The following is a 68249-nucleotide window of genomic DNA, read 5'->3' on the forward strand; positions in this document are numbered from 1 at the left end:
ACATACGAAAAGTCAATGCTTCCTGCTCCTTTGCTCCTTCTCTCTGTCTCTCTCTCTCTCTCTCTCTCTCTGTCTCTCTCTCCCCCCCCCTCTCGTGTGCGCATAAAAAAAGAAAAAGAAAGAAAAGAAGAAAGAAATATTTTTCAGAAATTCGGACAGAGAAATAAGAATGGACATGAATGATGCTAAAGATGAATAAAAAAATTTGAAAAGAGCCTGACCAGGTGGTGGTGCAGGAGATAGAGCCTGGACGTGGGACGCTGAGGACCCAGGTTGGAACCCTGGGAAGTCACCAGTTTGAGTGTGGGATCACAGACATGATCCCATGCTCTCTGGCTTGAGCCCGAAGGTCTCTGGCTTTAAACCCAAGGTCGCTGGCTTGAGCAAGGGGTCACTGGCTCGGCTGGAGTCCCCTCTCAATCAGGCTCATCTGAGAAAGCAATCAGTGAACAACTAAGGAGCCTGAACTAGGAGTTGATGCTTCTGATTTCTCTCCCTTCCTGTCTGTCTGTCACCCTCTCTCAAAAAAAAAAAAAAGAAAAGAAAATTCTGTCCTACAAGTGACATCAGCAGGCGTCTCTTTAGACTGCTCCTACATTCTTGCTGGGACTGAATGAACGTGACGTTGAGGGGAAAGGTGAGGCCATAGAGGACTAGAGGGCTCTGTCCGAGGCGACTCCTGTCCTTACCCAATGGGGAGATTCGGGCACAGACAGGGAGGCGAGGGAGACACAGTGACGCTTGTACAAGGACCGCCATGGTTGTCAGCAGCCCCAGGCGCGGGGAGAGGCTGAAGCAGAGTCCCTCTCGCTCAGAGAAACATCTGCGACACCTTGATGCAGGACTTCCAGCCTCCGGGACGGTGAGGCCCTCCCTGCACGTCTGTGGTTTAAGCCGCGGGGTGTGGGGCTTTGTCAGGGCCGCCCCGGCAAACTGACCCAGGGTCCCTCCGGGTGGCCTGCCTGCCCCTCTCTCCCCCCCCAGACTAGGAAAGTCCCTTTGTCGGGAATCGAACGGATCAGAGGCTCCGCCCACCTTTGGACCGGGACAGCCTACAAATCAGTTCCCCGCGGCTCCGCCCGCGGACATCAGTCAGCTGACCTACCCAGGCCGTCACCCCATTCATTCCGCAGTCGGCGCCATGTCTTGGTGGCGATTACTTCTGCTGCTACCCGTCCAGGTGAGTGAGTAGGTTCTGGATTGGATGAGGCCTCCCCATCCCGACTCCTGCGGGACTGACGGGGTCCCCCCTCCTCTGGGAATGAACGGGGTCCCCCGCCCCCACTCCTCCGGGACTGAACAGGGTCCCCCCTCCTCTGGGAATGAACGGAGTCCCCCGCTCCCCACTCCTCCGGGACTGGACAGGGTCCCCCCTCCTCTGGGAATGAACGGGGTCCCCTGCCCCCACTTCGCGAAACTTGACGGGGTCCCCCCTCCTCTGGGAATGAACGGGGTCCCCCGCCCCCACTCCTCCGGGACTAGATGGAGTCCCTCCACCCCCACTCCTGCGGGTCTCAAGGCCGCCGAGGGAGTCGGGCGCGGGTGGGAAGGCTAAGGGACCTAAGGGGTCCCCCGAACCCAGGCGCACCCCGGCCGGCTCCGCCCCGATCCTGCGGAGCCGGAACACGAAGGCGGGCGCCCTGGTGGGAGACACGCTGGCGCAGCGTGCGCGTGGGCCCGAGATGTCGCCCCCTTTATTTTGAGGGAAGTTGAGTGGAGATTTTGTCCCAGGACTGGACGGTCTCTCGGTTGCCAGAAGTTCCGCGGGTGATGAAATCGGATGTTGACGCATGCGCCGTTGGTATGCGGCGGGAGCGCTGGGGGAGGGCTCAAACCTACAACCTGGAAACCCACCGCCCTAGGACGCGAGGTGATGTCTTTCTCATTTATTGATTTGAAAAAGAGGGGAAGGCGGTTGAGGTAGAGAGAAAGAACAGGAGGATCTGTTGTTCCACTTATCTGCGCATTCAGGGGTGGATCTATGTGCCCTGACCAGGGATGGAACCCTGCCCGGGCTGTGTCGGGTACAAGGTCTCAGCTGAGCTACTAGGTCTGCAAGATACTGTTTTTAATAAAAAGTGGGGTTTTCCTCGTTAGCCAGTGTTCACTCGGAATGCAGCCCTGCACTTGGCCTGAACGGCTCCCAGCCTCACGCCCGAGCCTCCCAGCGCTGGTTCCAGTAAAACTTTACTCACAAAAGCAACCGGGGCCCTGGCCGGTTGGCTCAGTGGTAGAGCGTCGGCCTGCCGTGCAGGGGTCCTGGGTTTGATTCCTGGCCAGGACAGACAGGAGAAGCGCCCATCTGCTTCTCCACCCCTCCCCCTCTCCTTCCTCTCTGTCTCTCTCTTCCCCTTCCGCAGCCAAGGCTCCATTGGAGCAAAGTTGGCCCAGGCACTGAGGATGGCTCTGTGGCCTCTGCCTCAGGTGCTAGAATGCCTCTGACTGCAATGGAGCAACACCCCAGATGGGCAGAGCATCGCCCCCTGGTGGGCATGCGGGTGGATCCCCGATGGGCGCGTGCAGGAGTCTGTCTGACTGCCTCCCCATTTCCAACTTCAGAAAAATACAAAAACAAAACAAAACAAAAAAAACCCACCAAAAACAAAAAAGCAACCGGAGTTTGACGATTTGTTACTTTTAAAACTATTTGCATTACATGGCATCTATCTTTTCTTTTTCATCTATTAATTGATTTTAGAGAGAGAGGGAAGGAGAGAGAAAGGGAGAGGGAAACATCAACTTGTTATCAACCCGTTTCTGCGTTCGGTGGTTTATTTCCTGTACGTGCCCTGGCCGGGGATCAAACCCGCAACCTTGGGGTATAGGGACGGCGCTCCAGCCGACTGAACTACCCGACCAGCACATAGCATTTATCTTCATTGCTGAATTTTGAGGGGAGAGGGCTTACATTTTGCCATGTCGTGCCCTGGGAGGTCAGGGGGTGTTGGAATGCAGGACGCATCCTTTTGGGCGCCAGGGTGCCGACCACAGCGCAGCTGAAGGGAGCAGCGGCCCTCAAAGGCCACCCTCAGAGGGGGAGGGCTGGAGTGGGAGCTGCTGAGGAAGGACAGGAGCTGGGAGAATGGGCGGTGTGGGGAGGGGCAGGGACCAGAAATGCGACTTCAGGGGCAGCCAGGTGGGGCTGGGGCGGGGCCCTGGGTGCTGGAGGCCAGGACACAGCTGCCCTCAGTGTTCTTCCAGACTCGGAGGGACCGGCAGGACCAGCGTGGGCTGAGATGGCGGGATTGATAGCCTCCCTGTTCTTGGCCTGGCCGGGTGCCCGAAAGCAAAGACACGCCCTCTTGTCTGAGCCTCTTTTCCTCTTTGAGAACGCTTTTAATTTTAATGTTTCATTCTGCAATAACTCTAGAAATTACCAAAATAATCCAAATGATTGCACGATGATGCAAATGTACTAAATGCCACTGTATTCGCTGGTCACGTTTATTTTTTTAATTGAATTTAGCGAGAGAGGAAGGGAGGGAGGGAGGGACGGAGAGAGGAACATCTTTCTGTTCCTATATGTGCCCTGACCAGGGATCGAACCTGCAACCCTGTCATGTCAGGACGATGCTCTAACCAACTGAACTATCCAGTCAGGCCTAGAAATAGTCACTTTCAAGTGCCTTGAATTTGAACCCACTTTTAAAAATTACCTTCCATAAAAAAAACAATAAAATAAACCAGCACACAGACTTGTGTCGCTCCCGCTCAGATGCCACAAAGGTAACAGCATCGCAGGCCCTGGCTGTGCAGTGATCGGATCAGGTGACGTGAGGGTCCTGCTGGGATTGGGTCTGCAGGCCACCTTCGTATTTGGGCAGCTGTTGCCATGGTGTCCTGAGTAGACTGGAGCCCTTCCTCAGTCTGCCTTTCCTTCTGGGACCATAATAACACTGTTGAAATGTACAGCCAGCCATGGCTGGTTGGTTCAGTGGATAGGGCATTGGCCTGGCGTGCAGAAGACCCAGGTTCAATCCCTGGTCAGGGCACACAGGAGAAACACCCATCTGCTTCTCTCCCGCTTCTCTCTCTCTCCCTCTAGCAGCCGGAGGCATGATTGTGTCAAGCATCAGCCCCAGGCGCTGAGGATGGCTCAGTTGATTCGAGCATCGGCCCCAGACGGGGTTGCCAGGTGGATCCTGGTCCAGGCACATGTAGGAGTCTGTCTCACTATCCCTCTCCTCTCACTTAAAAAAGAGAAAAAAGGAAAAGAAAAGCACGGCCAATGATTTAATTGAATACTTGCCAATTTGGGTTTGCCTGATGGTTTCTTGTGAATAAATAAATCCCAGTTAGGCATGTGCTTTTTTGTGTTTGTGTGTTTTTGTTTTTCAAGAGAGAGAGGAAGAGAGAGAGATGAGAAGCATCAACTCGTAGTTGTGGCACCTTAGTTTGTCACTGATTGCTTCTCATACGTGCCTTAACGAAGGGGGGTGCTCAACACAAGCCAGTGACCTTGAGCTTCAAGCCAGTGACCATGGGATGTTGTCTGTGATCCCACATTCAAGCCAACAACCTTGGGGTTTCAAACCTGGGACTTCAGCATCCCGGGTCAACGCTCTATCCACTGCACCAGCAATGGTCAGGTCTCAGCTAGGCACCATCTCAAGAGACACAGTGCTCATGACATCGATGTGTCCCTTTACTGGCTTGTTGACTGTGATGACTTAGTTCACGTGCTCTTTGCCGGAATCCCTCACCATTAATTCCTGTGATTCTGTTACTCCCGTGGTGTTTGCAAACTGGATTTCTTCTTGAACCTCCCTACCCACCTCATTCTGCTCCATTGTTTCCTTCATTTTCCCCAAACAAAAATGCAGCGTAAACTGACAGCAGACTCTATTTTCATTTGCAGTGAAGAGGAGAAAAGCATCTGGGGACAGCAAAGAAGGACAGTAAAAGCCAGAATCAGGAAGGAAGAAAAGAAAAAGAAAGTAGGGTGTTAAAAACATCAATTAAGAGGGTAGACAGAAATCTAAATACAGGAGCCACCCAGGACGTACACCTGTACATAGACATAGGTTAGACACATCTGTGGGTTATCAGGCTGAATGAGGAAGAAAAACTTAGTGTTGGGTGTTTTTAGAGCCAAGCCTCAAAGGAAGGACACAGGACACCCTGAGTGACGCAAGTGGGAGACGAAGGGGGAGACAGGTGACGGGCACTGTCCCGTAAGGACGGCGGGAGTGGCATTCTCAGAATGGGACACGAGGGGACTCAGGCAGGAAGGGAGGTCCCATGCAGCTGCTGAGACAGCCAACTGCGTCCTGGAGCAAAGACTCAGGTCCGAGGCTGCCTAGCAGGCGGGCCCTGGTTCTAAAGGTGCAGGGGATGCGATATCCACGACCATGTGCCTCAGGAAACTACAGATGGCCCCGCGTTACACCTGCCCCACAGAGCAAGTGCAAGGACACAGGCATGTAAGACTGTGTTCCCGTGATGGGCACAGTGCTTGGTGGGTGGCTGTCCACCTTGGCTGACATGTGTCTATGCAGGGGACATGTACGTCCATCCGGCTCAGAGGCCTCTCTTGATTAACCCAGTCTCCCTTTGTGATTGAAGGTGATCATAGGAACCAACGTGAACCAATGTAAACCTAACCAGTATGAGCTGGGGAACCGCTGCTGTGACCTCTGCCCCCCTGGTGAGTGTCAGGACGTCTTCCTGGGCCCTGGGCAGACCTGACCTGGGAGTGGGGGCTCAGCCCCTTGTGCAGAGCTGCAGGCCGCCCTGGGTGGGGAGGACCAGGTGGGCGGGCCTCACCTGAGCAGTTACCCACCCACCCACTGCAGGGCTCTGTTGTGAACAGAGGGGTCTCTGTGCTTACTCTGACATTGGTGAGGTGCATTCACAGGGCTTGGAGGACAGAAGTGGGGTGCGTGCCCAGGGTGGACACTCCCCCTGAGCATCCTGTCAGGAGCGCCCCCCTCTCAGGGGAAGTGTGAAGGACACCTGTGGTCGGTAGCTCTAGTGAGTGGCTGCCGCTGCCTGCACGCCCAGCTAATCCACGAAGTTTCACTCACAATCATGAAGATGCTCTGAATTATCCCGTAACGCAGCGGGGGCCCCAGGCTCCAAGGGCCTGCTCTGCCCTCCCTCCCACCACATCCCCTCATTGTCGGTCAGGACCAGGCTCCTGGGCCTTCTGTGGAACGTGGTACAGGCCACGGCCCCCACCCTGCACCCCCTCTACACACACAGGCTGCTGTGCACACACTATCAGTGCCCCTACCTTCTAGGGTCTCCTCTTAGAAAGACACAGCCACACACCTGCACCCCCGCTGTCTGAGCCCCACCCACACCGCCACACGCCTCCTTTTAGCCATGAATCTGAGCCGTACGGGGCTCCCAGCTCAGGGACTGAACCCCACACCCAGACTGCTCACGGCTGCTCACACACCACCAGTCCATACAGTACACACTTCTACAGGTATGCGTATCTATGCAGGCACACACCCGTGTGCACACATACCTGTAATACACTGCACACACGTATGTACACCTATGAATAAAAGGCACAGTTTGTCTAACATGAAACCTTTGAGCTCTCAACATGCATGCAAACGGCACGTTGTTATAGCCTCAGGGACAGTCTTTGCACAAGGCGGGAGCTAGTCCTCCGGGTTCCTGCGGGCCCAGCACCTGTTTCTAGGTCTCCAGGCTCCACAGGAAACTGTCCCGGAAGTTGCTGAGTGGCCCCAGGTGGGTAGAGGCACAGGAGGTCGGCTGGGATCCAGTGTGCTCCCTGCGAACCCCTCCTGCCCGAGCTGGGCCCCAGTGCACCCTGAGAACCCCTCCTGCCCGAGCTGGGCCCCAGTGCACCCTGAGAACCCCTCCTGCCCGAGCTGGGCCCCAGTGCACCCTGAGAACCCCCCCTGCCCGAGCTGGGCTCCAGTGCACCCTGAGAACCCCTCCTGCCCGAGCTGGGCCCCAGTGCACCCTGAGAACCCCTCCTGCCCGAGCTGGGCTTCAGTGCACCCTGAGAACCCCTCCTGCCCGAGCTGGGCCCCAGTGCACCCTGAGAACCCCTCCTGCCCGAGCTGGGCCCCAGTGCACCCTGAGAACCCCTCCTGCCCGAGCTGGGCTCCAGTGCACCCTGAGAACCCCTCCTGCCCGAGCTGGGCTCCAGTGCACCCTGAGAACCCCTCCTGCCCGAGCTGGGCCCCAGTGCAACCTGAGAACCCCTCCTGCCCGAGCTGGGCTTCAGTGCACCCTGAGAACCCCTCCTGCCCGAGCTGGGCCCCAGTGCACCCTGAGAACCCCTCCTGCCCGAGCTGGGCCCCAGTGCACCCTGAGAACCCCTCCTGCCCGAGCTGGGCCCCAGTGCACCCTGAGAACCCCTCCTGCCCGAGCTGGGCCCCAGTGCACCCTGAGAACCCCTCCTTCCTGAACTGGGCTCCAGTGCACCCTGAGAACCCCTCCTATCCGAGCTGGGCCCCAGTGCACCCTGAGAACCCCTCCTGCCCGAGCTGGGCTCCAGTGCACCCTGAGAACCCCTCCTGCCTGAGCTGGGCCCCAGTGCACCCTGAGAACCCCTCCTGCCCGAGCTGCAGGGTATCGGGAACACCTGGGCTGACTCAGGTTCCCAGGTCCTGGGATGCTTGGGGCCAGGTTTCCGTCCAGAACATTCCGAGGAGCTAGGAGGTGAGGGTTGGCGCTGTGCTGGGGACTGGCCGTCAGGTGCTGAGGGACCTCCTGGGGCAGAGGCCTCAGCGACCAGGTGAGTCTGTTTCTCAAGCCGCAATCTTACGTATGTCCCCACCCCTCCCACAGGCTACTTTGTCAGCCAACCCTGTGACATGGAGCACCTCACACAGTGCAGTCCGTGCCCACCCGACACCTTCATGCCCTACCACAATAGGGAGAGCGAATGCCGAAGGTGTTCCCGGTGCCGGCATGGTAAGTACGCTGTTCTCAGGCATGCGGGGTCCTTTGGAGTTTATTTATTTATTTATTTTTTACAGAGACAAAGCGTGAGTCAGAGAGAGGGATAGACAGGGACAGACAGACAGGAACAGAGAGATGAGAAGCATCAATCATTAGTTTTTCATTGTGCATTGCAACACCTTAGTTGTTCATTGATTGCCTTCTCAAATGTGCCTTGACCGCGGGCCTTCACCAGACCGAGTAACCCCTTGCTAGAGCCAGCGATCTTGGGTTCAAGCTGGTGAGCTTTTGCTCAAACCAGATGAGCCCACGCTCAAGCTGGTGACCTCGGGTCTCGAACCTGGGTCCTCTGCATCCCAGTCTGATGCTCTATCCACTGCACCACAACCCGGTCAGGCATTCTTTGGATTTTAAAGCACACACCCCTTCTACCAGGCTGTAGAGCTCACCCCAAGAGCAGTCATTACAGATGAGCAGGGTGATGGGGTTGTCAGGTCCCCATCACAGGGGCATGTTTACCAGGACAATACGTGTCTGCAGTTAAAGAACCCACGTAGCTAGAAGGATTTCAGAGCTGCCGTCTACAAGAATAGCACACAGACGTTTGCCTCAGGTTCCATATATCAGCAACAAAGTGGTTTTAAAAATATAACTGTAGCCTGACCAGGTGGTGGTGCAGTGGATAGAGCGTCGGACTGGGATGCAGAGGACCCGGGTTCGAGACCCCGAGGTTGCCAGCTTGAGCGCAGGCTCATCTGGTTTGAGGAAAAGCCCACCAGCTTGAACCCACGGTCGCTGGCTCCAGCAAGGAGTTACTCGGTCTGCTGAAGGCCCGCGGTCAAGGCACGTATGAGAGAGCAATCAATGAACAACTAAGGTGTTGCAATGCGCAATGAAAAACTAATGATTGATGCTTCTCATCTCTCTTCGTTCCTGTCTATCCCTCTCTCTGACTCTCTGTGTGTAAAAAATAAAATAAATAAATAAAAATTTAAAATATATAACTGTAGAGAAAAGATATGATTATTTTTTACAAAAGCAAAAAATAAGATAACTTTAGAATTAATCTAACAGAGGATGTGTTGGGTGTTTATGTGAGCAAACAACATTTAAGAAAATCTCAAAACTCTGAGGATAAGAGGATGAGAAAGAAGATACAACGTTTCAAAGATGTCAGTTACAGGGAGAGAATGTCAGGATCAGTGCATTCTGAAGGAAAATCTCAGCACAGGGTGTGCACCTCATTCCGACAATTTTATGTTTTATTTCTTTATTCAGTGAGAGGAGGGAAGGCAGAGAGACAGACTCCAGCATGCACCACCACCAGGATCCATCCGGCAAGCCCTCTACGGGGCTATGTTCTGCCCATCTGGGGCGTTGCTCCGTTGCTCAGTAACCGAGCACTTCTTAGTGCCTGAGGCAGAGGCCTTGGAGCCATCCTCAGTGCCCGGGGCCAACTCGCTCCAATCCAGCCATGGGTGTAGGAGGTGGAGAGAGAGAAGTGAGGGAGGGAGTAGAGAGAGAAGCAGATGGGCACTTCTCTTGTGTGCCTTGACCAAGAATTGAACCCAGCACACCCATAGACTGGGCTGATGCTCTGCCACTGAGCCAACCAGCCAGGGCTTATTTTTATTTTTAAAAAATATTTATTGATTAGCCTGACACTGTAGTGGTGCAGTGGATCAAGCATCAACCTGGAATGCTGAGGTTGCTGGTTCAAAACCCTGGGCTTGCCCGGTCAAGGCACATATAGGAGTTGATGCTTCCTGTTCCTCCCCCCCCTTCTGTCTCTCTCTTTATCTCTCTTTCTCTCTTCTCTAACGTGATAAATAAAAAAAATTTTAAAATAGTTTTGATTGGTTTCAGTAAAAGTGTAAGGGAGGGAAAGAGAGAGAGAGAGAGAGAGAGACAGGAACATCAAGCTGTTCCTGTCTGTGCTGTGACCAGGGATTGAACCTGCAACCTCTGCTATCTGGCCAGGGCCGTATACATTTTATTTCTGAAAAAATGGGAAGCCTGACCAGGCAGTGGTACAGTGGAGGACCCAGATTCGAAACTCTGAGGTCACCAGCTTGAGCCCAAGGTTGCTGGCTTGAGCAAGGGCTCATTCAATGTGCTGTGCCCCCCTATCTGGTCAAGGCATATATGAGAAAGCAATCAATAACTAAGGTGCCACAACAAAGAATTGATGCTTCTCATCTCTCTCTCTTCCTGTCTGTCTGTCCCTATATGTCCCTCTCTCTGACTCTGTCACAAAAAGGAAGGAAGGAAGGAAAGAAGGAAGGAAGGAAGGAAGGAAGGAAGGAAGGAAGGAAGGAAGGAAGGAAGGAGGGAGGGAGGGAGGGAAGGAGGGAGGGAAGGAGGAAAGGAGGGAGGAAAAGGAAAAAACAGGAATATTCATGAAACTTGATACACTGACAGCATGAACACAAGCTAGCACCGGGTACCCACATACTAAGATTTGAAGAGACAAGAAGACGGCTCAGCTCGGTATCACGAGTTCAAAGGGTACCTACGCCACTGCCCACCACCCGTCCCTGTCTCAGTCTCCCACTGGGCTGGCTCTTCCCCATGTCCGCTGACACTGGGGACAGTATGTAATGGCATCATGAGGAGCCACCCAGTGTCCACTGACAGAGGAGTGGGTATAAATCCCGTGTGAGTTTGCACAGTGTCCTCCAGTAAGACTGGACCCTGTAACAGGACTGAGTCCCAAAGGAGTGGGCGGTGTGCCCAGCATGGTCCCTTCGGCCACACTGACGTGGGGCTAGTGGTAGAATTCACAGAGGGCTGATTCGGGGTGTGGGGTCGGGACCCCAGGCGTGTGGGTGACGGTCTTGGTCTCAGACTGGGCTGTGGTCCCTCTCATGTTTATTTCATGTCACATGTAGCTCATGGTTCTTCCAGTGGGTCAGAAGGGAGGACGAGGCAGCTGGACAGAGGTGTTTGGAAACCCTGCCTGTCTGTAAAGCGTCAGCGTGGGAGGAGGTCTGGCGTGCTGCGGCGGTCGCCCCTGTGCCTGGAAGGGTGTCATCAGTGTGACCGCAGAGCTGTCCCAGTGGGTGTGGGTGCAAGGGGTTCTCTGCGGTCCGTTCTCTGTGTGCTGCTGGCAATACTCATAGCAAAGGAGCAGACAGGAATAATCTGGGGTGTCTCTGAGGTGTGGCTCGGTCCTTCTTGCTCCTCCACAGTCACCCCAGTTGCAGGAAATCCAGCCTGATTGTTACCTCGTCCCTAAACGTTAGAAAGGACGGAGTGAGCAGGTCAGTTCCGGTGACTAAGGGGCCAGACATGCCAGCATAGCCAGGGACAGAGTCCCAGCCCTGGTGACTGACCCCCTGCCTTCCCTCTAGACGACCAGGAGATGGTGAGTGACTGCGACCCGCGCAGAGACCGGCGGTGTCAGTGTAAGACCGGGACCTACTGCGACTCCGAGGACTGCACAGAGAACTGCAATCGCTGTACCAGGTGTGTCAGCCTTGGGGCACGGGGCCATCCAACAACCTGGGTCCAGCTCCCCCATCCACCACTTGTCCTCTGTGGGTCACTTATGCAGCTGCCCCCTGGGTTTCCCCATCTGTGAAATGGTAGCACCAGCCACCAGGAGGAGCCATTCTGTAGATTAAATCAAGCAAATGGCAGGGCTGACTCAGTTCATCCACTGACTCCTAGATCCCCTGATTCCACAGACAACAGTGCCCCCTGCAGTCTGCAGGTGGAACTGCGGGCTCAAGCCCCAGCAGTGCTGGAGTCAGTCAGCACATGGACAGTGACGGTTCCATGAGGGGCAGAGGGCGCAGAGCTGCCTTTACAGACAGGTCTCTGCAGCAAGGTGGGGAGGGAGGGAGGACGAAAGCCATACAAAGTTCCAGAGGATGGGAGCTCTGGGCTGGGAGAAAGGCAGAACTGTGTCCCAGGAATGACCATTGTCACTGCGTGCGTGTCCCGGGTCCATCTGTATCAAAGCACCACAACTGGACACTTTCAAAACCAACAGGAATGACTCTCCTGCAGTTCTGCAGACCGGGAGTCCGCCGTCCAGGTGTGGCAGGGCCACGCTCCCTCCGAAGGCTCTGGGGAGGATCCTTCCGGCCTCTGCGGCTCTCAGCTTTGGGTGGGGCCAGCGCTCCTTGGTGCCCCTGTGCTCCTAGACGCATTGCTCTGACCTCTGCCTCTGTCTGCACGTCACCCTCTCCGTGTGCTGTCTCCTCTCTGCATCTAGAACGCTCTGCATATAGACTGCTCTCTGCATATAGACTGCTCTCTGCATATAGACTGCTCTCTGCATATAGACTGCTCTCTGCATCTAGAACGCTCTGCATATAGACTGCTCTCTGCATATAGACTGACCTCTGCATATAGACTGCTCTCTGCATATAGACTGCTCTCTGCATCTAGAACGCTCTGCATATAGACTGCTCTCTGCATATAGACTGCTCTCTGCATCTAGAACGCTCTGCATATAGACTGCTCTCTGCATATAGACTGCTCTCTGTATATGGACTGCTCTCTGCATATAGACTGCTCTCTGTATATGGACTGATCTATGCATATGGACTGCTCTCTGTATATGGACTGCTCTCTGCATATAGACTGCTCTCTGCATATAGACTGCTCTCTGTATATGGACTGATCTATGCATATAGACTGCTCTCTGCATATGGACTGCTCTCTGCATACAGACTGCTCTCTGCATACAGACTGCTGTCTTGAAGGGCCATGGTCATTGGTTAAGACCTGCCTTACTCCGGTATGAGCTCACCTGACTAGAGCATGTCTACAAAGACCCTGCTTCCAAATAAGGTTTCATCCTGAGATGCTGGGTGGGCCTGGGCTTGGGGGAATCTTCCAGGGAGATAACCCAGAGGTGGAGAGAGCACTTGCAGAACAGTGCAGTCTGTGGGGTGCATTGGAGGCCCCGTAGTACACGTCGGCCAGGCTGACCGGCGGGCTCACTCATGTGCCTGACAAGTGTACAGTCAGAGCTGCCTGCAGGTCTGGTCTGCTCAGGGCTCTGGCTTCTCTCTACTCGCTCGCCTGTGCCCTTCTCCGTGGGCTCCAGCTGTGGACCGTCTTCCCTCTTGGAAGAGATGTGGTGACCGCAGGTCCACACTCGCACCACACAGCTTTTTCTAGGAGCAGGTGGAGCGGGACCCCTTCCCCGGGAACCACCGAGCATTCCCAGGTTCTGCTCTCTTTGGAGCACACTGGGCCAGATAGCTGGGGAATGCCAGGCACCGAGAGCCCAGGGCGGGGGGAGGTCCCGGGGCCTGGGCGGGGCCTGAGCCCGGAGATCACACTCAGGTTTCCTCCCTCTTTCTGGTCAGATGTAAAGGTGCCACCCTCCAGACATGCAATGCCACCATGGATACTGTGTGTGCCACGGACAGAAACCCAGAGCCAGGTAGGAAGCCGCTCCAGGGCCCAGGCGGGGACGGGGGTGCAGGGGGCCCGAAAGCCTGTGCCTCTTGGGTTAAGTCTGGGCAAGGCCCGTGCCCATTTTTATGTGGGTTTCATGGTTGTATCAGGGATTGTTTCTCATTTATAACTCAGGATGCAGACCCTTTATTCTAGAAATGTCTCCTCCCAGTCAGGGTACCTCTGTACCAGTTTGTGGGGGGTTGTGATAGACCGAGGTTCCTCCTGGTAACATGGTCTGGTCTGTCCCCACTTTCCTATGTTTGCTGCTCTCTGATCCCCTGTGAGAAGTCTTTCCTTATCCCAAGATGTTGCTCATATGATCGCAGAATCTTTCTTATTTCATCTGACAATGACGCTGGCATTGGTGTGTTCGTGGTGTGAGGCAGGTGTTGTGGCTCCATGTGGTTTGTGCACACACACACAGATGACGGAGCACCGTGTGGGGAACATCGACCCTTCCCCCAGTCTCGGTGTCACCTGGTCGTAAACCAAGCGCCTGAGTACGTCCATCTGGGACTTTCTATCTGTCCTTGGACATGACACCATATTTCCACAGTATTCTCGGAGCTGCTCTTGTACTTTGGGGTATCAATTTATAGTTCTGAATTAGCTTGTCGATTTCCATAAAATGATTTGAAATCATCCATTTAAAGAATATCTTAATGCCAAAATAAGATATATTCGTTAGGGCCTGATCTGATTCTAAAGAGAAGCCATTGGAGCATCAGTGGCTTCATGTGGAAGAGTCCTACGTCCCTCTGTTCTCGTGGGGTGGCCACGTGTCCACGCTCCGATTGGCCTGTAGCTTTTCTGTCTGTGCCTCCTGTTGGTGCTGTAATGTCACCAGCGTGAGGACAGGGCACCAGAGTGGTCTCAACAGACCTCCCCTGGGGGTGGGCTCTGGCCTGTCCCCTGGGCCGCTGTGGCCGGGCTCTGCTCTACTCAGGACCAGCTGTCGTCCCCCTCTCTCCGGCCGCCAGGCTTTGCCTCCTGCCGGCCCAGGAGGAAGTGACCACTCAAACTAGAGCCCTTTAATGGGACACCACAATCTTGGCCACTCTTGTGGGACTGACTTGGTACTGCCTTCACATTTGGGTCCTCATCTGCGAGCCGGACAGATGAGCCTGTCCTGCCTCCACCCAGAGAGACTCGGGGCCTGGACGTGGAGAACCGTTCCAGCTCCGAAAGCAGGCATTTCCTTGTCTAACGTGTCCCTTGGGGGGTGACATGCTTACCTGACTACGGCTCTCTCTGTCTGCCCCCTTCCAGGAAACCCAGCCAGTGGTTCTGCTGAGAGCTCCTCCTCCTTTGTAAAAGTGGGGGTGCCCATCATCTCTGTCATCTGCCTCCTCATCGGCATCGGCATCGGCATCGGCATCGGCATCCGCTGCTGTAGAAGACCAGGTAGAGTAGAGTCCGCGCTGCCCCGCAGGGGACACAGGTCAGCAACCAGGTCAGGAACCGCAGGAGGTGCTAGGCGGGGCGTTCTTCATTTAAAACAGAGCTGCGCTCACTTCCTCACTCAGGGGTCCTCGTGCCTGAGCTGGTGCTCTGGGCAGGGCGCCGTGTGCCATGTGCCTGGACCAGGCTCAGGGCTCAGACCAGCATCCCAGGGCAGCGGGCAGGGGCAGGGTGTCCGGGTTTCCTGGCCAGGAAGCTGGAGGAGGCTGGAGCTCCCCACAGGGGGTCGGGGAGGTGAGAGCACTGAGCGTGCTCACTCACTGGGTACTCCCCCTTGTGTGCAGGGCTGAAGGCTTTGCACTGCTTGGCCACTTTCTGGAAAAGTAAGTACATTTCCTTTGTTTTGAATGCAGGCATTTCCTCCGTAGAAGTCCTTGTCCAGTTACATCAGTCATAGTCATCTGCTGCGTGATGACGGGACATGCTCTGATCAGCGTGTCCCTAGGCGATTTCATCTTTGTGTAAACATGACATAGGGCCCGGGCACCTGGAGGGTAGAGCCTGTACCAGGCTGTGTGGTGTAGCCCGTCGCACCTGGGCTTCAGACCTGCAAGCACGTTACTGTGCAGACAGCAGATTAAATCACACAGGGCAGCTTCATCTCATGAGCTGAGTCTAGTGCGTCCATAAAGCAGTAACATAGTTGCTCTGTATTGTTCGGCATGGCTACTGTATATAATCGTATCTGCTACATTTCAGTGCTGCTGGCAACTAGGTAGGTTTGTTCACACCTGAGTCTCCCCAACCTTGGGAGAAATGACATGTGGCCCCATGGCAGGACCATGTCACCAGGTGATAGGATGGTTTCAGCTCCATTGTATTCCAGTGCTTGCTCAGTTATCTGTGTGGCCTTTCGTTTTTTATTGTTCTTAAATGTTTTTCTTTGCTAGAGAGTGCTAGGAAGGCCTATTTATTTATTTATTTATTTTACTGAGAGAGAGAGAGAGAGACAGAGGGAGAGATAGAGAGGCAGAGAGACAGACAGACAGACAGACAGGAAGGTACAATAGAAAGATGAGAAATGTCAAGTCTTCATTGCAACTCTTGACTTGTGCATTGATTGTTTTCTCGCATGTGCCTTGACCGGGAGGACTCTCGCCGAGCCAATGTCCCCTTGCTCAAGCCAGCGTTCTTTGGGCTTAAACCAGCCACCATGGGGTCATGTCTATGATCCAATGGTCAAGACAGTGGCCCGCACTTGAGCTGGTGTGCCCGTGCTAACGCCAGTGACCTTTGGGTTTCAAACCTGGTCTTGAGCATACAAGGCCAACGCTCTATCCACTGCTCTGTCACCCGGTCAGGCATGTGGCCTGTCATTGACTGAAACGTTGTTATGTGGTGCATGACAGCATTTTCATTTCCTTTTCTTTTTGATTTTCAGAAAAGTCGAGTGAGCCAGGCAGCCGTGTGAGTATTCCTGAGAGTGTTGCGGTCGGGTCGTCAGACCTTGAGGACCGCAGAGAGTCCCCAGGGTGGCAGGAGGCAGCCGGGGTCCCCCCATATACACACCTCAGCATTTGCGGAACCATCTGCACCCCCTCAGCAGATCCTAAACGTTGTGCTAGAGACGACTTCATCTCTGCTGGTCTAGACCCCGGAGTGGAAACTGAGACACTGAGGGCACAGGGCTGTGTCCGGGTTCCCCAGGGCTGTCGAAACAGATAACCCCAAACGTGTGGCTTTAAACACAGGGCCTCCCTGTCTGCCCACTGTGGAGGCCAGAAGTCTGCAATCCATGTGGGGGAGTTGGCTCCTTCCCAGGCCCTGGGGGGTCCTTCCCGCCCCTCCCCTCACCTCTTCTGCTGGCTGCCAGCAGTCCTGCTGTTCCTTGGCTGTGGACACATCACTCTGGTCTCCGCCTCCGTCCTCACCTGGCCCCCTCCCCCGAGTGACTCTGTGTCTCTGAGTAGCTCTCTCTGGGGACACTCCCTCATCACAGGGATTAGGGACACTGTCATCCCGTGTGGCCTCATCTGCATAGACTCCATTCCAAATAAGACCCCTTCTCAGGTCCCGGCTAGGGTTTAGGATGTGGACATCCCTTTTGGAGTCACCATTCAGCCCATAAGAGACACGTTTGGGAAAAAAAAAAAAGAGAGACACGTTTGGGGAACCCCCAGGGAGCTGGGGACAGAGCTGGACCCTGACCCCGTGAAGCACTCTTCAGTGAAAGTGCACGGCCCTGGTGGTCTACCAGACACCTTGTCATTTCTGTCCCCCTAAACTGGCTTGTATCAGACTGTGCTACTGAATCCTGTCACAAAAAGCATGACTTTGTTTTTTAGTCACTGGGTACCATCCAGCTCAGCACACTGCCGGCTACGGACCCTGAGAGGGGCCCACCTGCCCCGGGCGAGGCCACAACACCACTGCTGCAGGAGGGGGACTCAGCCCTGGCACCTGGGGCCGGGACTCGCCCAGGACCCTCAGAGGAGCCTGGGGAGGACACTGAGCTGCAGGAGGTGGTGGCCGGAGGAAGCCAGGCAGCCCCAGAGCAGGAGCTGCAAACTGCTGCTCCCCCGGCCCCGGGGCTGCAGGGTCAGGCCGAGGCGGCAGCCTCCCTCAGGCACCTGGAGCAGGTGAGTGAGCTCCCTGGGAGGGTCTGCGTAACAGTGCGGCCTGCGTTTATAGAGCACCTACTGTGTGCAGGGCTGTGGTAACTGCTCCCTCTGTGCTCTCGTCTGTTCTTGTCTGGGTTTCCTGGGGCGACCACGGCAGAGCACACAGACCAGGCAGCGTAAACACCACAAGTTCACTGTCCCAGTTCGGGAGACAGGATGTCCAAGGTCGAGGTGTCGGCAGGGCTGGTTCCATCCGAGGCCGTGAGGGAGGTTCTGGTCCAGGCGTCTCCCCTGGGCCCGGGTCTGGGAGGGGTCAGGGGGACACTCAGAGCATCCGGGCCCTGGACCCTCGCCCTCCAGAGCTGGGGCAGAGGGACAACGCAGTGTTGCCCCAGGCCCAGGCCGTGTCCTGGGGGAGTGTGACACAGAGGCAGGTGGCTGTGAGCTCCCTGCTCCCCCTGGGGGGACAGCTGGTGACTTCTGGAGTGTGGTCACAAAGGCTGCCCTGTCCCCACCCACTGCTGCCACACAGACCCAATGACACTTTAGTTTTCTGTGAATTTCCTGCAAGTGTTCACACAGGTGTCTTCTCCCGGTACAATTTCATTGTCTTTTCTCTGCAGCAATATAAACAACAATATTTTCTGAAGGACACGTCCTGTGATGGTAAGTCATTCAAATTCTTCAGTTATAGTGACTGATGAGGTGTAACTCTTTCTTGTTTGGTGTGAATGTCAAGATATAATGTCTGAATTCTGGAAAGGGGAATTATGTAAATAGCCTGGTGCTATTTCTCATCTCATCCTCTCTGACAGCTGTGGGGATCCACCCTCTTTATAGACTTAGATATCGGACGGTCCACAGCCCAGTGAGGCCACAGAACTCAGCCCCAGGTGTCAGATCCTATACTGGGCCCCTGGCATCAGCCTTCTGTCCTGACGCCTCACGGCCACTCTGGTGAGGTGGGAGGAAGGGCGGGGCCGACCCCAGCAGACTCCTTATCCCGCCCTGTTCGGCATTCCGGGATACCGGCTCACTGGCTGCAGAGTGAATGAGGAACAGGCAGGTCGAGAGCCATGGCAGGTCAGGGCTAACCACGGTCACCTGGTCCCATAGCCCCTGCATTTCTTCTAGGTCAGCCTGGGTGGCCCAGGGCCTCCCTCCCCGGTGCCATGGTGTGCCGGCGGAGCCAGGCCTGGAGGAAGGTGGGAACGGTTACAGCGACGCTCCGTGAGCCTTCCAGAATTGTAACCAAGTCTTCCTTTCTCATTTCTGTTTTCTCAGCTAAGAATAAGATCTGTTATGAATTTGTACGTAAGGTTCCAGCGAAAGACTGGAAGATGTTCATGAGGCTTGTCGGACTCGGAGAAAATGACATTGATATTTGTGAACACGAGAACCCAGGGAATCTGACGGAACAATGTTACAAGATGCTCGTCCGCTGGAAGAACAGGCTGGGAAGGGACGCGTCCCCGTTCACACTCATGGCGGCCCTTCATAAAATGGAGCTCCATGAGGAATTGCACAATATTATAAACCACTTGGTTGCTGAAAATATCTTAGGGAGGCATGCAGAGACCCCAAAGTAGAGTAACCTCTGGGCACAGGGTGTGACTTTAAGCAGCATCCTGAATGGGGAGGGGTGATCTTCTCTCCTGGGTCTGATCCCATTGGAAGCTTCATGAATCCCAGACGGGGCTCAGCCCCTTTCTTGTCTGCATGGATTTCGTGTGAAGCTTCCAGTGGGAGGTCCGTGCACCAAGAGAGCTTCTTTGCTGGACACGGCCCGTCCGGGACTCCTTGTGGCCAGTGTGGCTGACCTGTAGCAGGTCCTAAGGTTACCCAGGGTCCCTAATCTGCTCGGGAATGGACCCCCTTATTGTGCGGGGTGGAGTCCCATTCCACAGACCCTCTTCTAGGCACTGTGGGCAGGAGGGGTTGATGGTTGTCTTCTGTCCCCACCAACTCCTTGATCTCCGAGTTACTGTGTTGTCCGCATGCCCTGAACAGAATGTGACATTAAGTGGGTGAAATGTACGATCAGTTCAGTGACAGGCAAGCCTGCAGCTGTCCTGGGCTAGCACTAGATCATCTCAGGTGAGGCATGGGGGACAGTTTACAGAGCCATTTTAGAAAAATAATTTTTAGGATTTTACATTTTTTAAATTTTTTATTTTTTTAGAAAAATGTGTAAGTCTATTTAACATTTTAGAGAGGAGAAAGAGAACGGGGGGAGGAGCAGGAAGGATCAACTCCCATATGTGCCTTGACCTTGACCAGGCAAGCCCGGGGTTTCCAACCAGCAATCAGTGTTCTAGGCCGACACTTTATCCTCTGTGCCACCCCAGGTCTATACAGCCATTTCTTAAGTGCCTTATATTTAAACATCTTGACGCGTAAGATATTGGTGCTATTTAATATATGTTTTAAATTTATTCTTTGCAGGCCCTGGCCGGTTGGCTCAGCGGTAGAGCGTCGGCCTGGCATGCGGGGGACCCAGGTTCGATTCCCGGCCAGGGCACATAGGAGAAGCGCCCATTTGCTTCTCCACCCCCTGCCCCTCCTTCCTCTCTGTCTCTCTCTTCCCCTCCCGCAGCCAAGGCTCCATTGGAGCAAAGATGGCCCGGGCACTGGGGATGGCTCCTTGGCCTCTGCCCCAGGTGCTAGAGTGGCTCTGGTCCCGGCAGAGCGACGCCCCTGAGGGGTAGAGCATCACCCCCTGGTGGGCAGAGCCTCGCCCCTGGTGGGCGTGCCGGGTGGATCCCTGTTGGGCGCATGCGGGAGTCTGTCTGACTGTCTCTCCCTGTTTCCAGCTTCAGAAAGATACAAAAAAAAAAAAATTATTCTTTGCATAATAAAAAACGTATTTTCAGCAGTTGTGTTTTTTGTGTGTCATTCCTGTTGGGTGCATACTCTTGGGTGTGATGTCCTTGGAAGGTGGTGTCCTGCCCAGAGAACGTCACAGACACCAGGGATGTGCCCTGGGGGTGCAGGGGCTCTGGAGTAGAGATCAAAGGCCAGAGAAGCCTCTTCCTGGTTTGTGGCCTTCCCGAGGGTCTCTGTCTCAGGAAAAGACAGCACAGTCCTTCCAGGGCTCAGCTCAAAATGGGGGCCCCACCCTGCGCCCTCCTCACTCACCCCAACTTCCCCAGTCCTTGGCAACAGTCACAACTCGGCCACTCCTTCCCCTCGAGCACCAAGCACCTTCAACTCCAGTTAGTCCATCAATGACGTAAATGCCACACCACCCACCCTCTTGTCCAGGAACCTGGGCACCATCTCCACCCACCTCCCACCTGACGCCACTGGAACCAGCATCAGTGGCCTTCTGTGGTCCTTCCACAGCTGTGCTCACCCCACGGGGCCAGTTCACTCCCCTGCTGACCACTGATCAGTCTTGCTCCCCTGTGGGCTCGCCTGAATCCACGCTGCCTGCACTGGGCAGTTGGAATGAACATCAAAGCACACAGCTGGCCATGCCCTGCTGTCACACCCAGGGTGGAGCTCCCCCAGGGTTGACATTGGAGGAGGTGTCAGCCTCAGCCTGTGCCTTAAGCCCCGTGTCCTGTGGTCACGCTGAGTCTCAGTGCCTTGCTTTTTGCTGGGGCCACGTGCAGGCCAGTCCCCTCTTCCTGGAATGCACGCCCCGTCCATCCCAACCCCTTCCTCTCAGTCTCCTCGGAAGCAGCCATTCCCCCCGAGGAGCCCGATCCAGCCTGGAGAGGCCCTCTCTGACCACTGGGCCGCAGTGTGTCCCAGGCCATTTGGGTCACTGCTAACTTAGACACCCATGCCTGAGAAGATCTGTGCTTGAAGCAACCCCGCAGTGGCCAGACTGGAACTCCGCCCCGAACTCCCTGGGGGACCCCGTCTCTGGACTCCTCCTGCTGCACAACACGGAAGGTGGCACGGAGGCATCTCCTGGCCTCTCCCGTTAACCACAGTCCCTGTCTGTCCTCACAGGGAGCGGGGACGGAAGGGAACACGTGGTGTGTGCAGTCCTGGGGCAGCTCCATCCATTGTCACCTTAGGAGTTGTGGGTTCCAAAACCCTAATGAGAAACACGACATGCACCCCCACGGTCACTGCAGCGTTGTGTGCAATAGTCAGGATCCGGAAACAGCGCAAGTGCCCCTCAGTGGGCGATCCGAGAAAAACCTGTGGTGCAGCCTGACCAGTGGTGGTGCGGTGGATAAAGTGTTGACCTGGAATGCTGAGGTCACGTATTCGAAACCCAGGGCTTGCCCAGTCAAGACACATATGAGAGCTACTATGAGTTGATGGTTCCCACCCCTTCCAAGTCTCTCTCTCTCTCTCTCTCTCTCTCTCTCTCCTTTAAAATCAATAAATAAAACTTTAATTTAAAAAAAGAAAAAAAAACCCAGCATGCCTGACCTAGCAGTGCGCAGCGGATAGTGCGTGAACTGGGATGCAGAGGACCCAGGTTTGAAACCTCGAAGTCGCCGGCTTGAGCACGGGCTCACCTGGTTTGAGCAGGGCTCACCATCTTGAGGCCAAGGTCACTGGCTCCAGCAAGGGGTCACTCAGTCTGCTGTGGTCCCCTGGTCAAGGCACATATGGGAAAGCAATCAATGTGACTGAATAAAGAAGCTTTGGTACATATATACTACGGAATACTACTCAGCCATAAGAAATGACATTGGATCATTTACATCAACATGGATGGATCTTGATAACATTATACGGAGTGAAATAAGTAAATCAGGAAAAACTAAGAACTGCTTGATTCCAAACATTGATGGGACATGAAAACGAGACTAAGAGACATGGAGAAGAGTATGGTGGTTACGGTGGGTGGGGGGGAGGAGAGGGTGGAGGGGAGGGGCACAAAGAAAACCAGATAGAAGGTGACGGTAGACAATTTACTTCGAGTGATGGGAATGCAACATAATTAAATGTCAAAATGATCTGGAGATGTTTTCTGTGAACATATGTAACCTGATTTATTAATGTCACCCCATTAAAATTAATTAAAAAATTAAAAAAATAAAAATCAATCAATGAACAACTAAGGTGCCGCAACAAAAAATTGAGGCTTCTCATCTCTCTGACTCTGTCTTTGTCACAAACAAACAAACAAACAAAAACCCCAAATACCCAGCACTGGTACGTTTACACAATGGAATACTACACAGCTATGAAAAAGGAAATCTTACCTTTCGGATAGTCCTGAGGATTATTGTGCTAAGTGAGACAAACCAGGTAGAGAAAGACAAATACCATAGGATCTCCCTATGTGTGAGGTCTTACAAACACAGTAAACTGAGGAACAAGATAGAAACAGAGGCAGGGACACAGGAAGAGATGGACAGCAGTCAGAGGAAAGGGGGAAGGGGGACGAGATCAAATACATTGTCCTACGTTTCCATGTTTAGCTTCATGATTTTCATTTGCGTGTGATATTCATGTGGACGGCCCGGTCCGTATATAATGTGATATTCATGTGGACAGCCCGGTCCGTATATAATGTGATATTCATGTGGACTGCCCGGTACTATATAATGTGATATTCATGTGGACGGCCCGGTCCTATATAATGTGATATTCATGTGGACGGCCCGGTCCGTATATAATGTGATATTCATGTGGACTGCCCGGTCCGTATATAATGTGATATTCATGTGGACGGCCCGGTCCGTATATAATGTGATATTCATGTGGACGGCCCGGTCCGTATATAATGTGATATTCATGTGGACTGCCCGGTCCGTATATAATGTGATATTCATGTGGACGGCCCGGTCCGTATATAATGTGATATTCATGTGGACGGCCCGGTCCGTATATAATGTGATATTCATGTGGACGGCCCGGTCCGTATATAATGTGATATTCATGTGGACGGCCCGGTCCGTATATAATGTGATATTCATGTGGACTGCCCGGTCCGTATATAATGTGATATTCATGTGGACTGCCCGGTCCGTATATAATGTGATATTCATGTGGACTGCCCGGTCCGTATATAATGTGATATTCATGTGGACTGCCCGGTCCGTATATAATGTGATATTCATGTGGACGGCCCGGTCCTATATAATGGCAGGTAGGGAGCGAGCTGCCCAGTGGACGTCTGGCTTACGTGGGGTCAGGGCCAGCTTACCAAAGGCCCCACACAGCCCCTGCACTGGCTGCATTAGGAACAGCGGAGTAGCCTGGCCAGGCGGTGGCGCAGTGGATAAAGCGTCGGACTGGGATGCGAAGACCCAAGTTCAAGACCCCAAGGTCGCCAGCTTGAGTGTGAGCTCATCTGGTTTGAGCGAAGCTCACCAGCTTGGACCCAAGGTCACTGGCTCCAGCAAGGGGTTACTCGGTCTGCTGAAGGCCCACGGTCAAGGCACATATGAGAAAGCAATCAATGAACAACTAAGGTGTCACAATGTGCAATGAGAAAGTGATGATTGACTGCTTCTCATCTCTCCATTCCTGTCTGTCTGTTCCTTTCTCTCTCTCTGTCTCTGTAAAACAAACAAAACAACTAAAGTGTTGCAACCTGCAACAAAAAACTAATGATTGATGCTTCTCATCTCTCTGTTCTGGTCTGTCTGTCCCTGTCTAGCCCTCTCTCTGACTCTCTCTTTCTCTGTAAAAAATAAAAAATAAAATAAAATAAATAAAATAAAATAAATTAAGCATCGCTCCCTGGTGGGCAGAGCATCGCCCCTGGTGGGCGTGCCAGGTGGATCCCGGTTGGGCGCATGCGGGAGTTTGTCTGACTGTCTCTCCCCGTTTCCAGCTTCAGAAAAAATACAATAAATAAATAAATAAGTAAATAAATAAATAAAATAAAAGTAATAATAAAACTTTATATTTTATTTGTTTTTTATTTTATTTATCGGTTTTAGAAAGATAGGCAGAGAGACAGGAACCTCAATCTGTCCCTGCATGTGCCCTGACTGGGGATCGAACCGGCAATCTCTGCACATTGTGAAGACGCTCTAACCCACCAAGCTATCCGGCCAGGCAGAAGCTTCACACTTTAAATGAGGTGAACTCCATTATTCCGCTGCCCTTTTTTTTTTTTTTTTTTTTTAACAGAGACAGAGAGTGAGTCAGAGAGAGGGATAGACAGGGACAGACAGACAGGAACGGAAAGAGATGAGAAGCATCAGTTATCAGTTTTTTGTTGTGACACCTTAGTTGTTCATTGATTGCTTTTTCTTTTTTTTCTTTTTTTTCAAAATCACTTAGCATTTAATGGGCTTCCCTCTGTGTAGCTTCAAGCTGCTAGGACACAGGCCCCACCAACACCCTTAATCTCCTCAGCTCTTCTGCTGAGGAATTTGGCTCTCACAATGACAGGCTGCTTTGGGAGCTTCCCTTCCCGAGGGCTCTGTAGTAGCCCGATCGCACCACATCAATGAGCAGCTCCAGTCTTATTTTTGGCAGCATTTACCCGTATCTGCTCACTGGCCAACGTCCACAGTTTATCAAGGTTAACAGTTGGGCAGAAGCTCTGGTTCCTCTTTAAGTGGTAATGACTCATCCCAGCTTTCCCAAAGTGACCTGGGTGATATTTGTCGAAGTTGATGCTGTGATGACGCAAGCCACCAGCATTACCTCGGCCTCCCGGGTGCTTTCTGCGTTTGCCGAGGTGGCCGTGGCCGTGGCTCACGTGGCCCCGAAGTTTCCGGGTCTTCCTCAGTCTGGAAGGCATGGCAGCTGAAATGCAAGAGCTGATTGCTTTTTCATCTGTGCCTTGACTGCAGGCCTTCAGCAGATGGAGTAAACCCTTGCTCGAGCCACCGACCTTGGACTCAAGCTGGTGAGAATTTGCTCAAACCAGATGAGCCCGTGCTCAAGCTGGTGACCTCGGGGTCTCAAACCTGGATCTTCCGCATCCCAGTCCAATACGCTCTATCCACTGTGCCACCGCCTGGTCAGGCTTATTATTACTTTTAAAAGTGAATGATGCCTGCCAGGCCTGTGCTGGCTCAGTGGATGGAGTGTCCACTATGAGTTGATACTTCTTTCACCACTATCCCTTTCTCTGTGTAAAAGCAAGAAAAAAATGTTGTTTTTTTGGTTTGTTGGTTTTTTGGGTTTTTTTTTCAGGGACAGAGAGAGAGTCAGAGAGAGGGATAGACAGGGACAGACAGACAGGAACGGAGAGAGATGAGAAGCAACAATCATCAGTTTTTTGTTGCGAGACCTTAGTTGTTCATTGATTGCTTTCTCATATGTGCCTTGACCGCGGGCCTTCAGCAGACCGAGTAACCCCTTGCTCGAGTCAGCGAGTTTGGTTCCAAGCTGGTGAGCTGTTGCTCAAACCAGATGAGCCCGCGCTCAAACTGGCAACCTTGGGGTCTCGAACCTGGTTCTTCTGCATTCCAGCCCGACGCTCTATCCACTGCACCACTGCTCGGTCAGGCAAGAAAAAAAAAATTTTTTTTAAATCATTAAAAAAATAAAAGTGAATGGTTCCTGACCTGTGGTGGCGCAGTGGGTAAAGCCTCAACCTGGAACTCTGAGGTCGCCAGTTCGAAACCTTTGGCTTGCCTGGTCAAGGCACATACGAAAAGTCAATGCTTCCTGCTCCTTTGCTCCTTCTCTCTGTCTCTCTCTCTCTCTCTCTGTCTCTCTCTCTCTCTGTCTCTCTCTCCCCCCCCCCTCTCGTGTGCGCATAAAAAAAGAAAAAGAAAGAAAAGAAGAAAGAAATATTTTTCAGAAATTCGGACAGAGAAATAAGAATGGACATGAATGATGCTAAAGATGAATAAAAAAATTTGAAAAGAGCCTGACCAGGTGGTGGTGCAGGGGATAGAGCCTGGACGTGGGACGCTGAGGACCCAGGTTGGAACCCTGGGAAGTCACCAGTTTGAGTGTGGGATCACAGACATGATCCCATGCTCTCTGGCTTGAGCCCGAAGGTCTCTGGCTTTAAACCCAAGGTCGCTGGCTTGAGCAAGGGGTCACTGGCTCGGCTGGAGTCCCCTCTCAATCAGGCTCATCTGAGAAAGCAATCAGTGAACAACTAAGGAGTCTGAACTAGGAGTTGATGCTTCTGATTTCTCTCCCTTCCTGTCTGTCTGTCACCCTCTCTCAAAAAAAATAAAAGAAAAGAAAATTCTGTCCTACAAGTGACATCAGCAGGCGTCTCTTTAGACTGCTCCTACATTCTTGCTGGGACTGAATGAACGTGACGTTGAGGGGAAAGGTGAGGCCATAGAGGACTAGAGGGCTCTGTCCGAGGCGACTCCTGTCCTTACCCAATGGGGAGATTCGGGCACAGACAGGGAGGCGAGGGAGACACAGTGACGCTTGTACAAGGACCGCCATGGTTGTCAGCAGCCCCAGGCGCGGGGAGAGGCTGAAGCAGAGTCCCTCTCGCTCAGAGAAACATCTGCGACACCTTGATGCGGGACTTCCAGCCTCCGGGACGGTGAGGCCCTCCCTGCACGTCTGTGGTTTAAGCCGCGGGGTGTGGGGCTTTGTCAGGGCCGCCCCGGCAAACTGACCCAGGGTCCCTCCGGGTGGCCTGCCTGCCCCTCTCTCCCCCCCCAGACTAGGAAAGTCCCTTTGTCGGGAATCGAACGGATCAGAGGCTCCGCCCACCTTTGGACCGGGACAGCCTACAAATCAGTTCCCCGCGGCTCCGCCCGCGGACATCAGTCAGCTGACCTACCCAGGCCGTCACCCCATTCATTCCGCAGTCGGCGCCATGTCTTGGTGGCGATTACTTCTGCTGCTACCCGTCCAGGTGAGTGAGTAGGTTCTGGATCGGATGAGGCCTCCCCATCCCGACTCCTGCGGGACTGACGGGGTCCCCCCTCCTCTGGGAATGAACGGGGTCCCCCGCCCCCACTCCTCCAGGACTGACGGAGTCCCCCCTCCTCTGGGAATGAACGGGGTCCCCCGCTCCCCACTCCTCCGGGACTGGTCGCCCCCCCTCCCCGCTCTGGGAATGAACGGGGTGCCCCGCCCCCACTCCTCTGGGACTGGATAGGGTCCCCTGCCCCCACTTCGCGAAACTGGATGGGGTCCCCCCTCCTCTGGGATTGAACGGAGTCCCCCGCTCCCCACTCCTCCGGGACTGGACAGGGTCCCCCCTCCTCTGGGAATGAACGGGGTCCCCCGCTCCCCACTCCTCCGGGACTGGACAGGGTCCCCCCTCCTCTGGGAATGAACGGGGTCCCCCGCTCCCCACTCCTCCGGGACTGGACAGGGTCCCCCCTCCTCTGGGAATGAACGGAGTCCCCCGCTCCCCACTCCTCCGGGACTGGACAGGGTCCCCCCTCCTCTGGGAATGAACGGGGTCCCCTGCCCCCACTTCGCGAAACTTGACGGGGTCCCCCCTCCTCTGGGAATGAACGGGGTCCCCCGCCCCCACTCCTCCGGGACTAGATGGAGTCCCTCCACCCCCACTCCTGCGGGTCTCAAGGCCGCCGAGGGAGTCGGGCGCGGGTGGGAAGGCTAAGGGACCTAAGGGGTCCCCCGAACCCAGGCGCACCCCGGCCGGCTCCGCCCCGATCCTGCGGAGCCGGAACACGAAGGCGGGCGCCCTGGTGGGAGACACGCTGGCGCAGCGTGCGCGTGGGCCCGAGATGTCGCCCCCTTTATTTTGAGGGAAGTTGAGTGGAGATTTTGTCCCAGGACTGGACGGTCTCTCGGTTGCCAGAAGTTCCGCGGGTGATGAAACCGGATGTTGACGCATGCGCCGTTGGTATGCGGCGGGAGCGCTGGGGGAGGGCTCAAACCTACAACCTGGAAACCCACCGCCCTAGGACGCGAGGTGATGTCTTTCTCATTTATTGATTTGAAAAAGAGGGGAAGGCGGTTGAGGTAGAGAGAAAGAACAGGAGGATCTGTTGTTCCACTTATCTGCGCATTCAGGGGTGGATCTATGTGCCCTGACCAGGGATGGAACCCTGCCCGGGCTGTGTCGGGTACAAGGTCTCAGCTGAGCTACTAGGTCTGCAAGATACTGTTTTTAATAAAAAGTGGGGTTTTCCTCGTTAGCCAGTGTTCACTCGGAATGCAGCCCTGCACTTGGCCTGAACGGCTCCCAGCCTCACGCCCGAGCCTCCCAGCGCTGGTTCCAGTAAAACTTTACTCACAAAAGCAACCGGGGCCCTGGCCGGTTGGCTCAGTGGTAGAGCGTCGGCCTGCCGTGCAGGGGTCCTGGGTTTGATTCCTGGCCAGGACAGACAGGAGAAGCGCCCATCTGCTTCTCCACCCCTCCCCCTCTCCTTCCTCTCTGTCTCTCTCTTCCCCTTCCGCAGCCAAGGCTCCATTGGAGCAAAGTTGGCCCAGGCACTGAGGATGGCTCTGTGGCCTCTGCCTCAGGTGCTAGAATGCCTCTGACTGCAATGGAGCAACACCCCAGATGGGCAGAGCATCGCCCCCTGGTGGGCATGCGGGTGGATCCCCGATGGGCGCGTGCAGGAGTCTGTCTGACTGCCTCCCCATTTCCAACTTCAGAAAAATACAAAAACAAAACAAAACAAAAAAACCCACCAAAAACAAAAAAGCAACCAGAGTTTGACGATTTGTTACTTTTAAAACTATTTGCATTACATGGCATCTATCTTTTCTTTTTCATCTATTAATTGATTTTAGAGAGAGAGGGAAGGAGAGAGAAAGGGAGAGGGAAACATCAACTTGTTATCAACCCGTTTCTGCGTTCGGTGGTTTATTTCCTGTACGTGCCCTGGCCGGGGATCAAACCCGCAACCTTGGGGTATAGGGACGGCGCTCCAGCCGACTGAACTACCCGACCAGCACATAGCATTTATCTTCATTGCTGAATTTTGAGGGGAGAGGGCTTACATTTTGCCATGTCGTGCCCTGGGAGGTCAGGGGGTGTTGGAATGCAGGACGCATCCTTTTGGGCGCCAGGGTGCCGACCACAGCGCAGCTGAAGGGAGCAGCGGCCCTCAAAGGCCACCCTCAGAGGGGGAGGGCTGGAGTGGGAGCTGCTGAGGAAGGACAGGAGCTGGGAGAATGGGCGGTGTGGGGAGGGGCAGGGACCAGAAATGCGACTTCAGGGGCAGCCAGGTGGGGCTGGGGCGGGGCCCTGGGTGCTGGAGGCCAGGACACAGCTGCCCTCAGTGTTCTTCCAGACTCGGAGGGACCGGCAGGACCAGCGTGGGCTGAGATGGCGGGATTGATAGCCTCCCTGTTCTTGGCCTGGCCGGGTGCCCGAAAGCAAAGACACGCCCTCTTGTCTGAGCCTCTTTTCCTCTTTGAGAACGCTTTTAATTTTAATGTTTCATTCTGCAATAACTCTAGAAATTACCAAAATAATCCAAATGATTGCACGATGATGCAAATGTACTAAATGCCGCTGTATTCGCTGGTCACGTTTATTTTTTTAATTGAATTTAGCGAGAGAGGAAGGGAGGGAGGGAGGGACGGAGAGAGGAACATCTTTCTGTTCCTATATGTGCCCTGACCAGGGATCGAACCTGCAACCCTGTCATGTCAGGACGATGCTCTAACCAACTGAACTATCCAGTCAGGCCTAGAAATAGTCACTTTCAAGTGCCTTGAATTTGAACCCACTTTTAAAAATTACCTTCCATAAAAAAAACAATAAAATAAACCAGCACACAGACTTGTGTCGCTCCCGCTCAGATGCCACAAAGGTAACAGCATCGCAGGCCCTGGCTGTGCAGTGATCGGATCAGGTGACGTGAGGGTCCTGCTGGGATTGGGTCTGCAGGCCACCTTCGTATTTGGGCAGCTGTTGCCATGGTGTCCTGAGTAGACTGGAGCCCTTCCTCAGTCTGCCTTTCCTTCTGGGACCATAATAACACTGTTGAAATGTACAGCCAGCCATGGCTGGTTGGTTCAGTGGATAGGGCATTGGCCTGGCGTGCAGAAGACCCAGGTTCAATCCCTGGTCAGGGCACACAGGAGAAACACCCATCTGCTTCTCTCCCGCTTCTCTCTCTCTCCCTCTAGCAGCCGGTGGCATGATTGTGTCAAGCATCAGCCCCAGGCGCTGAGGATGGCTCAGTTGATTCGAGCATCGGCCCCAGACGGGGTTGCCAGGTGGATCCTGGTCCAGGCACATGTAGGAGTCTGTCTCACTATCCCTCTCCTCTCACTTAAAAAAGAGAAAAAAGGAAAAGAAAAGCACGGCCAATGATTTAATTGAATACTTGCCAATTTGGGTTTGCCTGATGGTTTCTTGTGAATAAATAAATCCCAGTTAGGCATGTGCTTTTTTGTGTTTGTGTGTTTTTGTTTTTCAAGAGAGAGAGGAAGAGAGAGAGATGAGAAGCATCAACTCGTAGTTGTGGCACCTTAGTTTGTCACTGATTGCTTCTCATACGTGCCTTAACGAAGGGGGGTGCTCAACACAAGCCAGTGACCTTGAGCTTCAAGCCAGTGACCATGGGATGTTGTCTGTGATCCCACATTCAAGCCAACAACCTTGGGGTTTCAAACCTGGGACTTCAGCATCCCGGGTCAACGCTCTATCCACTGCACCAGCAATGGTCAGGTCTCAGCTAGGCACCATCTCAAGAGACACAGTGCTCATGACATCGATGTGTCCCTTTACTGGCTTGTTGACTGTGATGACTTAGTTCACGTGCTCTTTGCCGGAATCCCTCACCATTAATTCCTGTGGTTCTGTTACTCCCGTGGTGTTTGCAAACTGGATTTTCTTCTTGAACCTCCCTACCCACCTCATTCTGCTCCATTGTTTCCTTCATTTTCCCCAAACAAAAATGCAGCGTAAACTGACAGCAGACTCTATTTTCATTTGCAGTGAAGAGGAGAAAAGCATCTGGGGACAGCAAAGAAGGACAGTAAAAGCCAGAATCAGGAAGGAAGAAAAGAAAAAGAAAGTAGGGTGTTAAAAACATCAATTAAGAGGGTAGACAGAAATCTAAATACAGGAGCCACCCAGGACGTACACCTGTACATAGACATAGGTTAGACACATCTGTGGGTTATCAGGCTGAATGAGGAAGAAAAACTTAGTGTTGGGTGTTTTTAGAGCCAAGCCTCAAAGGAAGGACACAGGACACCCTGAGTGACGCAAGTGGGAGACGAAGGGGGAGACAGGTGACGGGCACTGTCCCGTAAGGACGGCGGGAGTGGCATTCTCAGAATGGGACACGAGGGGACTCAGGCAGGAAGGGAGGTCCCATGCAGCTGCTGAGACAGCCAACTGCGTCCTGGAGCAAAGACTCAGGTCCGAGGCTGCCTAGCAGGCGGGCCCTGGTTCTAAAGGTGCAGGGGATGCAATATCCACGACCATGTGCCTCAGGAAACTACAGATGGCCCCGCGTTACACCTGCCCCACAGAGCAAGTGCAAGGACACAGGCATATAAGACTGTGTTCCCGTGATGGGCACAGTGCTTGGTGGGTGGCTGTCCACCTTGGCTGACATGTGTCTATGCAGGGGACATGTACGTCCATCCGGCTCAGAGGCCTCTCTTGATTAACCCAGTCTCCCTTTGTGATTGAAGGTGATCATAGGAACCAACGTGAACCAATGTGAACCTAACCAGTATGAGCTGGGGAACCGCTGCTGTGACCTCTGCCCCCCTGGTGAGTGTCAGGACGTCTTCCTGGGCCCTGGGCAGACCTGACCTGGGAGTGGGGGCTCAGCCCCTTGTGCAGAGCTGCAGGCCGCCCTGGGTGGGGAGGACCAGGTGGGCGGGCCTCACCTGAGCAGTTACCCACCCACCCACTGCAGGGCTCTGTTGTGAACAGAGGGGTCTCTGTGCTTACTCTGACATTGGTGAGGTGCATTCACAGGGCTTGGAGGACAGAAGTAGGGTGCGTGCCCAGGGTGGACACTCCCCCTGAGCATCCTGTCAGGAGCGCCCCCCTCTCAGGGGAAGTGTGAAGGACACCTGTGGTCGGTAGCTCTAGTGAGTGGCTGCCGCTGCCTGCACGCCCAGCTAATCCACGAAGTTTCACTCACAATCATGAAGATGCTCTGAATTATCCCGTAACGCAGCGGGGGCCCCAGGCTCCAAGGGCCTGCTCTGCCCTCCCTCCCACCACATCCCCTCATTGTCGGTCAGGACCAGGCTCCTGGGCCTTCTGTGGAACGTGGTCCAGGCCACGGCCCCCACCCTGCACCCCCTCTACACACACAGGCTGCTGTGCACACACTATCAGTGCCCCTACCTTCTAGGGTCTCCTCTTAGAAAGACACAGCCACACACCTGCACCCCCGCTGTCTGAGCCCCACCCACACCGCCACACGCCTCCTTTTAGCCATGAATCTGAGTCGTACGGGGCTCCCAGCTCAGGGACTGAACCCCACACCCAGACTGCTCACGGCTGCTCACACACCACCAGTCCATACAGTACACACTTCTACAGGTATGCGTATCTATGCAGGCACACACCCGTGTGCACACACACCTGTAATACACTGCACACACATATGTACACCTATGAATAAAAGGCACAGTTTGTCTAACATGAAACCTTTGAGCTCTCAACATGCATGCAAACGGCACGTTGTTATAGCCTCAGGGACAGTCTTTGCACAAGGCGGGAGCTAGTCCTCCGGGTTCCTGCGGGCCCAGCACCTGTTTCTAGGTCTCCAGGCTCCACAGGAAACTGTCCCGGAAGTTGCTGAGTGGCCCCAGGTGGGTAGAGGCACAGGAGGTCGGCTGGGCTCCAGTGTGCACCCTGCGAACCCCTCCTGCCCGAGCTGGGCCCCAGTGCACCCTGAGAACCCCTCCTGCCCGAGCTGGGCCCCAGTGCACCCTGAGAACCCCTCCTGCCCGAGCTGGGCCCCAGTGCACCCTGAGAACCCCCCCTGCCCGAGCTGGGCCCCAGTGCACCCTGAGAACCCCTCCTGCCCGAGCTGGGCCCCAGTGCACCCTGAGAACCCCTCCTTCCTGAACTGGGCTCCAGTGCACCCTGAGAACCCCTCCTGCCCGAGCTGGGCCCCAGTGCACCCTGAGAACCCCTCCTGCCCGAGCTGGGCTCCAGTGCACCCTGAGAACCCCTCCTGCCTGAGCTGGGCCCCAGTGCACCCTGAGAACCCCTCCTGCCCGAGCTGCAGGGTATCGGGAACACCTGGGCTGACTCAGGTTCCCAGGTCCTGGGATGCTTGGGGCCAGGTTTCCGTCCAGAACATTCCGAGGAGCTAGGAGGTGAGGGTTGGCGCTGTGCTGGGGACTGGCCGTCAGGTGCTGAGGGACCTCCTGGGGCAGAGGCCTCAGCGACCAGGTGAGTCTGTTTCTCAAGCCGCAATCTTACGTATGTCCCCACCCCTCCCACAGGCTACTTTGTCAGCCAACCCTGTGACATGGAGCACCTCACACAGTGCAGTCCGTGCCCACCCGACACCTTCATGCCCTACCACAATAGGGAGAGCGAATGCCGAAGGTGTTCCCGGTGCCGGCATGGTAAGTACGCTGTTCTCAGGCATGCGGGGTCCTTTGGAGTTTATTTATTTATTTATTTTTTACAGAGACAAAGCGTGAGTCAGAGAGAGGGATAGACAGGGACAGACAGACAGGAACAGAGAGATGAGAAGCATCAATCATTAGTTTTTCATTGTGCATTGCAACACCTTAGTTGTTCATTGATTGCCTTCTCAAATGTGCCTTGACCGCGGGCCTTCACCAGACCGAGTAACCCCTTGCTAGAGCCAGCGATCTTGGGTTCAAGCTGGTGAGCTTTTGCTCAAACCAGATGAGCCCACGCTCAAGCTGGTGACCTCGGGTCTCGAACCTGGGTCCTCTGCATCCCAGTCTGATGCTCTATCCACTGCACCACAACCCGGTCAGGCATTCTTTGGATTTTAAAGCACACACCCCTTCTACCAGGCTGTAGAGCTCACCCCAAGAGCAGTCATTACAGATGAGCAGGGTGATGGGGTTGTCAGGTCCCCATCACAGGGGCATGTTTACCAGGACAATACGTGTCTGCAGTTAAAGAACCCACGTAGCTAGAAGGATTTCAGAGCTGCCGTCTACAAGAATAGCACACAGACGTTTGCCTCAGGTTCCATATATCAGCAACAAAGTGGTTTTAAAAATATAACTGTAGCCTGACCAGGTGGTGGTGCAGTGGATAGAGCGTCGGACTGGGATGCAGAGGACCCGGGTTCGAGACCCCGAGGTTGCCAGCTTGAGCGCAGGCTCATCTGGTTTGAGGAAAAGCCCACCAGCTTGAACCCACGGTCGCTGGCTCCAGCAAGGAGTTACTCGGTCTGCTGAAGGCCCGCGGTCAAGGCACGTATGAGAGAGCAATCAATGAACAACTAAGGTGTTGCAATGCGCAATGAAAAACTAATGATTGATGCTTCTCATCTCTCTTCGTTCCTGTCTATCCCTCTCTCTGACTCTCTGTGTGTAAAAAATAAAATAAATAAATAAAAATTTAAAATATATAACTGTAGAGAAAAGATATGATTATTTTTTACAAAAGCAAAAAAGAAGATAACTTTAGAATTAATCTAACAGAGGATGTGTTGGGTGTTTATGTGAGCAAACAACATTTAAGAAAATCTCAAAACTCTGAGGATAAGAGGATGAGAAAGAAGATACAACGTTTCAAAGATGTCAGTTACAGGGAGAGAATGTCAGGATCAGTGCATTCTGAAGGAAAATCTCAGCACAGGGTGTGCACCTCATTCCGACAATTTTATGTTTTATTTTTTTATTCAGTGAGAGGAGGGAAGGCAGAGAGACAGACTCCAGCATGCACCACCACCAGGATCCATCCGGAAAGCCCTCTAGGGGGCTATGTTCTGCCCATCTGGGGCGTTGCTCCGTTGCTCAGTAACCGAGCACTTCTTAGTGCCTGAGGCAGAGGCCTTGGAGCCATCCTCAGTGCCCGGGGCCAACTCGCTCCAATCCAGCCATGGCTGTAGGAGGTGGAGAGAGAGAAGTGAGGGAGGGAGTAGAGAGAGAAGCAGATGGGCACTTCTCTTGTGTGCCTTGACCAAGAATTGAACCCAGCACACCCATAGACTGGGCTGATGCTCTGCCACTGAGCCAACCAGCCAGGGCTTATTTTTATTTTTAAAAAATTTTATTGATTAGCCTGACACTGTAGTGGTGCAGTGGATCAAGCATCAACCTGGAATGCTGAGGTTGCTGGTTCAAAACCCTGGGCTTGCCCGGTCAAGGCACATATAGGAGTTGATGCTTCCTGTTCCTCCCCCCCCTTCTGTCTCTCTCTTTATCTCTCTTTCTCTCTTCTCTAACGTGATAAATAAAAAAAATTTTAAAATAGTTTTGATTGGTTTCAGTAAAAGTGTAAGGGAGGGAAAGAGAGAGAGAGAGAGAGAGAGACAGGAACATCAAGCTGTTCCTGTCTGTGCTGTGACCAGGGATTGAACCTGCAACCTCTGCTATCTGGCCAGGGCCGTATACATTTTATTTCTGAAAAAATGGGAAGCCTGACCAGGCAGTGGTACAGTGGAGGACCCAGATTCGAAACTCTGAGGTCACCAGCTTGAGCCCAAGGTTGCTGGCTTGAGCAAGGGCTCATTCAATGTGCTGTGCCCCCCTATCTGGTCAAGGCATATATGAGAAAGCAATCAATAACTAAGGTGCCACAACAAAGAATTGATGCTTCTCATCTCTCTCTCTTCCTGTCTGTCTGTCCCTATATGTCCCTCTCTCTGACTCTGTCACAAAAAGGAAGGAAGGAAGGAAAGAAGGAAGGAAGGAAGGAAGGAAGGAAGGAAGGAAGGAAGGAAGGAAGGAAGGAGGGAGGGAGGGAGGGAAGGAGGGAGGGAAGGAGGAAAGGAGGGAGGAAAAGGAAAAAACAGGAATATTCATGAAACTTGATACACTGACAGCATGAACACAAGCTAGCACCGGGTACCCACATACTAAGATTTGAAGAGACAAGAAGACGGCTCAGCTCGGTATCACGAGTTCAAAGGGTACCTACGCCACTGCCCACCACCCGTCCCTGTCTCAGTCTCCCACTGGGCTGGCTCTTCCCCATGTCCGCTGACACTGGGGACAGTATGTAATGGCATCATGAGGAGCCACCCAGTGTCCACTGACAGAGGAGTGGGTATAAATCCCGTGTGAGTTTGCACAGTGTCCTCCAGTAAGACTGGACCCTGTAACAGGACTGAGTCCCAAAGGAGTGGGCGGTGTGCCCAGCATGGTCCCTTCGGCCACACTGACGTGGGGCTAGTGGTAGAATTCACAGAGGGCTGATTCGGGGTGTGGGGTCGGGACCCCAGGCGTGTGGGTGACGGTCTTGGTCTCAGACTGGGCTGTGGTCCCTCTCATGTTTATTTCATGTCACATGTAGCTCATGGTTCTTCCAGTGGGTCAGAAGGGAGGACGAGGCAGCTGGACAGAGGTGTTTGGAAACCCTGCCTGTCTGTAAAGCGTCAGCGTGGGAGGAGGTCTGGCGTGCTGCGGCGGTCGCCCCTGTGCCTGGAAGGGTGTCATCAGTGTGACCGCAGAGCTGTCCCAGTGGGTGTGGGTGCAAGGGGTTCTCTGCGGTCCGTTCTCTGTGTGCTGCTGGCAGGGACTCATATCAAATGCGCAGACAGGAATAATCTGGGGTGTCTCTGAGGTGTGGCTCGGTCCTTCTTGCTCCTCCACAGTCACCACATTTGCAGGAAATCCGGTCTGATTGTTACCTCGCCCCTAAACGTTAGAAAGGACGGAGTGAGCAGGTCAGTTCCGGTGACTAAGGGGCCAGACATGCCAGCATAGCCAGGGACAGAGTCCCAGCCCTGGTGACTGACCCCCTGCCTTCCCTCTAGACGACCAGGAGATGGTGAGTGACTGCGACCCGCGCAGAGACCGGCGGTGTCAGTGTAAGACCGGGACCTACTGCGACTCCGAGGACTGCACAGAGAACTGCAATCGCTGTACCAGGTGTGTCAGCCTTGGGGCACGGGGCCATCCAACAACCTGGGTCCAGCTCCCCCATCCACCACTTGTCCTCTGTGGGTCACTTATGCAGCTGCCCCCTGGGTTTCCCCATCTGTGAAATGGTAGCACCAGCCACCAGGAGGAGCCATTCTGTAGATTAAATCAAGCAAATGGCAGGGCTGACTCAGTTCATCCACTGACTCCTAGATCCCCTGATTCCACAGACAACAGTGCCCCCTGCAGTCTGCAGGTGGAACTGCGGGTTCAAGCCCCAGCAGTGCTGGAGTCAGTCAGCACATGGACAGTGACGGTTCCATGAGGGGCAGAGGGCGCAGAGCTGCCTTTACAGACAGGTCTCTCCAGCAGAAGTGGGGAGGGAGGGAGGACGAAAGCCATACAAAGTTCCAGAGGATGGGAGCTCTGGGCTGGGAGAAGGGCAGAACTGTGTCCCGTGAATGACCATTGTCACTGCGTGCGTGTCCCGGGTCCATCTGTATCAAAGCACCACAACTGGACACTTTCAAAACCAACAGGAATGACTCTCCTGCAGTTCTGCAGACCGGGAGTCCGCCGTCCAGGTGTGGCAGGGCCACGCTCCCTCCGAAGGCTCTGGGGAGGATCCTTCCGGCCTCTGCGGCTCTCAGCTTTGGGTGGGGCCGGCGCTCCTTGGTGCCCCTGTGCTCCTAGACGCATTGCTCCAACCTCTGCCTCTGTCTGCACACCACCCTCTCCGTGTGCCGTCTCCTCTCTGCATCTAGAACGCTCTGCATATAGACTGCTCTCTGCATATGGACTGCTCTCTGCATACAGACTGCTCTCTGCATATAGACTGCTCTCTGCATACAGACTGCTGTCTTGAAGGGCCATGGTCATTGGTTAAGACCTGCCTTACTCCGGTATGAGCTCACCTGACTAGAGCATGTCTACAAAGACCCTGCTTCCAAATAAGGTTTCATCCTGAGATGCTGGGTGGGCCTGGGCTTGGGGGAATCTTCCGGGGAGATAACCCAGAGGTGGATAGAGCACTTGCAGAACAGTGCAGTCTGTGGGGTGCATTGGAGGCCCCTTAGTACACGCCGGCCAGGCTGACCGGCGGGCTCACTCATGTGCCTGACGAGTGTGCAGTCAGAGCTGCCTGCGGGTCTGGTCTGCTCAGGGCTCTGGCTTCTCTCTACTCGCTCGCCTGTGCCCTTCTCCGTGGGCTCCAGCTGTGGACAGTCTTCCCTCTTGGAAGAGATATGGTGACCGCAGGTCCACACTCGCAGCCACACAGCTTTTTCTAGGAGCAGGTGGAGCGGGACCCCTTCCCCGGGAACCACCGAGCATTCCCAGGTTCTGCTCTCTTTGGAGCACACTGGGCCAGATAGCTGGGGAATGCCAGGCACCGAGAGCCCAGGGCGGGGGGAGGTCCCGGGGCCTGGGCGGGGCCTGAGCCCGGAGATCACACTCAGATTTCCTCCCTCTTTCTGGTCAGATGTAAAGGTGCCACCCTCCAGACATGCAATGCCACCATGGATACTGTGTGTGCCACGGACAGAAACCCAGAGCCAGGTAGGAAGCCGCTCCAGGGCCCAGGCGGGGACGGGGGTGCAGGGGGCCCGAAAGCCTGTGCCTCTTGGGTTAAGTCTGGGCAAGACCCGTGCCCATTTTTATGTGGGTTTCATGGTTGTATCTGGGATTGTTTCTCATTTATAACTCAGGATGCAGACCCTTTATTCTAGAAATGTCTCCTCCCAGTCAGGGTACCTCTGTACCAGTTTGTGGGGGGTTGTGGTAGACCGAGCTTCCTCCTGGTAACGTGGTCTGGTCTGTCCCCACTTTCCTATGTTTGCTGCTCTCTGATCCCCTGTGAGAAGTCTTTCCTTATCCCAAGATGTTGCTCATATGATCGCAGAATCTTTCTTATTTCATTTGACAATGACGCTGGCATTGGTGTGTTCGTGGTATGAGGCAGGTGTTGTGGCTCCATGTGGTTTGTGCACACACACACAGATGACGGAGCACCGTGTGGGGAACATCGACCCTTCCCCCAGTCTCGGTGTCACCTGGTCGTAAACCAAGCACCTGAGTACGTCCATCTGGGACTTTCTATCTGTCCTTGGACATGACACCATATTTCCACAGTATTCTCGGAGCTGCTCTTGTACTTTGGGGTATCAATTTATAGTTCTGAATTAGCTTGTCGATTTCCATAAAATGATTTGAAATCATCCATTTAAAGAATATCTTAATGCCAAAATAAGATATATTCGTTAGGGCCTGATCTGATTCTAAAGAGAAGCCATTGGAGCATCAGTGGCTTCATGTGGATGAGTCCTACGTCCCTCTGTTCTCGTGGGGTGGCCACGTGTCCACGCTCCGATTGGCCTGTAGCTTTTCTGTCTGTGCCTCCTGTTGGTGCTGTAATGTCACCAGCGTGAGGACAGGGCACCAGAGTGGTCTCAACAGACCTCCCCTGGGGGTGGGCTCTGGCCTGTCCCCTGGGCCGCTGTGGCCGGGCTCTGCTCTACTCAGGACCAGCTGTCGTCCCCCTCTCTCCGGCCGCCAGGCTTTGCCTCCTGCCGGCCCAGGAGGAAGTGACCACTCAAACTAGAGCCCTTTAATGGGACACCACAATCTTGGCCACTCTTGTGGGACTGACTTGGTACTGCCTTCACATTTGGGTCCTCATCTGCGAGCCGGACAGATGAGCCTGTCCTGCCTCCACCCAGAGAGACTCGGGGCCTGGACGTGGAGAACCGTTCCAGCTCCGAAAGCAGGCGTTTCCTTCTCTAACGTGTCCCTTGGGGGGTGACATGCTTACCTGACTACGGCTCTCTCTGTCTGCCCCCTTCCAGGAAACCCAGCCAGTGGTTCTGCTGAGAGCTCCTCCTCCTTTGTAAAAGTGGGGGTGCCCATCATCTCTGTCATCTGCCTCTTCATCGGCATCGGCATCGGCATCCGCTACTGTAGTAGACCAGGTAGAGTAGAGTCCGAGCTGCCCCGCAGGGGACACAGGTCAGCAACCAGGTCAGGAACCCCAGGAGGTGCTAGGCGGGGCGTTCTTCATTTAAAACAGAGTTTCGCTCACTTCCTCACTCAGGGGTCCTCGTGCCTGAGCTGGTGCTCTGGGCAGGGCGCCGTGTGCCATGTGCCTGGACCAGGCTCAGGGCTCAGACCAGCACCCCAGGGCAGCGGGCAGGGGCAGGGTGTCCGGGTTTCCTGGCCAGGAAGCTGGAGGAGGCTGGAGCTCCCCACAGGGGGTCGGGGAGGTGAGAGCACTGAGCGTGCTCACTCACTGGGTACTCCCCCTTGTGTGCAGGGCTGAAGGCTTTGCACTGCTTGGCCACTTTCTGGAAAAGTAAGTACATTTCCTTTGTTTTGAATGCAGGCATTTCCTCCGTAGAAGTCCTTGTGCAGTTACATCAGTCATAGTCATCTGCTGCGTGATGACGGGACATGCTCTGATCAGCGTGTCCCTAGGCGATTTCATCTTTGTGTAAACATGACTTAGGGCCCGGGCACCTGGAGGGTAGAGCCTGTACCAGGCTGTGTGGTGTAGCCCGTCGCACCTGGGCTTCAGACCTGCAAGCACGTTACTGTGCAGAGAGCAGATTAAATCACACAGGGCAGCTTCATCTCATGAGCTGAGTCTAGTGCGTCCATAAAGCAGTAACATAGTTGCTCTGTATTGTTCGGCATGGCTACTGTACGTAATCGTATCTGCTACATTTCAGTGCCGCTGGCAACTAGGTAGGTTTGTTCACACCTGAGTCTCCCCAGCCTTGGGAGAAATGACATGTGGCCCCATGGCAGGACCATGTCACCAGGTGATAGGATGGTTTCAGCTCCATTGTATTCTGGTGGGTGCTCAGCTATCTGTGTGGCCTTTCGTTTTTTATTGTTCTTAAATGTTTTTCTTTGCTAGAGAGTGCTAGGAAGGCCTATTTATTTATTTATTTTACTGAGAGAGAGAGAGAGAGACAGAGGGAGAGATAGAGAGGCAGAGAGACAGACAGACAGACAGACAGGAAGGTACAATAGAAAGATGAGAAGTGTCAAGTCTTCATTGCAACTCGACTTGTGCATTGATTGTTTTCTCGCATGTGCCTTGACCGGGAGGACTCTCGCCGAGCCAATGTCCCCTTGCTCAAGCCAGCGTCCTTTGGGCTAAAACTAGCCACCATGGGGTCATGTCTATGATCCAATGGTCAAGACAGTGGCCCGCACTTGAGCTGGTGTGGCCGTGCTAACGCCAGTGACCTTTGGGTTTCAAACCTGGTCTTGAGCATACAAGGCCAACGCTCTATCCACTGCTCTGTCGCCCGGTCAGGCATGTGGCCTGTCATTGACTGAAACGTTGTTATGTGGCGCATGACAGCATTTTCATTTCCTTTTCTTTTTGATTTTCAGAAAAGTCGAGTGAGCCAGGCAGCCGTGTGAGTATTCCTGAGAGTGTTGCGGTCGGGTCGTCAGACCTTGAGGACCGCAGAGAGTCCCCAGGGTGGCAGGAGGCAGCCGGGGTCCCCCCCATGTACATGACTCAGCGTTTGTGGAGCCGTCCGCACCCCCTCAGCAGATCCTAAACGTTGTGCTGGACACGACTTCATCTCTGCTGGTCTAGACCATGGAGTGGAAACTGAGGCACTGGGGGCACAGGGCTGTGCCCAGGTTCCCCAGGGCTGTCGAAACAAATGACCCCAAACATGGGGCTTAAAACACAGGGCCTCCCTGTCTGCCCGATGTGGAGGCCAGAAGTCTGTAATCCGGGTGTCAGGGGGTTGGCTCCTTCCCAGGCCCTGGGGGGTCCTTCCCGCCCCTCCCTCACCTTTTCTGCTGGCTGCCAGCAGTCCTGCTGTTCCTTGGCTGTGGACAGGTCACTCCTGTCTCTGCCTCCGTCCTCACCTGGCCTCCTCCCCAGTGTATCTGTGTCTCTGAGTAGCTGTCTCTGAGGACACTCCCTCGTCACTGGGCTTAGGGCCACTGTCATCCCATGTGGCCTCATCTGCACAGACTCCATCCCAAATAAGGCCCCTTCTCAGGTCCCGGCTAGGGTATAGGATGTGGACATCTCTTTTGGGGTCACCATTCAGCCCATAAGAGACTCGTTTGGGGATCCCCCAGGGAACTGGGAACAGAGCTGGACCCTGACCCCATGTAGCACCCTTCAGTGAAAGTACACGGCCCTGGCTGGTCTACCAGACACCTTGTCATTTCTGTCCCCTCAAACTGGCTTGTATCAGACTGTGCTACTGAATCCTGTCACCAAAAGCATGACTTTGTTTTTTAGTCACTCGATAGCATCCAGTTCAGCACACTGCTGGCTACGGACCCTGAGAGGGGCCCACCTCCCCTGGGTGAGCCCACAACACCGCTGCTGCAGGAGGGGGACTCGGCACTGGCACCCGGGGCCGGGACCCGCCCAGGACCCTCAGAGGAGCGTGGGGAGGACACTGAGCTGCAGGAGGTGGTGGCCAGAGAAAGCCAGGCAGCCCCAGAGCAGGAGCTGCAAACTGCTGCTCCCCCGGCCCCGGGGCTGCAGGGTCAGGCCGAGGCGGCAGCCTCCCTCAGGCACCTGGAACAGGTGAGTGAGCTCCCTGGGAGGGTCTGCGTAACAGTGCAGCCTGCGCTTATAGAGCACCTACTGTGTGCAGGGCTGTGGTAACTGCTCCCTCTGCGCTCTCGTCAGTTCTTGTCTGGGTTTCCTGGGGTCACACGGCAGAGCACACAGACCAGGCAGTGTAAACACCACAAGGTCACTGTCCCAGTTCGGGAGACAGGATGTCCAAGGTTGAGGTGTCGGCAGGGCTGGTTCCATCCGAGGCCGTGAGGGAGGTTCTGGTCCAGGCGTCTCCCCTGGGCCCGGGTCTGGGAGGAGTCAGGGGGCACTCAGAGCATCCGGGCCCTGGTCCCTTGCCCTCCAGAGCTGGGGCAGAGGGACAATGCAGTGTTGTCCCCAGGCCCAGGCCGTGTCCTGGGGGAGTGTGACACAGAGGCAGGTGGCTGTGAGCTCCCTGCTCCCCCTGGGGGGACAGCTGGTGACTTCTGGAGTGTGGTTACAAAGGCCGTCCTGTCCCCACCCACTGCTGCCACACAGACCCAATGACACTTTAGTTTTCTGTGAATTTCCTGCAAGTGTTCACACAGGTGTCTTCTCCTGGTACAATTTCATTGTCTTTTCTCTGCAGGAATATAAACAACAGTATTTTCTGAAGGACATATCCTGTGATGGTAAGTCATTCAAATTCTTCAGTTACAGTGACTGATGAGGTGTAACTCTTTCTTGTTTGGTGTGAATGTCAAGGTCTAAAGTTTGAATTCTGGAAAGGGGAATTATGTAAATAGCCTGGTGCTATTTCTCATCTCATCCTCTCTGACAGCAGTGGGGATTCACCCTCTTTATAGACTTAGATATCAGATGGTCCACAGCCCAGCGAGGCCACAGAACTCAGCCCCAGGTGTCAGATCCTATACTCGGACCCCTGGCATCAGCCTTCTGTCCTGATGCCTCACGGCCGCTCTGGTGAGGTGGGGAGGAAGGGCGGGGCCGACCCCAGCAGACTCCTTATCCCGCCCTGTTCGGCATTCCGGGATACCGGCTCACTGGCTGCAGAGTGAATGAGGAACAGGCAGGTCGAGAGCCATGGCAGGTCAGGGCTAACCACGGTCACCTGGTCCCATAGCCCCTGCACTTCTTCCAGGTCGGCCCCGGTGTCATGGTGTGCCGGCGTGGCCGGGCCTGGAGGAAGGTGGGAACGGTTACAGCGACGCTCCGTGAGCCTTCCGGAATTTTAACCAAGTCTTCCTTTCTGATTTCTGTTTTCTCAGCCAAGAATAAGATCTGTTATGAATTTGTACGTAAGGTTCCAGCGAAAGACTGGAAGATGTTCATGAGGCTTGTCGGACTCGGAGAAAATGACATTGATATTTGTGAACACGAGAACCCAGGGAATCTGACGGAACAATGTTACAAGATGCTCGTCCGCTGGAAGAACAGGCTGGGAAAGGACGCGTTCCCGTTCACACTCATGGCGGCCCTTCATAAAATGGAGCTCCACGAGGAATTGCACAATATTATAAACCACTTGGTTGCTGAAAATATCTTAGGTAGGCATGCAGAGACCCCATATTAGAGTAAACTCTGGACACAGGGTGTGACTTTAAGCAGCATCCTGAATGGGGAGGGGTGATCTTCTTTCCTGGGTCTGATCCCATTGGAAGCTTCATGAATCCCAGACAGGGCTCAGCCCCTTTCTCGTCTGAATGGATTCCGTGTGAAGCTTCCAGTGGGAGGTCCGTGCAGCAAGAGAGCTTCTCTGCTGGACACGGCCCGTCCGGGACTCCTTGTGGCCAGTGTGGCTGACCTGTGGCAGGTCCTCGGGTTATCCTAGGTCCCCGAGCTGCTCGGGAATGGACCCCCTTATTGTACGTGGTGGGCTCACGTTCCACAGACCCTCTTCTAGGCTGTGTGAGCAGGGGGGGTTGATGGTTGTCTTCTGTTCCCACCAACTCCTTGATCTCCAAGTTACTGTGATGTCCCCATGACCTGGAACAGTGTGGCCTGAACTGGGTGAAATGTGTGAGCAAGTCAGTGACACGGAGCCCTATAAGCGCTCTGAGTGGTCATTACACTATCTGGGGGGCGGAGGTGTGGGTGACAGTAACAGTTACGGAGACATTTGTCAAGTGCCTTACACTGTTTAACAATCAATTCCAAAGATATTGTTTTAGCCAATGAATGTAGTGCTTAATACATGCTTTTATATTTTTCTTTATGTACTTAAATTTATATCTTAAATAGACTTTTTACATGCTCGTATAAGTTTTCTTTAACCAGGAAGACAGTATTTCACATGCTGTTATAATATTTCTTTCTGTAATAAAATTGTATCTTAAGTAATGTTTGTTTGTTTGTTTTTGTCATTCCTGTTGGGTACATACTCTTGGGTGTGATGTCGTTGGAAGGTGGTGTCCTGCCCAGAGAACGTCACAGACACCAGGGATGTGCCCTGGGGGTGCAGGGGCTCTGGAGTAGAGATCAAAGCCCAGAGAAGCCTCTTGCCTGGTTTGTGGCCTTCCCGAGGGTCTCTGTCTCAGGAAAGGACAGCACAGTCCTTCCAGGGCTCAGCTCAAAATGGGGGCCCCACCCTGCGCCCTCCTCACTCACCCCAACTTCCCCAGTCCTTGGCAACAGTCACAACTCGGCCACTCCTTCCCCTCGAGCACCAAGCATGTTCAACTCCAGTTAGTCCATCAATGACGTAAATACCACACCACCCACCCTCTTGTCCAGGAACCTGGGCACCATCTCCACCCACCTCCCACCTGACGCCACTGGAATCAGCATCAGTGGCCTTCTGTGGTCCTTCCACAGCTGTGCTCACCCCACGGGGCCAGTTCACTCCCCTGCTGACCACTGATCAGTCTTGCTCCCTGTGGGCTTTCCTGAATCCACGCTGCCTGCCCTGGGCAGTTGGAATGAACATCAAAGCACACAGCTCTGCACGCCCTCCTGTCACACCCAGGGTGGAGCTCCCCCAGGGTTGACATTGGAGGAGGTGTCAGCCTCAGCCTGTGCCTTAAGCCCCGTGTCCTGTGGTCACGCTGAATCTCTCAGTGCCTTGCTTTTTGCTGGGTCCACGTGCAGGCCAGTCCCCTCTGCCTGGAATGCACGCCCCGTTCATCCCCATCCCCTTTTTCTAAGTCTCCTCTGAAGCAGCCATTCACCCCGAGGAGCCCATTCCAGCCCGGAGAGGCCCTCTCTGACCATCTGACCGCAATTTGTTCACAGGCCATTTGGGTCACAGCTTAGACACACATGCATGACATGATTTGTGTTTAAAGTGCCCCACCCAACTCGTGGCTAGACTGTAATTCCCCCACGCGTCCCATGCGGGTCCTGGTCTCCAGCCTCTTCCTCAAAAGGGACCAGGTCCTAAGGCTTACCTGCTGTGAGCTCGCCGAAGCTAAGGACTACAACTCCCAGAATGCTCCGGGCTGACGGCGTCTCCGGTTGCCTGGCGACCGGCTTGTCTCGGAAGACTAGCCCAGTGTAGGGCGGAACTTCCGGGTCGGCGGTTGCATCAGATTCTGGGGAGCTCTCTCTGCGGGTGCTGATCAGGGATTCGTAGGATGGCAGGTTCCTTCGGGGAGCAGGGTGAGTGCGCAGCGGGGCTGACGGTGACCCCAGGTCTGAGGGGCGGGTCTCCAGGCCGAGAGAGGGGTGAGCCCAGGTCTGAGAGGCCGGGTCCTTGGACGCGAGGGGCGGGTCCCCGGGCAGTGCCGGGGCTAGACGCAGGGGGCCCCGGTCGGCGGGATGGAGGAGAGACCCTGGCCGGGCGCCGGCGACCTCGGGACCCCAGCGGGCTGGGCCTGCGCTGGTCGCACCCTGTTGGGACCGCCCCTGCCTGGGCCCCGCCGAGTTAACCGCTTGCCCACCCTCCAGCTCCCTTGGAAATTGACAGGGGGTCGCCTGCCCACGCCCGAGGTGACCCCGTGCTTCCCCCGCCGGCAGCCCCGCTCCTACCCCAGCTGGATTTAAGGGACAGGCCGAGCCCGAGGATTGTGCTCCAGACCGGGCAGTACCCGGGGTGGGCGGCGAACGCGTAGGTTTGGTACTCAAGCAACTCCGGCGGGGACGCCAGGGAGACAGGCACAGGACGGGGCATCATCGCGGATAACAGAGTGGCCTTTGGGGTCAGCCTGGCCAGGGCGTCGTTACCCGCTTTATTGCCCCCGGAGAGGTCCCCCCCCCCCAGCAGCTCCAGTCTGCCTCCCGAGCCCCTGCTGTCCTCGGGGGGCAGACAAGGGCGTCCACTGGTGGACATCTGAAGAGTCACGCTGCAGGTGCTGGAAAGATCAGAGTGCGGGCCGATTCCTGACAGTCTGGAGCCAGTTTCCTGGGGAAAAGCGCAGTGTGCAGTGTGTACTCCTGGCTGGAGAAAATTAGATGCCTGTTCTTCTGAGACACCGCACCTGCCCACAGTTCAAGCTGTGCCAGGCTCCCTGAGCGCCCCATGGTGCCCCTGCTCCCCCCCCCCAGTACGGGCTGGGATTCCTGGTGGGGAGCACCCAGATGGCAGGGCTGATGGGCAACACTAGTGCCCGCCTTCCAGGCCCTCCACATGCCACCCACAGGTGTGCCTGGATTCCAGGTCAGTCTCTACCCACCCCAAAGCCAGGCCTCCCTCCCGTGGTTCATATCTTGGACTCAGAGTTCCCATCTCTGCCCCTTCCTTGGGGTCCATTGGAAACACTCCTTCCTCCCAATGTGCAGGGGTGAGGGGCAGTGGATGTAAAGACCTTAGGGGGCATTTGGCCCAGAATAGGTGCTGACCAGGCAGAAAAGTGCAGCTTGGTTTTCGTGTCTTTTATTATTATTATTAATTAAAATTTTTTTCTACTTAATGATTTCACCAAAGCAGGTGGTGGGACACAGGAACATTGAGCTGTTTCTGTATGTGCCCTGATTGGGAATTGAACCAGCAACCTTTGCACTTCTGGATGATGCTCTAACTAACTAAGCTATCTGGCCCGGCTCTCATTGTCTTTTTGGTTTTTTTTTTAAGTGAGAGAGAGGCAGCGAGACTCCCACATGTACCCCAGTGAGATCCACCAGGCAAGCCCCCTACTGGCGATGCTTTGCCCATGTAGGGCTGCTTGGCAAATAAGCTGTTTTTAGCACCTGACGTGGAGGCTCCCCCAGGAGCCGTCCTCAGCATGGGGCCAACTCGCTGGAATCAATCGAGCCGTGGCTGTGGGAGAGGAAGAGAGAGAGAAGGGGTCTCATAGTCTTTTAAATGAAAGTGTGTTCTTGGTCCATTTTGTAATATAAATGACATTGTTTTATTTTTTTTCATTGCTTTAGAACTTGAGGTTTCAGAGTCTTAGTAAGAATTGGGGCTGGGTAGCTCAGTTGGTAGGAGCATTGTTCAGATATGCAAGGTTGCAGATTTAATCCCCTGTTAGGACATGGAGAATGCACACATGAATCAACTAATGAGCCTGAGCATTGGTGGCACAGGGGGTAGAGCGTCGACCTGAGACACTGAGATCCTAGGCTCAAAACCCTAAGGTCATCAGCTTGAGAGTGGAATCATCGATGTGATCCCGTGGTTGCTGGTCTGATCCCAAAGGTCAGCTTGAGCAAGCAGTCACTGGCTTGACTTGAGCCCCCAGTCAAGCCATGTATGAGAAGCAGTCAATGAACAACAACTAAAGTGATGCAACAACCAGCTGATGTTTCTCATCTCCCTCCCTTCCTGTCTCTCTCTCAAAACAATTTTTAAAAGTATACGTTAAAAAAAATAGAATCAACCATTGAATGTAGAAATAAATGGAACAACAAATCAGTATTTCTTTGTCTCTATGTCTCTATCTCTCTGTGAAAGAGAGAGAGAGAGAGAGAGAGAGAGAGAGAGAGAGAATGGCCCCGTCTTGACAACCGATACTTAGGTTGGGTTTAACCGCCCAGGATGTCTGGATGGCTGACAGGTGCCTGGTCCTTCACCATACGCCTCCACCAGCCACAGCCCTGTCCTAGGACACAGCCCCCTGCTCTCTGCCACCCCCACACACCTGTCCCCAGGCTTCCCCTCAAAGACCACACATCTTCAGTGACATGGAAAAGGCTTCACAGAACTACCTGAGTTCTGGATGGTCTTGGTGTCCAGTGTCTGGTTGCCTTTTGTTTGCAAGCTTGCATTCATCAAAAGTGACCCCCTCCCCAGACTCTTCAGGGAGGGAGGCCCTCGTCTAGAATAGTCTCCCCTTTCTGGTCACTTCTCCTGCACTGACTCCTGATGTCGGGTCCCCTGTGATGACACCGGCTGCACAGCGTCTCCCTGTAGCTTGCAGGTGCCTGCAGCCGGTCAGGGAGAGGAGGCTCATCTCTGAGGACCCCAGGGGGACGGCGCCGCTCTCCAAAGCCTTGCCTGCAGACTCAGGCACTCTGGTGGCCTCCGCTTAGGTCAGACATACATCTTGGCTTTATTTTATTTTCTTAAGTGAGAGGAGGGGAGATAGACTTCCACATGCATGCTCGACTCAACTGAGCTATCCGCAGCATCCAGGGCGAGCTCTCAGAGCAGTCTGGTCCACTGGCTGTGACAGAGGAGGAGCAAGAAGGGGAGAGGGGGGAAGAGAAGCAGTTGGTCACTTCTCCTGTGTGCCCTGACAGGGAATCGAACCCGGGCCGCACACAGGGCCAGTGCTCTATGCACCGAGCCAACCGGCCAGGGCCCAGCCTGATTTTTTTTTTTTTTTTTTTTTTCCCATTTTTCTGAAGCTGGAAACAGGGAGAGACAGTCAGACAGACTCCCGCATGCGCCCGACCGGGATCCACCCGGCACGCCCACCAGGGGCGACGCTCTGCCCACCAGGGGGCGATGCTCTGCCCATCCTGGGCGTCGCCATGTTGCGACCAGAGCCACTCTAGCGCCTGGGGCAGAGGCCACAGAGCCATCCCCAGCGCCCGGGCCATCTTTGCTCCAATGGAGCCTCGGCTGCGGGAGGGGACGAGAGAGACAGAGAGGAAAGCGCGGCGGAGGGGTGGAGAAGCAAATGGGCGCTTCTCCTGTGTGCCCTGGCCAGGAATCGAACCCGGGTCCTCCGCACGCTAGGCCGACGCTCTACCGCTGAGCCAACCGGCCAGGGCGATTTTTTTTTAAAGATTTTATTTATTAATTTTTAGAGAAAAAGAGAGAGAAAGGGTGAAGGGGAAGCAGGTAGCAACTTGTAGTTTCTTCTTGGATGTGCCTTGACTGGGCAAGCCCAGGACTCGAACCAGCGACCTCAGCGTTCCAGGCCCATGCTTTATCCACTGCACCACCACAGGTCAGGCACCCAGCTTGGTTTTTGATACCGTTTAATTCACCGGTCTCACGGTGATAATGTGGCTGGCATTTCTGTCAGCGTGAGTCTGTGTCAGCTCTGGTCTGTGCATCGGCCACGGCCGGTGATCCTCAGAGCAACCCTTCGTGTAGCCGCTGCCCTGTCTTCCTGGGCAGTCCGACTCCTGGGGTCCAGAGAAGCTCCGTGATTTGTCCAGAGTCAGAGGTGGAGCCAGGCCTGCAGCCCGGGCAGTGTGACTAAAGCAGGGACCCTGAGTGCCGCCCTGTGCAGCTCAGGGGACTGTCTGCAGAATGGCCACCATTTCCGGGTGTCAAGGCTGACCAGGGATAATGCCAGGACGCTTCGCTGCGTTTCCAAAGGAGAATAAAATGTACGTATCTCTAGGCTGCAGACACTTGCCCACCTGTGAACTCATATCTCTGGGACTTACTTTCTCATCAGAGTCATATGAGATGGTGCCCCTGGGGCAGAGCTAAGCCACCGTCGTGGCATTGGTGCCGTCCGACCACCCACGTGTCACTGGGCAGGAGGTTGTGAGGGAATCCGGAACCCGTATGAGCGAAGGTGTGTGAGCGACACTGGAGAAGAGACACCCCAGGCGGAAGCATCAGGCCCTGGACCGCAGTGGGAAGCTGTCCCTCGGAGGGGGGGGGACGGTTACTTAGGTGGTCTGTCACTTTAATTGAGTCACTACTCAGTAAGCATACATGGAACACCTGCTTTGCCAGACTCGCCGGGCCCCTGGTACCCCCCAGCAGCAAGGTGCAGCTGTCTCAGGCTGGGCGGTGGCGAGGGACAGGCCATGACAGTGAATGGGGACATTCATCTGTGTGACTGTCAGGTGGGCTGACAGCTGGAACACACAGCCCCAAAGCCTGAAGTGTCACTCGAGTGCTTCCTCTTGGTCGCTCGCCACCCTCTGCACACGCTGCTGGGTGAGCCGCAGCCCACCGGGTGGTTCGGAGCCTGGGTTCCTTCCCTCTGGGCTGCACAGTCTGCCAGGACCTTGGCTGCGTCCTTCCAGCCGGTATTCCTTACGTGGGGTGCCCTGCGGAGGGCCCCAGGAGCTCCTCTGGGTGGGCAGACAGCAGGCTGGCCAAGCTTGGTCCCAAGGCGGGAGCCGTAGACTCGGACCTGAGTCTGAGCCCCCAGCACTGGGCTCCTGAGGAAGGGGGGCTGGCAGGGAGGGCAGGTGGGCTGAGCCCAGAGGAGCAGGAGGAGGGGTGGGCAGGGAGCAGCATAGGCCCTGAGGCTGGAGACAGACTGCACTGCTTTGCAGAAGGCCCTGAGGCTGCGGGTCGGGGAGGCTGGGGAGGCTGGAGCTGGGCCTCTGGCCGGGTCTGCAAGGGCCTTGTGCACATGGAGGGAGCTTAGGTCTGGCCTTTGGGTTTTGGAAGGATCAGCAGCCCCTCTCCCGTGGAGGAATGGAGGGAGGCAGGGAGACCAGTGAGGACATGGTGGCCTGGGTCCGTGGCCGCAGTGGGCAGAGGTGGGAGGACCGGGGTTGGTGCTGGTTCAGGAAGGGGAGTAAGAAGTGGAGGGGTTCAGTGTCAGTCTCAGGGGTGGAGGGAGATGCCATCCATTCCCGGGACTCGTGTCCAGGTTTGGGGTGAGACACGCTGCCTGGGACACCCCGTGGACACGTGACAACTAGACATCAGGGCTGCTGCTCAGGAGGGAGGGGCTGGAGAGGTGATTGGGGGGGAGGCCTGTGGAGGAGTCCTGGGTCCCAGAGGGCCGTCCTCTCCCAGGGGTGGGGGGCCGGGTGCAGGTGCCTCTCTAGGGGTGCATTCCACACCTTTCCCAGCCTCCCTTCAGAGCCCCCTGGGCACGCTGGGCACCCCCACAGGCTGCGTGTGGGGGACTCAGGGGGAGTTGGAGGAGCCTTTGAGGGCAGGGTGGGGTGCTGGGGCGCCCCAGAGCTCCAGCGCTGCTGAGGGGCTCGGACCTGCCTCTGTGGGGACAAAGGAGAGAGTGGGAAGGTGGCCACAGGGGTTGAAGGCACAGCTTTCAGAGCTGATGGGAGGGGTGGGGAGCCAGGCAGTGTCCTGTCCTTTGGTCAAAGACGGCCTGGGCTTGATGTGAATTTGGTCCATGGCCTTGCTGAGGGATTGCCCGGTTCTCACGGCGGTGTGATTTCAGTGAGTGTTTTGTAAGGACATGGGGTTTCTCAGCCAGGGGCGCGGCCATGTTCCCGACACGCCCGCCTTCACAAGGCGGCTTTCCTATGCCATGTCCTGGACAGAAGTGCCAACCGACCGGCTGTTCCCTCCAGAGACGTGGGCAGTAGTTTGGTCTCAGGCTCCACTGTGGGGGCTGCCGCAAATGGGTGCCCTGCTTGGGAGCCTCTTGTCGGACCTGGCATCGTGGGCATGTGGCCAGACCACAAGCTGACCCAAATCCCTGAGCACTTGAAAGCTGACCTGTCTTTATTGGTTTCCTCCAGACGCCCTGAGTGCAGCGGCTACAATTACCCTGTGGCTGTCTGCGTCCTAGCCGGAGCGGTCGGGGCCCCTCCTCTGGGCGCCCAGCTCCCTCCCTGCCCGGCCCCCCTCCCTGTCCTGCCCCCCTCCTCTGGGCGCCCAGCTCCCCTCCCTGCCCCGCCCCCTCCTTTGGGCGCCCAGCTCCCCTTCATGCCCCGCCCCCATGCCCCGCCCCTCCATGCCCCGCCCCCTCCTCTGGGCGCCCAGCTCCCCTCCCTGCCCCGCCCCCCTCCCGCCCTCTGGGTGGTCCTGGAGGCTCAGACAGTGTGTGTGTGTGTGGAGTCCCTGCCTAACCACTCCGTGGTGAACGTAATATAGTAATTACACAGGAGCGGTGGCAGTAGCCGTGCTGATGACCCTCTGGCTGTGGGCGCGGGCGGCATCCTGGGCGGCGCGGAATCACGGAGCAAGTGGAGCGTTGCCCGCCCGTGTGCACTGGCTTTGCGAGCGTGTTGTCAGCAGCCCGGCTTCCCCGAACTACCCGGTCAGTGCCGGGAAGCCATGTGGTGCTGAGCGCGTTTGGCACATTCTTCTTGTCGTGACAATAGCATGCACTGTAGAAAATGGGAGCCACGAGGGGTAAAGAGCGAAGTACCATTTCCCGAGCCCCGTCCACCAGGACTGCCGCCAACACCCACCTGGTCTGCTCTTCACGTTTTAGTTAACTGGCGGCATCGTCTGGAAAGGACCAGGGCTCGTTTACTCCCAGCAGAGCCCCGGAAGCCTGGGAGTCGGTTCTGAGTGGGCAGGCATGAGCCTGTCCCCCCTTTTCGCCCCAGGCTCCCCCCCTCGGCCAAGGGGCCTGGTTCTGCCTGGTCCCCCAACACTAGAGATGAACAGTGCCAGGCATTAGAGTGGTGAGAACAGGTTTCATTCAGTGACTGTGACAGTAGGGAAGAGCTGAGCTCCCTCCGGCCTGTGCGGAGGTGACGGAGGTGACTGTCAGGAGTGGGATCACAGAGGGCTGGCCCCTCCCTGTCCACGCCCCACAGCCAGCCCAGCCTGCCAGCTGCCAGTTCCAGACGTTAGGGTTCTGTTCTCCCACGGGCAGGGACAGTGCCATCCCAGAGAGTGGCTTCAGGCCCCGAGGGACACGGGGGGCTGGGAGACATGGCAAGTGCTCTGAGAGAGGGAGGAGGGCAGGGATGGGGTCAGGGGCTGGCCGGAGCCAGCAGTGGCCCCGGAAGGTTGAGCTTTCTCGGGTAGACATTTCGGGGGCTGCGTCCTCCCAGAAGCCACTGTAGCATTGGGTCACCTCTCGGGGCAGGGCTCTGGACCGAGCTCCGCAGTTCTCACCCAGCCCTCCTCGCCTGCCCGAGAACTGGGCACCAGCCCCCTCAGCACCTGACTGAGGGGTGTGCCCTGCAGAAAAGGGGTTTGCAGTTTTCTTTAGTTGAGGTCAAATCCACATAACATTAACCATTCCCGAGTGAGTGATTCTGTGGCCTGTGGTGCACTTACAGTATTAGGCAACACCAGCTCCGTCTCTGTCTCAAACGTGTCAGACCCCAGCTGAAACCCTGTCAGCGGTCACTCCCACACCCCCTCGCCGCGCCCCACCCCAGGCAGCCACGGGGCAGCGTCCTGTCTCTGTGAATGTGCCTGTTCTGGGCGCCTCGTATCCGGGAGACGTTTCTGTCTGTCCCCCCCCCCCCCCCCCGCCCCCAGCTGACGCCGCGTGCCTCTGTCTTGCAGCTCCCGACTACAGGTCTATCCTGAGCATTAGTGACCGGGCAGCCAGGGTGCGGGCCCTGAATGAGCACCTGAGCACGCGTAGCTACGTCCAGGGCTACTCCCTGTCCCCGGCAGACGTGGAGGTGTTCAGGCAGCTCGCGGCCCCTCCTGCGGACGCGCGTCTCTTCCACGTGGCCCGCTGGTTCAGGCACGTGGAGGCCGTCCTGGGAGTCCCCTGCGGTGGAGGCGGGCCCAGTGGGCTCCACGCGAGTGAGTAGCAGGCCTGGTCCCAGTGTTAGAACCTCTCCCCACAGTGGCCACCTCTGAGGTCAGGGCCCCGGTGTGTGGCGCTGGTTGGCCATGGTGCCCCGGAGGAGCCCACAGGCTGGCTCCTGTCACCGCATGGGCGCGATTGGCCTGGTGACCCACCAGTGCTCCCTGAGTGCAGATCAGGATGAAACCTGCCCGCCGTCGGCTCTGGGGAGTCAGGCTGCCCTGGCATCTCCCTGGTCCCTGGTGCGTGGCCCTGTGCACCCCACACACAGCCGCGAGCGGGCGCCCCCGGGTCCCGGCCCGCCATTCTCAGCCTGTCCCTCGCCTGGCTCGCGTTCGGCTTGGCGCTTTTTCTCTCTCCTTTCCCTGAGATGGCAGTGTGTGTGCCCACCGGGCTTAGGGTGCTCAAGTCCTCTCGTTGGAACTCAGAAATGCATCACCGGTCGGCTTTGAGGTGAAACCAGCCACGCGTGGCGTTCGCTCCCGCCCGGCTGTGCTGCTGTTCCCTCGGCCGTGCTGCTGTTCCCCCAGCCGTGCTGCTGTTCCCGCTGCTGTTCCCGCGGCCGTGTTGCTGTTCCCGCTGCTGTTCCCGCGGCCGTGCTGCTGTTCCCACGGCCGTGCTGCTGTTCCCGCGTCCGTGCTGCTGTTCCCACGGCCGTGCTGCTGTTCCCAGCTGTGCTGCTGTTCCCGCGGCCGTGCTGCTGTTCCCGCGGCCGTGCTGCTGTTCCCGCGGCCGTGCTGCTGTTCCCACGGCCGTGTTGCTGTTCCCACGGCAGCGGCAGCATGGCCCCGGTGATTTCTGGGCGCTCCCGTCAAGTCCGGTCTCGGTTCCTGCACGGCCTCTCTCTCTGACCAGGCTGCCTGATGTTCCCAAGGGGCTTGGCTGTTCCTGTGGCTTTGGGTGCTCCCTGCCTGGTTCACGGGCGGTCAGGCTGCCCACTGCCCCTGCTGGGCGCTTTCCCAGACTCCTTTGTGGAACCCCCGCTGTAACAGGTGGAGGCGAGGCATGGTGTGGGTGTGGGGCTTCGGGGTCATCCTACAGCAAACACCTGTTCTTCAGCAGAGGGGTAGGGGCGTGGCTCTGTAGGTCGTTTGGTTCCTGTACGTTCAGCATGGTGACCCAGGTGACATCTGTGGGGTCAGGACAGTTTCTCCCAAGGGCTCAGGTATCAGGCGTCCTCCTGGGCCCCAGCCCCCCAGAGGCATGGCCTGTGTGGTGTTCCGCTGAGTGAGCTTGTGGAGACAGGGACAGACACAGAACATCGTCCACCTTCTGAGACAGAGGGTCCCTGTGACCTCAGTGCCAGGAAGGAGGGCACTGGACGTGAGTGTCACCCTGTGGTCCACGAGGCTGCTCTAGACTGACTGAGAGACGTGAGGGAGGCCCTGCCCAGAGTACGGGCTCCTGCTGAGCGCTGCCTGTCTGTCTGTCTGTGTCCATGTCTGCTCCCTCCCCTCCCCACCTGCACACACACACACACACATACACACACACACACACACACAGCAGCCCTCCTCCTGTCCCCTTCTCCTGTCACTGATACATCCTCCGTGCACGTGCTGTGACCTCAGGTGCTGGGCCCAGGACTGACTTCTCCGTGGGAAGCTGCGTGTAGTGACCCGCTGACCCCTCTCCCTGCAGATTTGAGGGAGGTCAGCCCAGGAATCACCGAGGGCAGGCTGGCGGCAGCACAGAGAACCCTTAGCAACAACCCTCTGGCGGGAGTGGGCGGGAAGAGGGCAGCTCGGTGGCTGCAGACGGCCTGGTCAGGAAGGGGGGGCAGGCAGTGCCCAGACCCCCACCCCCGTGGGCTGGTCTCAGGGGTGGCACACACACGGTGGGGCACCGCACAGGCCGGCTGTGGACGAGGACTGAGGGGCAGCTGGGGGTGGGCGGGCCCTGACCAGGCCCCTAGTGGGGTGGGAGTGGTCACTGAGCTCAGGGGTGATTCCTGGCCCTGGTGGAGCTGCTGCCGTGAGGCTCTCAGAGCCCAGGTCAGATGTGTCGGGAGCGTGGGACTGGCCGCAGGGCGGCAGCTGCAGCTGGACCCTGGAGGAAGGGTCATGAGCACAGCCTGGCCCGGGACACCGCTAAGGGGCCACAGTCTGGAGAGCAGGGAGCCCAGAAGAAAGCTATTGGATGAGGTGCTACTCTGTGAGCCCTGCCTGGGCACAGGGACACCCTGACCTGTTTCCGAGGTCGTCAAGAACCCATGGGAGCAGGAAGCCACGAGTGCCCGCATCAGGGCGCCCCAGCACGCTACAGGGCGGGGCCCAGGATAGAGTGGGGAGCCTGCCACTCACTCACCACATCTGACAGAGACGGGGTCACGGCCCTTCCTGCTGACTTTCCAAGGCCAGGGGCCAGCAGCTGTATCTGTCCTGGCCTGGCTTCTCCTGTGCCTGGCAGTGGTTCCACTGTGCCCCCCAAGGGAGGGCTGGCCGCCCGGGGGAGGGGGCACCTGAGTTATGTGCTGTGCTCCATCCAGTCCAGCAGTGTGACCCACGCCTCCCCCTGACCCATGAGCCATGTCCAGTGGCACGTGTGAGCGGGAGGACACGTGTGTGAAGGGCAGTGGGGTGGACTGGGTGTCCCTGGCCCTGCTGGGGAGCCGGGTGGCCGTAGGGTTCACCGTGGCGCAGATGGGAGCACAGCCGACCGGCGAGGCGGTTGTGTAGGTTGTGTAGGCGGGTGGAGCAAGATTGTGTCTTTCTGTCAGAAACAATGTCTCCGTTGTATGAACAAACGCTCTCTCTCTGCCTCGCAGGTAAAGGCCGGCGGGTGCAGCCCGCCTGGTCGCCTCCGGCTGGGTCCGAGCCATGCAGACTGCACCTGTACAACAGCCTCACCCGGAATAAGGTCAGGCGGGGTCACCTGGGGAGGGGGCAGAGACGGCTCTGCCAAATCACAGAACTGCGGTGTGTCTGTCAGCTCTGGGGTTCCATGAGTGGAGGTGTGAGGGTCCCCGTGTGCTCTCTGAGTGGCTGGGCGCAGCCGTGCTCCGAGACCTGGCACAGTACACAGCACCACGGGCTGGGAGCCCTGCCCAGTGGCCTGCAGCTGCGGAGTTAGCTCTGGGCCTGGCCCGAGCGAACATAGGCACTTAACGGTCATTCAGAGCCAAGCCCAATGCTGGCCGCTTTCTTATTTTTCTTCTTTTTCCAAATGAGAGGACGGGGAATAAACAGACTCCCGCATGTGCCCCAATGGGGATCCACTCAGCAAGGAACTCCTGTCTGGGGACGGTGCTCTGCCCCTCTGGGGCCATGCTCACAACCAAGCTATTTTTAGTGCCTGAGGTGGAGGCTCGAGGGAACCATCTCAGTACCTGGGACTGATGTGTTCGAATCAGTTGAGCCATGGCTGCAGGAGAGGAAGAGAGAGAGGGGGAGGGGGAGGGGAAAGATGCAGATGGGCACTTCTCCTGTGTGCCCTGACCCGGAATTGAACTGGGACATTCACCCGCCGGGCCTACACTCTACCAATGAGCCAACCGGCCAGGGCTCTGGCTGCTTTCAGAGAGGACCTGTGGTGGTAGCAGTTGTCACAGTGCACACCAGCACAACGGGCAAAGCTGGACGCAGGCAGTGGTGTTGGGAGGGGAGCAGGCGTTCCGCTCGGCATGGCCCGTGGCCCCAGTGGTGTGGGCGGATGGGTCTCCGTCAGCGAGCACACCTGTGGACAGGGGTTCCTGGGTGGGTCCGGGGGAAGACCGTGGCCCCCCGAACCAGTCCGAGAGTGTGGGACTTTCCAGCAGGTGCAGGTGGAACCCTTGGAACAGGGCTTGATCCTGGCGGTCGGCCTACCGGTCAGTCCCTCCAGGAGTGCGGACCTCGGGCAAGTGCTGGAAACCGGTGCTTCAGCCGTGACAGGAAACTGGCAGCACCCGCCCTGCCCAGACTGCTCCCAGGGGCAGACCTAGGTCCTCTGAGGCGCTCAGCGCACGCCTGGCACGAGTGGGTGCTGAGACCCGTGAGCCACTGTCGTCAGGGAAGCTGCGTTTCAACAGGAAAGCCAGGCGTCCGTCTCCTCTACCTCCCGCCTCCGGGATGAGTGGAGTCCAGGGAGAAAGGGGCCGACACCCGGGGCTTCGGGAGTCTGTCTGGACTCTTGCCCCGCTCCAGACGTGGTGACTTTCCCACACACCACAGTCCTCGCTGGAAGCGGCTTGCAGGCTGCTTGCCGCCGCGCGGGGCCGTCCTGCCAGACCGCTGCACTTCTGTGACCATCATTCTTCATTTCTCACAAAGGACGTGTTTATACCTCAGCACGGGAGGAGGGTGACGTGGTACTGCTGCGGGCCCACCGTCTACGATGCGTCTCACATGGGGCACGCCAGGTAGGACCCACTGCCGGACGCCAGGCCCCCGGGGCCTCCCGGGTCTGCGGGGCTCTGCTCTGCTCCAGAGCCCTGACATCGGAGTGGAAAACCCACCCTGAACTTTTCTTCTCTTTTTTAAAAAAATTCCCATTGATTTGAGAGAGAGAGAGAGAGAGAGAGGAGCATCAACTCATTCCATTTAGTTGTGCGCCCACTGGCTGCTTCTGGCAGGAGTCCTGGCCAGGGATCCGACCCAGGGCCTCGCCTGACTGGATGGCTCAACTGGTTAAAGCTTCATCCCAAAGCACAGAGGTTGCTGGTTCGATTCCTGGTCAGGGCACATCCAGGAACAGACCTGTGTTTCTGTCTGTCTGTCACTCTCTGTCTCTGAAACCAATCAATTAAAAAACATTTTTTAAAAACCCAGAAAGCCAGCATCTTGGTGAGCTAAAATGACGCTCTCTCCACAGAGCCACTCAGCCAGGGCCTCTCTTATTTTTAAGATGAAAACTTTCTTTCTATCAGCAATCCACAGTCACTGTAGAAAAATCAGAGAACACTGGTAACAAGAGCACCCCGCAGCCCGCCGTTAACACCCTGGGCCGGGTGCCTGGGCTGCTGGCCCTGGTACCTGGAAAGGTCCCCCACGCCCCACAGCTCTGGTGGGAGGGCCCACGAGCTGAGCTTCCCTGACACTCTGACCCGAGACCCCGGGGCCCCACGGCCACCCGCCCAGGTTATGGCCCGGAGGAGTCACAGTGGGCTGTGGGGGGCGCCCCGGATGGAGCCTTCTCCTCGTCGGAAAGGCTGGCCTTTCCCCAGGTCCTACATCTCCTTCGACATCCTGAGGAGGGTGCTGCAGGACTACTTCAAGTTTGATGTCTTTTATTGCATGAACATCACGGACATCGACGACAAGGTAAAGGGTTTTAAAGGTTGCCTTTTATTTCTTTGAGAGATGGAACAACAGACAGGAAGGGAGAGAGTTGAGAAGCATCAACTCATAGCTGCAGCACCTTCGTTGTTCATTGATTGCTTCTCATATGTGCCTTGACCAGGGGCTCCAGCCGAGCCAGTGACCTCTTGCTCAACCCAGTAACCTTGGGTTCAAGCCAGCGACCTTTGGGGTCAAGCCAGCAACCATGGGATTACGCTGATGATCCCACACTCAAGCCAGCGACCTCAGGGTTTTGAACCTGGGACCTCAGTGTCCCAGGCTGATGCTCTATGCACTGTGCCACCACAGGCCAGGCTTCCAGACTGCATTTTTTTTTAATTTATTCATTTTAGAGAGGAGAGGGAGAGACAGAGAGAAAGAGAGAGACAGAGAGAGAGAGAGAGAGGAGAGACAGAGAGACAGAAGGGGGGAAGAGCTGGAAGCATCAACTCCCATATGTGCCTTGACCAGGCAAGCCCAGGGTTTCGAACCGGCGACCTCAGCATTTCCAGGTCGATGCTTTATCCACTGCACCACCACAGGTTAGGCTTCCAGACTGCATTTTAAGGAAATGACTTTGAGATGAGTAAACAGAATAAGGCAGGCTTGAGCCAGCTCAGGTCTTGACCTGGGTGACCTGACCCAAATCCCCTTGATGAATTAGCATTAGTTCATGCAAACAACTGATGTATTCAGATGTGTGGGTGCTGGTTGAAAGCCACGTGTTCAGGGACCAGACTGGCCCCCTGGTCACGGAGGGCCCCTGCGGGGGACACTGGGGCCGGCTTGTTTTCTGGGCAACAGGAAGGCCACAGTGGAACAGGCTCGCGTGGGCGGCTGGGGGTGGGGCAGTGTGTGCAGTCACTGGGGGCGTGCACTCTGGGCTCACGGCTGTCCTCACCCGGAGTCGCCCGTGGCGCGGGGGTGGACGTGGGCTCTGAGCGTCTGCCCCCCTCTCCGCCTGTCCCTCTCCCTCTGCAGATCATCAGGAGGGCCCGGCAGAACCACCTGTTCGAGCAGTATCGGGAGAGGCAGCCCCGCGCGGCCCAGCTCCTGGAGGACGTGCACGCCGCCCTGCAGGTGGGCCCCTCGCGGTCAGCCCCTCAACTCTTAGTCACGGCACGTGGCCGTTCACAGGTCACTGGGCCAGGAGAGTGGCGGTCCCATCAGGGGTCCCCAGACTCTTGTCGCCAGGACAGACACGTGTGGACAGGGAATAGCGTATGAGTCAGGATACATCACCGTGCCGCTAACCTACTTACCTGTAAATGCTTCTGATGTCACTGTCGACTCTTCCATGGCCGGGACACGGCCCGCCCCGCGCTCTGACCCAGACGCGCACACAGCGCAACCCCTTAGTCGTAGTGCGGACATGGCAGGTGTTTGAAGAGCTGGAGTCTTCCCAACCTGATATTTTCACTTTGAATAAACAGTACGACAAATTATGGTGTTACTTAGTGAGATCAGCGTAAGTTGTCTTACTGTCTTAATAATCACTGACCTTAGTGGTCACAGTACTAGTTAGTGGCGTGCTTGTGGCATTTTACCTCAGGGTAAAAACCTGAGTGAAGTCAGAGCTTAGCAAGCTTCTAGGCCAATAAGGGGGAGGCCCACTTAGCTGTGGGCCCTTCCTGACGGAGGTGGCCTGTGGCACCCGAAGTCGCTAGGTGACAGCTGTGTCATCGGGGGCAACCACAGGACAACCACTCTCACGCTGGGTCCACATCAGAGAAGCCGAGGCCGCGGGCTGAGCGTGGCCCCAGGTCGTGTGCGCTGACTGGCGGAGCTGAGGCTCAGAGACCAAGGACCCGGCCCGGGCAGTCCTGGTGCCGCCCGGGCAGAGCGAGGGTGGCACTCTGAAGGGCACGTCTTCATTGCCGTCGTAGGCAGAGGGGGGAGGGGGCTTTCCAGGCTGAGTGGCCTTTGTGGGCGGGGTTTGTGAGCTAGCCAGGGCTCACGGCCTGCCCTCTCCGTCCCACTGCAGCCGTTCTCGGTGAAACTGAGCCAGACCACGGACCCCGACAAGAAGCAGATGCTGGAGCGCCTCCAGCAGGCAGTGCAGCTGGCCGCAGAGCCGCTGGAGAGAGCCGTGCGGTCCGAGCTCTCCGCGGAGGAGGACATCCACCGCCATGCGCAGGTGAGCAGGCCCCGGCCAGCGGAGCGCAGCACTGCGCAGCGGACCCGGGGGCCGCGTTCCTGCGCCTCTCGTCCCACATCCTCCCTCCCCGCTTCCTAGAGTGAGACCAGGGGTCCCCCACCCCTTCCCACCGCGTTCCTCAGGTAAACAGGAGGTGCACGTGGAGTGTGTGGGGAGCAGCCTTCTCTCGAAGTTATTCCAGTTATTCGTGTAACTCCCCAGTGTTTCTTAATGCCGGCACCTGGAGAGAAGAGGAGCGAGGTTACAGTTGCAAAGAGTTCAGGGTGCCCCACTGAACGTGGGCCTTTCCCTGGCCGTGGGGCCCGTGGGTGCCCCACTGAACGTGGGCCTTTCCCTGGTGTGGGGCCCGTGGGTACCCCGCTGAACGTGGGCCTTCCCCTGGGCCGTGGGGCCCATGGGTGCCCCGCTGAACGTGGGCCTTTCCCTGGCCGTGGGGCCCGTGGGTGCCCTGCTGAACGTGGGCCTTCCCCTGGTGTGGGGCCCGTGGGTACCCCGCTGAACGTGGGCCTTCCCCTGGGCCGTGGGGCCCGTGGGTGCCCCGCTGAACGTGGGCCTTTCCCTGGCCGTGGGGCCCGTGGGTGCCCCGCTGAATGTGGGCCTTCCCCTGGTGTGGGGCCCGTGGGTGCCCCGCTGAACATGGGCCCTCCCTGGGCTGTGGGGCCCGTGGGTACCCCGCTGAACGTGGGCCTTCCCCTGGGCCGTGGGGCCCGTGGGTGCCCCGCTGAACATGGGCCCTCCCTGGGCTGTGGGGCCCATGGGTGCCCCGCTGAACGTGGGCCTTTCCCTGGCCGTGGGGCCCATGGGTGCCCTGCTAAACTTGGGCCCTCCCCTGGCCGTGGGGCCCGTGGGTGCCCCGCTGAACTTGGGCCCTCCCTGGGCCGTGGGGCCTGTGGGTGCCCCGCTGAACTCGGGCCCTCCCTGGGCCGTGGGGCCTGTGGGTGCCCTGCTGAACTCGGGCACTCCCTGGGCCGTGGGGCCCGTGGGTGCCCCGCTGAATGTGGGCCCTCCTCAGGGTGGCTCTTCTGCCTCCGTGGGTGCCCCGCTGAACGTGGGCCCTCCCCAGGGTGGCGCTTCTTCCTCTGGAAAGGCCTCCCTGCAGACAGAGTGAGGGCAGGGCCAGCCCGGTGCCCTGGGCTTCTTCAGCACTCTGCCTGCCTGAGCTGCCCTGCCCGCAGCGGCTGTCCCCGGCCACCCTTGCCCTGCCGCGGGCCATCAGTCTGCTTTACACCGGCGCCCCCTGCTGGCCAGCCTCCTCAAAGCCCAGGCAAACAGGAACCCAGAAAGGGTGGTGAGGCTGCAGGTTGTCGGAGGAGCAGGAGCCGGGCCAGCTGCCGAGCCACCAACTTGCTTGCCTCTGGTGTCACCTGGGTGTCCTCACATAGCAGGTGGCTTGGAGGGTGCTCGTTCTGGGCTTTATGGAAAGGGCCAGGCGCCCACAGTCTTGGGCGAATGCTTTCCCTGTGGTGTGCTCCTGAGGAGGGGCCCTGGCCGGTGGGCTGGCCACACTGCGGAGGACGCCCGGCCCGGCCCACTATCCCTCCTGTTTCCTTGTCACCAGCGGTGCTGCTCTGGGTCTGCTCCCAGCTGTTTCACTAATATCCCAGGTGTTTCACTTTATTTTTAATTGTGGCAAAATGCATAGAACGCACAATGTACCACGTTAACCATTTCTAAGTGCACAGGTTAGGGACGTCGGGGACACTCACCCTGCTGTGCAGCTGTCCCCGTCATCCACCCCCAGAGCTCCTTCCACATTCCCAGACTGAGACTCCGTCCCCATTAAACACCCCTCAGTCCCCTCCCCGCGCCCCAGCCCCCGCTGTCTACTCTCCGTCTCTACCGACCTGACTCCTCGGGGACTCGGGGACTTGGGGACCTCGTGGAAGGGGATCGTGCTGCGTCGGTCCTGCATTTGCCTCAGTCCCCTCCCCACAGGGTCTTGAAGGTCCCTCCATGTTGCAGCGAGTGTCAGAGTGTCCCCCCCCCTTTTTAAGACTGAGTGGTATTCTGTGGTGTGGATGGACCACTTTTTAAAAAATTTTTCTTCAGTAAGAAGCAGGGAGGCAGAGAGACAGACTCCCGCATGCACCCAACCAGGACCCACCCAGCACGCCCACCAGGGGGGCGATGCTCTGCCCATCTGGGGCGTTGCTCCGTTGCTCAGCAGCTGAGCTATTTTAGCACCGGAGGCAGAGGTCATGGAGCCATCCTCGGTGCCCAGGCCAACTTTGCTCCAGTGGAGCCTTGGCTGCAGGAGGGGAAGAGAGAGACAGAAAGGAGAGGGAGAAGGATGGAGAAGCAGATGAGTGCTTCTCCTGTGTGCCCTGACCGGGAATTGAACCTGGGGCTTCCACACGCTGAGCCAACAGGCCTGGGCCGATGGACATTTTGCTTATTCCTTCCTTCCTTCATCCATCATTCCATCCATGGACACTCAAGCTGTGTCTGCCTTTGGCTGCCGTGACTGACGCTGCTGTGAATGGGGGTGTGCACGTACCTGTTCGAGTCCCAGCTTTCAGTGCCTTTGTGTCTGGGCTCCCGGAAGTGGGATGCTCCGGTCGTGTGGCGGTTTCCGTCTTCCTGCTCTGAGGCCCACGTGCTGTCTTCCACAGGAGCACGAGGGTCCCAGTGTCTCCCTGTCTTTGCCGACGCGTGCTGCTTTCTGACTTCCTCAGGGTGGTCGTCCTGAAGGGTGGGAGATGCTATCTCACTGTGGCTGGGGCCTGCGTGTCCCTGATGACTGGTGATCCTGGGTCATGAGCTGTGAGTTGTTCCTGACTGGCTCTGGATGCACCTGGGGCTGAATACCGGGGGCTGGAATTGCCAGGCTGGAGGGGATGTTTCTGGCTAACTGTCGGGGTCCCCAACACCACCCTCGTGGTCGCTGATTCTCCTGAAGGATTCGTGTGGGACTTGGCATGGAGCCATCCTCACGTCTAAGCTTTGTCCCAGGGACACAGCCTGGGAGAAGACGTGGGCTGACTCTGGAAGAGCTCCCTCCCTCCTGCCCCATCCCGGGAGGGGCATAGCCTGCTCTCCCCCACCAGAGACAAGGCAGCCTCAGGTGTGCAGCGTGTCAGCACGTGGAGCCCGTCGCAGCCTGGGCGCCTGGCACGGACCACCCCCAGCCCTTGGAGGAGAGCAGGGTTATGTTCCCATAAGCCATGCCGTGCGCAGAACACCACAGCGGCCGCAGGAAGCTGGTGTGTATGTGTGTGGGGGGGTGAGCCATCTCTCAGCCCAGGGGACGGTTCCGTTCCCGACACAGCCGAGGGCAGCCCTGCCAGCAGGCCCTTCCAGCTGTGAGCCCGCGCTCAGGCTGGTGACCTCGGGGTTTTGAACCTGGGACCTTGTGTCCCGGTCGGTGCTCTATCCACTGTGCCACCACCCAGGCAGGCTCGTTCAAAGTATTTTGAGACTTTTCTTTTTCTTTTTTGAAACTTTTCTTGAGCTAGCCGAGCCTGGTGTCATTTTGCAGTGTGTTGTTTGATCTCCGTGGACTTCGGGATCTCCCAGTTGTCTCTGTAGTCGACTTCTGGTTTAATCCCACTTGGTGTGAGAGCAGAACCTGACGATTTCTCTCCCGTAAGCCTGTTCGGCAGTGGTTCACGGCCCCGCCGGTGGCTGGTCCTGCCGACCACGTCCACGTGAGCTCGGGAAGAAGGTGTGTCCCGCCGTTGTTGGGTCAGGTCATCTCCAGTGGACGGACGGGGGTGTTGAGTCCCTGCTGCGGAGCTGTCCGTCTCCGAGGGTGGAGGGTTGAGGTTGGGGGCCCGTCTCTCTCCCCGGAGCCCCGTTGGGCTTCGCCGCCCGGAGCCCGATGCGCTTGGGGGCCCGTCTCTCTCCCCGGAGCCCCGTTGGGCTTCGCCGCCCGGAGTCCGATGCGCTTGGGGGCCCGTCTCTCTCCCCGGAGCCCCGTTGGGCTTCGCCGCCCGGAGCCCGATGCGCTTGGGGGCCCGTCTCTCTCCCCAGAGCCCCGTTGGGCTTCGCCGCCCGGAGCCCGATGCGCTGGCTTTGGGTGCGTGCACGCTGAGGACGGTTGGCTCCTCTCGGTGAACCTCCTTCATCGTGTGTGGTTCTTCCTCGTCGCTGCCCACGCTCCTCACCTGGGCGTCTGCAGCGTTCGGAGTTCGTGGCGGCTGCCCGCTTTCCTTTGATTCGAGTTGGCACGGCGCGTTCTCCTGCCTCCGTTTACTTTCCAATTTCAGCGTGTCTTGATGTTGACAGTGGGTTTCTCGTGGACAACGTACAGTTGTGTCCGGGGCTTTGGTCCACTCTGACGACCTCCGGCTTGTCCTTGGTGCGTGTGGACCACGGGCACTCAGAGTGGTCGTGGGCGCGGTTGTTCGATGTCCGCCACGTGTGCGGCTGGCCCCTGTCTGTCGTCGGTGAGTGCAGGTCCCCCGCCCGCCCTGCGGGCTCTCACTGACACGCAGGTGTGCACGGGATGCGTGCGTGCAGGCCCGGCAGGACCATCCTTGCCGCTGTTGACTGGTTGAGAGGAAGGACCAGAGTCAAACGTCCCGTCTCTCGTGCTCTTCTGCTCGAGCTGGAGGTCCGGGTTCCCGGCATGTCGTTTTCCTTCTCGCTAAAGAACTTCTGACGTCTCTTTCGAGGCAGGTCTGCTAGCGACAGGCTCTCCCGACTCTTGTCTGTCTGGAGAGTCGCGTCTGAAGGGCAGTTTCACAGAACACAGAGGTTCAGGTGGGTGGTTTATTTCTCTCAGCGCTTTAAGTATTTCAGTGCCCCCCTCTTGCTTGCCTGGGTCCGGAGAGTTTGTCGGATGAAGTCCTTACCTTGTTTTTCCTCTGACCTCTTCCCTTCCGGGGGTTTCTTTCTCTGCCTTTGCTTTCCTGCCTGTATTGAAAATGGTATGCCAAGGTGTAGCGTGTCTGGTGCCCATCCTGCTCAGTGTTGTGCGAGGTCACGGAGGGACGCGTCTCCCTGATGTGAGCGCGTGGTGACAGGCAGCGTCTCCTGCCAGCGCCGCACTGGGGTGGGCGTGGCACGGGCTGGCATCTCCGGTCCATGGCCTCTGACCATCCTCAGGGCAGCGTGGGCTTTGAAAAGACCTCCCTCCGGACTGACATCTGTTCATCTAACCCTCGGCCGTCTCCCAGTGTGATCCTTTTCATAAGCCCTCGACTGCGGGGCCGGGGGTGAGCACCGCGCATGTGCCGTGCCTCTGACCCTCCCATGTACGGGGTCTCAGTGCTGAGCCATTCGCGTGCGCACTGCGGGCCCCGGGGGGTGGGGGTGAGCACCGCGCGTGTGCCGTGCCTCTGACCCTCCCGTGTATGGGGTCTCAGTGCTGAGCCATTCGCGTGCGCACTGCGGGCCCCGGGGGTGGCAACGCCCAGATCAAGGCTGACATGGCGCAGAGGGCCCCCTGGAGGGACCCCGTACAACCGGAGCGTGTGTGGCTCTGTTCCCTTCTCTCAGGTGCTGTTGGAAGAGGCAAAGGACTTGCTTTCCGACTGGCTGGACTCCACCCTCGGCAGCGAGGTGACTGACAACTCCATTTTCTCCAAACTGCCCAAGTTCTGGGAGGAGGAGTTCCACAAAGACATGGAAGCCCTGAACGTGAGTGCGGCTGTCCTGCCCCGGCGGTCGCGGGCCAGAGGCGCGAGGGGCGGGGCGCTCCCGGGCCAGCGCACAGGGGGAAGGACCAGGACCGGCTGTCTCTGTCGTCCGCAGGTTCTCCCTCCCGATGTCCTGACCCGGGTCAGTGAGTATGTGCCAGAGATCGTGAACTTCGTCCAGAAGATTGTGGACAACGGTTACGGGTGAGCTCCAGGCCCTCCTCGGCCGCACGGCATGCCGGGGTGTTTTCCGGGCGAGCGGCTCTCCACCTGAGAGAGCCGTGGGAGCCGGGCCACGGTGGTCCCGTGAGGCTGCCGGGTACGAGGGCCCGGGGCTGCCGTCCCAGAGGCCCAGGCCGGGCAGCTGAGACCAGGGGCGGGCTCACAGCACCGGAGGCCAGAGACCGGAGATCATGGTGTTGGCAGCACGGGTCCCTCAGGGCCGTGAGGGAGGGGCCGCTTCAGGACCCCCCCTTGGGCTGCAGGTGGCTGCCCCTCGCTGCGTCTGCACACGCAGTTCCTCTGCACACGCAGTTCCTCTGCACACACGGTTTCCTGTGCACACGCGGTTCCTCTGCACACACGGTTCCTCTGCACGCGCGGTTCCTCTGCACACGCGGTTCCTCTGCACACACGGTTCCTGTGCACACGCGGTTCCTCTGCACACACGGTTCCTCTGCACACGGAGTTCCTCTGCACGTGCGGTTCCTCTGCACACGGAGTTCCTCTGCACGCGCGGTTCCTCTGCCCACGCGGTTCCTCTGCACACGGAGTTCCTCTGCACGTGCAGTTCCTCTGCACACACGGTTCCTGTGCACACGCGGTTCCTCTGCACACACGGTTCCTC

The 68249-nt window shown here is 56.6% G+C and overlaps 3 protein-coding genes and 1 pseudogene across 6 annotated transcripts in view; 3 read left to right on the forward strand and 1 right to left on the reverse strand.

Annotated features, from left to right (window-relative positions):
- The first annotated feature begins 1127 nt into the window (after positions 1-1127).
- LOC136319045 (tumor necrosis factor receptor superfamily member 10B-like) lies at positions 1128-19349 on the forward strand. Of its 2 annotated transcripts, XM_066252308.1 has the most exons (12): positions 1128-1180; positions 1732-1870; positions 5566-5647; positions 7777-7902; positions 11244-11358; positions 13218-13294; positions 14581-14715; positions 15057-15095; positions 16154-16179; positions 17058-17351; positions 17957-17999; positions 18618-19349. In XM_066252308.1, exons 2-12 carry the CDS (start codon positions 1781-1783, stop codon positions 18920-18922), a joined length of 1332 nt encoding a protein of 443 aa, XP_066108405.1. In that variant the 5' UTR covers positions 1128-1180; positions 1732-1780; the 3' UTR covers positions 18923-19349. The 2 variants fall into 2 exon arrangements, with proteins under 2 accessions (XP_066108405.1, XP_066108406.1); XM_066252309.1 differs by lacking the exon at positions 15057-15095.
- Positions 19350-24573: 5224 nt separating this feature from the next.
- LOC136320940 (large ribosomal subunit protein uL15-like) lies at positions 24574-25191 on the reverse strand (annotated as a pseudogene).
- Positions 25192-26954: 1763 nt separating this feature from the next.
- On the forward strand, positions 26955-45021 carry LOC136319047 (tumor necrosis factor receptor superfamily member 10B-like). Of its 2 annotated transcripts, XM_066252311.1 has the most exons (11): positions 26956-27054; positions 31782-31863; positions 33564-33689; positions 37031-37145; positions 38617-38693; positions 39980-40102; positions 40444-40482; positions 41535-41560; positions 42412-42705; positions 43310-43352; positions 43950-45021. In XM_066252311.1, the coding sequence occupies exons 1-11, from the start codon at positions 27016-27018 to the stop codon at positions 44252-44254; spliced, it is 1269 nt and encodes a 422-aa protein (XP_066108408.1). In that variant the 5' UTR covers positions 26956-27015; the 3' UTR covers positions 44255-45021. The 2 variants fall into 2 exon arrangements, with proteins under 2 accessions (XP_066108409.1, XP_066108408.1); XM_066252312.1 differs by lacking the exon at positions 40444-40482 and having other exon boundaries at positions 26955-27054.
- A 1154-nt stretch (positions 45022-46175) lies between these two features.
- CARS1 (cysteinyl-tRNA synthetase 1) overlaps positions 46176-68249 on the forward strand; it is a 43757-nt gene continuing 21683 nt past the window's right edge. The window contains exons 1-9 of one of the 2 annotated variants that reach the window (XM_066252313.1): positions 46187-46278; positions 54152-54400; positions 57172-57263; positions 58655-58743; positions 59548-59644; positions 60644-60742; positions 61647-61799; positions 67263-67403; positions 67518-67606. In XM_066252313.1, coding sequence (XP_066108410.1) covers positions 46254-46278; positions 54152-54400; positions 57172-57263; positions 58655-58743; positions 59548-59644; positions 60644-60742; positions 61647-61799; positions 67263-67403; positions 67518-67606 — 1034 coding nt within the window. In that variant the 5' untranslated portion in view covers positions 46187-46253. Of the gene's footprint in view, positions 46279-54151; positions 54401-57171; positions 57264-58654; positions 58744-59547; positions 59645-60643; positions 60743-61646; positions 61800-67262; positions 67404-67517; positions 67607-68249 lie in introns of both variants that reach the window. The other variant, XM_066252314.1, reaches the window with a different exon arrangement.

Source organism: Saccopteryx bilineata, chromosome 1 (genome assembly GCF_036850765.1).
Source record: "Saccopteryx bilineata isolate mSacBil1 chromosome 1, mSacBil1_pri_phased_curated, whole genome shotgun sequence".
NCBI classification, from domain to species: Eukaryota; Metazoa; Chordata; class Mammalia; order Chiroptera; family Emballonuridae; genus Saccopteryx; species Saccopteryx bilineata.

Coding starts and splice junctions, on each gene's coding strand:
- LOC136319045 (XM_066252308.1), top strand. CDS start 1,781: ATGTTGACGCATGCGCCGTTGGTATGCGGCGGGAGCGCTGGGGGAGGG. Junction 1,871..5,565: donor CCACCGCCCTAGGACGCGAG/GTGATGTCTTTC, acceptor TTGTGATTGAAG/GTGATCATAGGAACCAACGT. Junction 18,000..18,617: donor GAAGGACACGTCCTGTGATG/GTAAGTCATTCA, acceptor CTGTTTTCTCAG/CTAAGAATAAGATCTGTTAT.
- LOC136319047 (XM_066252311.1), top strand. CDS start 27,016: ATGTCTTGGTGGCGATTACTTCTGCTGCTACCCGTCCAG. Junction 27,055..31,781: donor TTCTGCTGCTACCCGTCCAG/GTGAGTGAGTAG, acceptor TTGTGATTGAAG/GTGATCATAGGAACCAACGT. Junction 43,353..43,949: donor GAAGGACATATCCTGTGATG/GTAAGTCATTCA, acceptor CTGTTTTCTCAG/CCAAGAATAAGATCTGTTAT.